General features: G+C 42.7%; 3 protein-coding genes across 3 annotated transcripts; 1 reads left to right on the top strand and 2 right to left on the bottom strand.

The window, feature by feature from the left end:
• Nucleotides 1-25,324: 25,324 nt before the first annotated feature.
• Nucleotides 25,325-30,770, bottom strand: LOC127334479 (uncharacterized). Its single transcript, XM_051360932.2, has 10 exons — nucleotides 30,622-30,770; nucleotides 29,774-29,938; nucleotides 29,136-29,247; nucleotides 28,399-28,589; nucleotides 28,195-28,289; nucleotides 27,738-28,118; nucleotides 27,254-27,362; nucleotides 26,226-26,497; nucleotides 25,741-26,111; nucleotides 25,325-25,666 (listed from the first exon to the last, which is right to left on the bottom strand). The coding sequence occupies exons 2-10, from the start codon at nucleotides 29,906-29,908 to the stop codon at nucleotides 25,542-25,544; spliced, it is 1,791 nt and encodes a 596-aa protein (XP_051216892.1). The 5' UTR covers nucleotides 29,909-29,938; nucleotides 30,622-30,770; the 3' UTR covers nucleotides 25,325-25,541.
• A 71-nt stretch (nucleotides 30,771-30,841) lies between these two features.
• On the top strand, nucleotides 30,842-35,809 carry LOC127334480 (NADPH-dependent pterin aldehyde reductase). Its single transcript, XM_051360933.2, has 5 exons — nucleotides 30,842-31,160; nucleotides 32,612-32,681; nucleotides 32,813-33,006; nucleotides 33,097-33,269; nucleotides 35,476-35,809. The coding sequence occupies exons 1-5, from the start codon at nucleotides 30,924-30,926 to the stop codon at nucleotides 35,543-35,545; spliced, it is 744 nt and encodes a 247-aa protein (XP_051216893.1). The 5' UTR covers nucleotides 30,842-30,923; the 3' UTR covers nucleotides 35,546-35,809.
• A 3,744-nt stretch (nucleotides 35,810-39,553) lies between these two features.
• LOC127334477 (two-component response regulator ORR2) lies at nucleotides 39,554-41,060 on the bottom strand. Its single transcript, XM_051360931.2, has 4 exons — nucleotides 40,774-41,060; nucleotides 40,549-40,688; nucleotides 40,406-40,476; nucleotides 39,554-40,218 (listed from the first exon to the last, which is right to left on the bottom strand). Exons 1-4 carry the CDS (start codon nucleotides 40,889-40,891, stop codon nucleotides 39,843-39,845), a joined length of 705 nt encoding a protein of 234 aa, XP_051216891.1. The 5' UTR covers nucleotides 40,892-41,060; the 3' UTR covers nucleotides 39,554-39,842.
• Between the last annotated feature and the right edge of the window lie 31,029 nt (nucleotides 41,061-72,089).

Raw genomic sequence — 72,089 nt, forward strand, 5'->3', positions numbered from 1 at the left:
TAGCAAGAGCACCTACGCTGTCCTGCTAGGGAGTGATTGGATCCACGCCAACTGCTGCATTCCATCCATGATGCATCAATGCTTAATACAGTGGGATGGAGATGAAGTAGAAATCGTCCACACAGATGACTCAGCCGAGATCTCAACGGCTGGCATGAACGTTTGGGAGACGGCAGGCCAAGAGCCACTCTCCGGAATCACTTTGGACGACTGTGAGCGCATCGACGTGACAAAAAACGGGGTGCGGCTGGTCTTATCCACCGGCCTGACTGTGTAACAAGAGCAAAGACTATGGACGTACGTGGCAAGGCCGATCCCTGCGATCGGCCCCAAAAAATAACAAGTGATGATCTTGTCTCAAGCATGTCACGTAGTCATGATAAAGCACGAACATGATGTAAACCTTCATTGAGCAATGCAATCAAAATGGGGGCCAATTCCAGCAATCGGCCCATATTATCCTCGCCATACATTTTGCCTGTGTTGAGCATCGATCTAACAGGAGACGGAAAGCTAGGGTATGGGTTTACATCGGCTGATGAGCTAGAAAAAGTCGACATTGGTCCTGACGGAGCCGATGACATTGGTCCTGACGGAGCCGATGTTCAGGTACAGTTCTTTGGATGACTACAGAGCCGATATCTGCAGTTACCTGACAGATTCGGCTCGGGGGGCACCTAAACGTATAGACATGTGCGATACACGGACAGTGAAATGTGGGGGGCCGATACGATACAAAAATCGGCCAGTAAAAAAAATGATACAAATCACAGCCGATGCACAGACATCGACGGGAGAGATATGCGAGACAACAATATACAAGTATAGCCGATGCACAGACATCGACTTCAGAATAAAAAGCCGATGCATAGCCATCGACTCTAGAGTGTACAAGTTACAAAGAAGGGCTCTACTAAAGAAACACGTTGAGGGCATGAAGGGCGTCAGCACGGATACGATCCACCTCGGCGATCTCAGCCTCGTCATCCTCGTCTTTGCCCGTCACCAGCTGACTGTTCAGGGCGCGTATTTCAACTAGATCAGTATTCAGATCAGCTGTGAGGCCTTTTGCTTCCTCTTGAGAGCGGGCGATAAGAGCTTCCTTGTCTTGGATAAGCTGCTTGGTCACCCTGACCCTTTCTTCAAGGTTCTCTAGTTCCTTACGCAGGGTCTCGAGTTCGGCATTGCTCGCAGAGGTGTCAGTCCTGGCGTCCAAGGCAGCCTTCTTCTCGTTGAGCCGTTGACACTTGTCTGCAATATCGGCTCTCAACGGTAGCTGGGCGTCGCGAAGGTTAATTCTCTGACGAGCCGACTGCACCCGTGACCTGAAGACCGATAGGGTCACAGCCGGCCAAAGTTTCACCTGCAGCGTCACCGGGAGATGAGGCTGAATGTCTTCGAGAATGCCCTTTACTTCCTCAGGGTTTTCAACCAAGGTCTCAACTGAGGAGGGGAGCAAAGCCTTGAGACGCTGGAGTTGACCATGGGTCGTGCTAGGTCTTGGCTCTTCACCTGCCCTGGAAGTAGCTGGTTCGATGGATTCAGGGTCAAACGTCAGCAAGCTTGAGAGATCACAACCCTGACAGACGAACAAGAATAGCGTTAGTATACAGCAAAGAAAAAGGGTAGAGCCAAGGGAATGGAATATACCTCTCCTAAGACCGGAGGGGCAGCCGATGCTGTGATGATTGGCTTTGCTGTGGGCTTGGCTGGGGTGGCCACCTTGTCAGCCACGATCTTTGAAGCTGCTAGGTCCAGGGTGGCGGATGGCATCACTATCTCTTCAACGTCCCCACTAGAGGTGTCATCCGTCTGCAAGGGAAATGGTTAGCCGATCCGAGTAGCGATGGGATAGTATGGAATATTTACCAAGGGAGGTGATTACATTCGAAACCTCCTGGCTTGGTGAAGAAGCTCGCGGTTCTTTGCGAGCCCTCTTGACGCATCGACTCTTCATACGTAGCCCTGTTCTGATCGGAGCCTGAGAAGCAGCAGGTTCGGGAGCTGACCTTTTCTTGAAGGCCGACGATGGCAAGTCCGTCTGGCTCTGTGTGGTGGTTCTCCCAGAATCACCTGAGCTCGAGTCCCTTCGACTGGACTGCGTCTCCTCGCTGGGGTTCTCCTCGGTGGAAGTCTGTAAAAGAAATACAAGCATGTTGCAAAAGCCTGGAAGGACAGATGAAATTAGTCAAGGCATAGACCAGCTTACGTGCAGGCTTTCTTGAGCAGGAGTAGGGGCTTGGCGTTTCAAGGTCTTCCTGGCAGCTACTTTCCTCACTGCTTTCCTCACCTGGATTGAGGCTTGGGGGGCAGCTGGCCCCGAGGATGCTCTGCTCTTGGAAGCCGATTTCGGAGAAATCGGCTGACCCTGCATCATAACCTTCTTCAGGGGTGGCGAGCTCTGGCAGAAGAGAACCACCGGAGCCGGTGGAAGGAATTTGAAGGGGGAGCCATCGGCTTGCATGGGTTCTGGGCCATCTTGCTGCTGCAAGGAAATTGATTCAAGTTACAGACAATCATCGTGAGCCATTGCAAGAAATTTATAAGTAATAGTACCTAGTCTGCAGGGACATCGTATTCAGCATCAAGTTGCTTCAGCAACGGTCCTAGAGCTCTTCTGAAGGCGTGGGTCTTCCACATGGACCACCAGGTCTCAAAACCATCGGTAGTGGGGGTGAAACGAAGGTTGTGAGGGATTGGAATGGACAGAGCATCAAAGAAGGAATCGCACCTCTGGCCAGTAAGGATGTCAGGCAGTTCAGCTCTGCTTTCTGTCAAGTGGTGGAGAAAGAAGTGTGGAGACACTTGCCCAAGACCAAACTGCCGGGCTACTACCACCGGCTGGTAAGATTCATAACCAGGCTTGATGATCCTGTTTGAGGTACTCATGCCAACTGGAAGAAAGCAAGGACGGATCATGATAGAGTACAAATGCCGAGTGCTGGGGTCATCGGCAAAGCTGTCCAACCTGAAGGAGACTGGGTTCTCAAAATTTTCAGATTCAGTGTAAGGAAAGAACAGAGGATTGTCCAAACCTTGGAAGAAAGTTCTGAACCACTCTGATGCTTCCTTAGGGATCAACCTGCTGCCTGGGAGGCTATACAGAGCTTAGCCATAGCTAGTGCATCGGATCTGCTTGCCACTAGCATTTGGGAAGGTGCAGGTGGCCAAAGGTGGAAAGTTTGGGATCTGGTGTTGGAAGTACAGCTGAGCCCATAACTGAATAAACCACCAAGGGCCTCCTGTTTTAACTGTCTTTTGGGAGAACAGTTTGACAGACATCAGTTGAAGAGATCGATAGACCTCTCCAAGGAATAATTTGCCGATGCCAAGTTGAGTGCCTTTGGCGAGTTCATAGGCCAGGGAGAGGTAATTCTTGGTTGGGGCGAGTGAAGGGCCACAGAATATGAAGTGCTCCAACCAGAAGTTCAGGAAGGCCGTGTGTTCTTTCTCTGTCACAGGGCCTTTGGTTTTCATGTAACGCCTGAGGTAGGCACCCCAGCTTGTACACTCTGTTTTGGAGGATAGGGTGAAAGGAACCTTTGGCATCATAAAAGCAGAAGGGCATGGGGATGCAATGTCTAGGCCTGTGATCATGGCCACGTCTAACAGAGTTGGTGTCATGGGGTCGTGGCCAAACATGAAGCAATTCAGTGCATCAGACCAGAAGTAGCCGATGGTTTTCAGAATATTCTCATTCTTCTCAAGAGGAGACAATGATAATGACAAGGCATCGGCTATCCCTATAGTTTCCCAGGTGGCATAATGAGTTTTAGACACTCGACAGTACCATGCTACCCAACCCTCAGGAGGATTACGCCAGGCTCGCAGGCAGTCGGCCCAGGAAGTCAGATCTAAATTCTGGTTCACGAAGGGGATTCTGTTGGCCTCGCATGAGATTAAGTGAGCGGGACTCTCGGAAGAGCGGGGGCCAAGACACATAGAATTTGGGAGAGAAGGATGCGGCAGCAGGATGTCTGAAACCTAAAATTAATAACGAAATAGGACATTAATTCAGGTGTCTGCTGTTAATCCTAACATTTACTCGGATGGCGAGGGGCGGTTAAGGATTACCTTCAGACCGGAGACCATGGCGTTGGCGTTGGATGATTCCGCCATTGGATGCGCTGTGGAGTTGGAATGGCGCGGTTGAGATATGAGATTCGTGTGGCCGTGAGTTGGATCTGCTCGGGCGGCGATTTGGGGATCTGAGTTTGCTTTCTCAGACGGAGGTCGCAGGTTACCGTTTGAAGGGGCAACTGGGTTGGCCTTACTCGCGTTTATGGTAAAGGCCGATGCGATGCCATCGGCTCTTTTGGGGATTGTCTGACTTTGACTATCGGCAAAATTAATTGGGAGCACTTCTTTATTAATAAGAGGGGTTTTTTACAATGAAGAGCCGATTGCTCAAGAAAGGAAGAACAAAAGAAGAGCCGATTGCTCGAGAACTACTAATCCTATACTACTAATCCTCGCTGGCCTCGTCGTCGGCGTCGTAACTGCCGTCGGCGCTGCTTCCGGAGAACTCCTCGTCGCTGCTGCCCCAGCCCTCAGCCGGGGCTTCTCCTTCCTCGTCATCATCATCGTCGTCGCTCTCCGACCAAGCTCGGAAGCGTTTTGCCGGTGGGTATCCGGCGGAGGAGGAGTCATCCTCCTCCTCTTCCTCCTCTTCCTCCTCCTCGTCAGAGGAGGTAAAGCTCGCCCAGGAGTGGAGGTCGTCCTCGCTCTCGCCCTCCAGTTCCCCTTCGACAAGGAATCGGAGGTCCACCTCCCCGTCAGTCATTGACAGGTCGTCGTCCGACCCGATGGCGGCTGGGGGAAGGTCGTCGCTGGAGAAGGAGGACTGAAAAGAGAGGCCCGATGAGGCGGAGGAAGAGGAAGACATTGCTATAGGAAAAGAGGGTTTTTTGGTGCCGATGGCTAGAACAAAGCGAGGGGATGAAGAGGCGAACTGTTCGGCGCGGTTAAATAAAGAGGATATAGTGGAAATTTAATGTCGTAGCAGTTTTCGAGGAGGTGATGCCAAAGCACTATCAAATCTTACAGAGAAGTCGAGAAGGCAAGACATCATGATGAAGGATACTGCGACAGTTCTGCTCTGCCACGACATGACCCGACGAAGAAAAACAGAGTGGTTTTGGAATTATCATTACCAAAACCAGGGGGGCATGTGTTATCACCAGAATTTAACCGGATCAGAGTGGGCCGTGATTAAGATGGGCTTGAAGAATATACACGGAAAATATACATGAATCGGCCTTGTACAAGGAGTTTGGGCTAAATTGCCCGTGTATCTGTAAATATAGTAGGATACGTGTCGGTTAGGATTAAAGGAGTTTAGCTCGTGCACGGTTGGGATTATTCCCACGTTAGAGAGTCTACGGACTATAAATATGTATCTAGGGTTATTGAGAAGGAGGACAATCACGTTCACAACAAACCAATCTAGGCGCATCGCTGATGCGTGTGGTTGGCACGTCCGTTGGGAACCCCAAGAGGAAGGTGTGATGCGCACAGCGGCAAGTTTCCCTCAGTAAGAAACCAAGGTTTAATCGGACCAGTAGGAGTCAAGAAGCACGTTGAAGGTTGATGGCGGCGAGATGTAGTGCGGCGCAACACCGATGATTCGGCGCCAACGTGGAACCTGCACAACACAACCAAAGTACTTTGCCCCAACGAAAGCAGTGAGGTTGTCAATCTCACCGGCTTGCTGTAACAAAGAGTTAACCGTATTGTGTGGAAGATGATTGTTTGCGAGAAAACAAGTAGAACAAGTATTGCAAGAGATTGTATTTCAGTAAAGAGAATTGGACCGGGGTCCACAGTTCACTAGAGGTGTCTCTCCCATAAGACGAACAGCATGTTGGGTGAACAAATTACAGTTGGGCAATTGACAAATAAAGAGAGCATGACCATGCACATACATATCATGATGAGTATAGTGAGATTTAATTGGGCATTACGACAAAGTACATAGACCGTCATCCAACTGCATCTATGCCTAAAAAGTCCACCTTCAAAGGTTATCATCCGAACCCTCCAGTATTAAGTTGCTAACAACAGACAATTGCATTAAGTATTGCGCGTAATGTAACTAGTGACTACATCCTTGAACATAGCACTAATGTTTTATCCCTAGTGGCAATAGCACATCCATAACCTTAGAGGTTCTTGTCACCCCTCCAGATTCACGGAGACATGAACCCACTATCGAGCATAAATACTCCCTCTTGGAGTTACTAGCATCAACTTGGCCAGAGCATCTACTAATAACGGAGAGCATGCAAGATCATAAACAACACATAGATATAACTTTGATAATCAACATAACAAGTATTCTCTATTCATCGGATCCCAACAAACGCAACATATAGAATTACGAGATAGATGATCTTGATCATGTTAGGCAGCTCACAAGATCCGACAATGATAGCACAATGGGGAGAAGACAACCATCTAGCTACTGCTATGGACCCATAGTCCAGGGGTAGACTACTCACACATCACACCGGAGGCGACCATGGCGGCGTAGAGTCCTCCGGGAGATGATTCCCCTCTCCGGCAGGGTGCCGGAGGCGATCTCCTGGATCCCCCGAGATGGGATCGGCGGCGGCGGCGTCTCTGGAAGGTTTTCCGTATCGTGGCTCTCGCATGCGGGGTTTCGTCACGGAGACTTTTTATAGGCGGAAGGGCAGGTCAAGAGGCGGCACGGGGCCCAACACCCCGGGGCCGCGCGCCCACGGGGGGGGGGCCGCGCCGCCCTAGGGTGTGGCCTCCGTGGCCCCTCTTCGTCTCTCCTTCGGACTTAGAAGCTTCGTGAGAAAATAGGCCCCTGGGCTTTGATTTCGTCCAATTCCGAGAATATTTCCTTACTAGGATTTCTGAAACCAAAAACAGCAGAAAACAAAGAATCGGCACTTCGGCATCTTGTTAATAGGTTAGTTCCGAGAAAATGCACGAATATGACATAAAGTGTGCATAAAACATGTAGATAACATCAATAATGTGGCATGGAACATAAGAAATTATCGATACGTCGGAGACGTATCAGCATCCCCAAGCTTAGTTCTGCTCGTCCCGAGCAGGTAAAACGATAACACGGATAATTTCTGGAGTGACATGCCATCATAATCTTGATCATACTATTTGTAAAGCATATGTAGTGAATGCAGCGATCGAAACAATGTATATGACATGAGTAAACAAGTGAATCATAAAGCAAAGACTTTTCATGAATAGCACTTCAAGACAAGCATCAATAAGTCTTGCATAAGAGTTAACTCATAAAGCAATAATTCAAAGTAAAGGCATTGAAGCAACACACAAGAAGATTAAGTTTCAGCGGTTGCTTTCAACTTGTAACATGTATATCTCATGGATATTGTCAACATAGAGTAATATAATAAGTGCAATAAGCAAATATGTAGGAATCAATGCACAGTTCACACAAGTGTTTGCTTCTTGAGGTGGAGAGAGATAGGTGAACTGACTCAACATTGAAAGTAAAAGAATAGTCCTCCATAGAGGAAAAGCATCGATTGCTATATTTGTGCTAGAGCTTTGATTTTGAAAACATGAAACAATTTTGTCAACGGTAGTAATAAAGCATATGCATCATGTAAATTATATCTTATAAGTTGCAAGCCTCATGCATAGTGTACTAATAGTGCCCGCACCTTGTCCTAATTAGCTTGGACTACCGGATCATCACAATGCATTGTTTTTACCAAGTGTCACAAAGGGGTACCTCTATGCCGCTTTGTACAAAGGTCTAAGGAGAAAGCTCGCATTGGATTTCTCGCTATTGATTATTCTTCAACTTAGACATCCATACCGGGACAACATAGACAACAGATAATGGACTCCTCTTTTATGCATAAGCATATACCAACAATTAATAATTTTCTCATTTGAGATTTGAGGATTGTTGTCCAAAACTGAAACTTCCACCATGGAGCATGGCTTTAGTTAGCGGCCCAATGTTCTTCTCTAACATATGCATGCTTAACCATATGGTGGTAGATCTCTCTTACTTCAGACAAGACGGACATGCATAGCAACTCACATGAAATTCAACAATGAAAAGTTGATGGCGTCCCCAGTGAACATGGTTATCGCACAACAAGCAACTTAATAAGAGATAAAGTGCATAATTACATATTCAATACCACAATAGTTTTTAAGCTATTTGTCCCATGAGCTATATATTGCAAAGGTGAATGATGGAATTTTAAAGGTAGCACTCAAGCAATTTACTTTGGAATGGCGGAAAATACCATGTAGTAGGTAGGTATGGTGGACACAAATGGCATAGTGGTTGGCTCAAGTATTTGGATGCATGAGAAGTATTCCTTCTCGATACAAGGTTTAGGCTAGCAAGGCTTATTTGAAACAAACACAAGGATGAACCGGTGCAGCAAAACTCACATAAAAGACATATTGAAAACATTATAAGACTCTACACCGTCTTCCTTGTTGTTCAAACTCAAAACTAGAAATTATCTAGACCTTAGAGAAACCAAATATGCAAACCAAATTTTAGCATGCTCTATGTATTTCTTCATTAATGGGTGCAAAGCATATGATGCAAGAGCTTAATCATGAGCACAACAATTGCCAAGTATCACATTACCCAAGACATTAATAGCAATTACTACATGTATAATTTTCCAATTCCAACCATATAACAATTTAACGAAGGAGAAACTTCGCCATGAATACTATGAGTAGAAACCAAGGACATACTTGTCCATATGCTACAGCGGAGCGTGTCTCTCTCCCATAAAGTGAATGCTAGGATCCATTTTATTCAAACAAAACAAAAAACAAAAACAAACCGACACTCCAAGAAAAAGCACATAAGATGTGATGGAATAAAAATATAGTTTCAGGGGAGGAACCTGATAATGTTGTCGATGAAGAAGGGGATGCCTTGGGCATCCCCAAGCTTAGACGCTTGAGTCTTCTTAGAATATGCAGGGGTGAACCACCGGGTGCATCCCCAAGCTTAGAGCTTTCACTCTCCTTGATCATGTTGCATCATACTCCTCTCTTGATCCTTGAAAACTTCCTCCACACCAAACTCGAAACAACTCATTAGAGGGTTAGTGCACAATATAAATTGACATATTTAGAGGTGACACAATCATTCTTAACACTTCTGGACATTGCATAATGCTACTGGACATTAATGGATCAAAGAAATTCATCCAACATAGCGAAAGAGGCAATGCGAAATAAAAGGCAGAATCTGTCAAAACAGAACAGTTCGTATTGACGAATTTTAAAATGGCACCAGACTTGCTCAAATGAAAATGCTCAAATTGAATGAAAGTTGCGTACATATCTGAGGATCACGCACGTAAATTGGCTTAATTTTCTGAGCTACCTACAGGGAGGTGGACCCAGATTCGTGACAGCAAAGAAATCTGGAACTGTGCAGTAATCCAAATCTAGTACTTACTTTTCTATCAACGGCTTAACTTGGCACAACAAAACACAAAACTAAGATAAGGAGAGGTTGCTACAGTAGTAAACAACTTCCAAGACACAAAATAAAAACAAAGTACTGTAGGTAAAAACATGGGTTGTCTCCCATAAGCGCTTTTCTTTAACGCCTTTCAGCTAGGCGCAGAAAGTGTGTATCAAGTATTATCAAGAGACGAAGTGTCAACATCATAATTTGTTCTCATAATGGAATCAAAAGGTACCTTCATTCTCTTTCTAGGGAAGTGTTCCATACCTTTCTTGAGAGGAAATTGATATTTTATATTACCTTCCTTCATATCAATAACAGCACCAACAGTTCGAAGAAAAGGTCTTCCCAATATAATGGGACAAGATGCATTGCATTCAATATCCAAGACAACAAAATCAACGGGAACAAGGTTATTGTTAACGGTAATGCGAATATTATCAACTTTACCCAAAGGTTTCTTTGTAGAATGATCAGCAAGATTAACATCCAAATAACAATTTTTTAGCGGTGGCAAGTCAAGCATATTATAAATTTTCTTAGGCATAACAAATACTTGCACCAAGATCACATAAAGCATTACAATCAAAATCTTTAATCTTCATCTTAATGATGGGCTCCCAACCATCCTCTAGCTTTTTAGGAATAGAGGCTTCGCGCTCTAGTTTCTCTTCTCTAGCTTTTATAAGAGCATTTGTAATATGATGTGTAAAAGCCAAATTTATAGCACTAGCATTAGGACTTTTAGCAAGTTTTTGCAAGAACTTTATAACTTCAGAGATGTGGCAATCATCAAAATTCAAACCATTATAATCTAAAGCAATGGGATCATCATCCCCAATGTTGGAAAAAATTTCAGCAGCTTTATCAAAAGCGATTTAATGATTTTAGCAGATTTCGAGCAGTTTTTCGCGCTTTGCATTAGAAGTGGAAACATTGCTAACACCAATTCTTTTATTAGTATGAGTAGGAGGTGCAGCAACATGTGTAGCATTAGCATTACTAGTGGTGGTAATAGTCCAAACTTTAGCTATATTCTTTTCTTTAGCTAGTTTTTCATTTTCTTCTCTATCCCACCTAGCACGCAGTTCAGCCATTAATCTTATATTCTCATTAATTCTAACTTGAATGGCATTTGCTGTAGTAACAATTTTATTATGATGATTCTCATTAGGCAAAACTTTTGATTTTAAAAGATCAACATCAGCAGCAAGACTATCGACTTTAGAAGCAAGTATATCAATTTTCCCAAGCTTTTCTTCAACAGATTTGTTAAAAGCAGTTTGTGTACTAATAAATTCTTTAAGCATGGCTTCAAGTCCAGGGGTGAATTCCTATTATTGTTGTAAGAATTACCATAAGAATTACCATAGCCGTTGCCATTATTATAAGGATATGGTCTATAGTTGTTACTAGAATTGTTAGGTAAGCATTGTTGTTGAAATTATTATTTTTAATGAAGTTTACATCAACATGTTCTTCTTGTGCAACCAATGAAGCTAATGGAACATTATTAGGATCAATATTAGTCCTATCATTCACAAGCATAGACATAATAGCATCAATCTTATCACTCAAGGAAGAGGTTTCTTCGACCAATTTACCTTCTTACCTTGTGGAGCTCTTTCCGTGTGCCATTCAGAGTAATTGATCATCATATTATCAAGAAGCTTTGTTGCTTCACCAAGAGTGATGGACATAAAGGTACCTCCAGCAGCTGAATCCAATAAATTCCGTGAAGAAAAATTTAGTCCTGCATAGAAGGTTTGGATGATCATCCAAGTAGTCAGTCCATGGGTTGGGCAATTTTTAACCAAAGATTTCATTCTTTCCCAAGCTTGAGCAACATGTTCAGTATCTAATTGTTTAAAATTCATTATGCTACTCCTCAAAGATATAATTTTAGCAGGGGGATAATATCTACCAATAAAAGCATCCTTGCATTTAGTCCATGAATCAATACTATTCTTAGGCAGAGATAGCAACCAATCTTTAGCTCTTCCTCTTAATGAGAAAGGGAACAATTTTAGTTTAATAATATCACCATCTACATCTTTATATTTTTGCATTTCACATAATTCAACAAAATTATTAAGATGGGCAACAGCATCATCAGAACTAACACCAGAAAATTGCTCTCGCATAACAAGATTCAGTAAAGCAGGTTTAATTTCAAAGAATTCTGCTGTAGTAGCAGGTGGAGCAATAGGTGTGCATAAGAAATCATTATTATTTGTGGTTGTGAAGTCACACAACTTAGTGTTTTCAGCGTTGGCCATTTTAGCAACAGTAAATAAAACAAACTAGATAAAGTAAATGCAAGTAAACTAATTTTTTTGTGTTTTAGATATAGCAAACAAAGTAGTAAATAAAACTAAGCAAGACAAAAACAAAGTAAAGAGATTGAGAAGTGGAGACTCCCCTTGCAGCGTGTCTTGATCTCCTCGGCAACGGCGCCAGAAATTTGCTTGATGCGTGTGGTTGGCACGTCCGTTGGGAACCCCAAGAGGAAGGTGTGATGCGCACAGCGGCAAGTTTCCCTCAGTAAGAAACCAAGGTTTAATCGGACCAGTAGGAGTCAAGAAGCACGTTGAAGGTTGATGGCGGCGAGATGTAGTGCGGCGCAACACCAGTGATTCCGGCGCCAACGTGGAACCTGCACAACACAACCAAAGTACTTTGCCCCAACGAAACAGTGAGGTTGTCAATCTCACCGGCTTGCTGTAACAAAGAGTTAACCGTATTGTGTGGAAGATGATTGTTTGCAGAAAACAGTAGAACAAGTATTGCAGTAGATTGTATTTCAGTAAAGAGAATTGGACCGGGGTCCACAGTTCACTAGAGGTGTCTCTCCCATAAGACGAACATCATGTTGGGTGAACAAATTACAATTGGGCAATTGACAAATAAAGAGAGCATGACCATGCACATACATATCATGATGAGTATAGTGAGATTTAATTGGGCATTACGACAAAGTACATAGACCGTCATCCAACTGCATCTATGCCTAAAAAGTCCACCTTCAGGTTATCATCCGAACCCCTCCGGTATTAAGTTGCTAACAACGAGACAATTGCATTAAGTATTGCGCGTAATGTAACTAGTGACTACATCCTTGAACATAGCACTAATGTTTTATCCCTAGTGGCAACAGCACATCCATAACCTTAGAGGTTCTTGTCACCCCTCCAGATTCACGGAGACATGAACCCACTATCGAGCATAAATACTCCCTCTTGGAGTTACTAGCATCAACTTGGCCAGAGCATCTACTAATAACGGAGAGCATGCAAGATCATAAACAACACATAGATATAACTTTGATAATCAACATAACAAGTATTCTCTATTCATCGGATCCCAACAAACGCAACATATAGAATTACAGATAGATGATCTTGATCATGTTAGGCAGCTCACAAGATCCAACAATGATAGCACAATGGGGAGAAGACAACCATCTAGCTACTGCTATGGACCCATAGTCCAGGGGTAGACTACTCACACATCACACCGGAGGCGACCATGGCGGCGTAGAGTCCTCCGGGAGATGATTCCCCTCTCCGGCAGGGTGCCGGAGGCGATCTCCCGGATCCCCCGAGATGGGATCGGCGGCGGCGGCGTCTCTGGAAGGTTTTCCGTATCGTGGCTCTCGGTACTGGGGGTTTCGTCACGGAGACTTTTTATACGCGGAAGGGCAGGTCAAGAGGCGGCACGGGGGCCCCACACCACAGGGCCGTGCGGCCAAGGGGGGGGGCCGCGCCGCCCTAGGGTGTGGCCCCTCCGTGGCCCCTCTTCGTCTCTCCTTCGGACTTCTGGAAGCTTCGTGAGAAAATAGGCCCCTGGGCTTTGATTTCGTCCAATTCCGAGAATATTTCCTTACTAGGATTTCTGAAACCAAAAACAGCAGAAAACAGCAACTGGCACTTCGGCATCTTGTTAATAGGTTAGTTCCAGAAAATCCACGAATATGACATAAAGTGTGCATAAAACATGTAGATAACATCAATAATGTGGCATGGAACATAAGAAATTATCGATACGTCGGAGACGTATCAATCGCCACCCCTTGTTTCGAGGGTTTCTTCCGGGTAAGCATCATGCTGCCTAGATCGCATCTCGCGATCTAGGCAGTATCAAGTTTATTCGTTGTTCATGCGTTGCTCGTGCTGAAGCCTTGTTGATGGCGAGCAACGTAGTTATCGTAGATGTGTTAGGGTTAGCATTGTTTTACCTTTATACATGCTTTTATCCATGCTATCCCTAGACATCTAGCCACCCTTGCGCCGATCTGAGGTGCAAGGGTGGCACCTTGCTTAGTCATTATTTAGTAGATCCGATCCGTTACGATTGCTCCTTGTTCTTCAAGGATTAGTTTAATATCTACATAGTTAGGCCTTGCAAACGGGTTGAAGGATCCAGTAGTACGTAGGGTGTAGTTTGCTAGCCCTAGAGAAGATGTTCCGGGGATCAACTCCGTGTTGGTTTTTAGGCCTTGTCTAGGGCTGATTTACGATCATCTTGCGTAGCTGCCAGACTCAATTACGTGTAGGACGTTCCGATTATGTGGTGAAAACCCTAAATCGTCGTAGGTCGTTTTAACTTAGTATTGATCAAGCAGGACCACCATGTTATCGTAGATCTCATACGAATCATGGGTGGATCGGCTCCTTGAGCCGATTCACAGGACAACCTGAGAGCCGATCGAGGCTCGTATTTAATGTTTACGTGTATGCCATGCAGGAAACTAAGCGAAGCAATCCATTACCTTCCTGACCAGGTATAGGTCAGGTGGCACACCCTTGCACCAGCATCGGACATGCGTGCCGGAGCTTTGCGGGCCGTCGCTCGAGGGACCAGGGCCAGCCGCAGTTCTGGGAGCCTCCCGGCTCTACGTGTTGCCCGTCGTTACTCGCCGGTGGGTTTTGGACGCCAACAATTTCACAAATAGCGTCATAGCGAGTAAAATTACTAAAATTTAGCGTAGACCCTCCAAATATGCTATTGCGTGGTATTAACGGAGAAATAGCGCGCTATTTAAACCTTGATATATATATATATATATATATATATAGGGTCAAACTATTCTGCAACCGGTGCTCAGAATATTATTCTGAGCACCACCGGGCTCTTATAAGGCTCGATCCGAGAAAAACGATTCATTCTCCTACAACCCACGTTTCGTTGCCAAAAAAAAAACCCCCACCTGCCTCCTCCGACCCGCTCCACCAGCCCACCACCACGTTCCCAACACCGATCACCACCAGCTCCTCCGCGCCGGCGACCACCGCCGCCGCCTGCCCCGGCCCCGGCGACCTCCGTCGTCGGCCCCGGCCCCGGCGGCCGCCGCCACCTGCTCCAGCCCCGGCAACGGCCGCCGCCTGCCCCGGCAACCGCCGCCGTCTGCCTCGTCCTTGACAACCGCCTCCGCCGCCTACCCCGACCCAGCAAAATCGCGCACCGCCAGCGCGCCGCCGCCTCGCCCAGCGCGCGCCGCGTCACTGTCCGCGTGTGGCCGTGCCCCTACCGCGCCGCCGCCTCCCTGCCAGCGCGCCGCCGCCCACCTGCCCACGCGCCACCGTAGAGTGCTGCTGCAGGTTCCTGTTGCTGCGCCAAGTGCTGTTGGCATGTAGGACTCGATGAAGAAGACGCCTGTTTGGATAAATGTTGTGCCGCGCAACAACAGCACACGCAGTGGAATTCAGCAGTACAGGCAGACTTCAGAATCGCGGCTTGGGCGCTGATACCGTTCAGTGTCTGCTTCCCCAAGCTCCATAGCTGCCAGCTCGCTTGTTTCCCCGTGTTTGGCAGTACATATGTATTTCAGAAATTCAGGCGAGTCTAATCAGTAATTCAGTACATAGTACAGATGAGCGATACAAAGTATCGAAGTGCAGACGAGTCGAAGCAGTACAAACAGACAAATAAATACAGTATGAGGAAGTGCACACTTTAGCGGGAATGGGCAACCAATTACACTGCACAAAAGCATGGTGCGACAGACGCCAAGGTGATGGCCGGGCCGTCGTCCACGGAACCGCCAAGCTCGGTGCTATCTCTGAATATTTCCTGTTTCTTGCGCAAGCAGTACAGGCAAGTTCGGAATAAAAGTTCAAGCGCATGGTGGCAGAAAGTGCAAGTGTATGTTTTCGGTATTGGAGAGTGTAAACATTCACGAAAATACTATTTTAACTCAGGAAGTGCACATCTTAAGTGACGATATGTTCACACTTCATGTCCCTAAGTATACACACTAAGAGCATCTCCAGCCGCCTGGATGGTCCCCGCGCCGCCGCCTAGATGGCTACCGCACCGCCGCCACGAGCGTCGCTGCGCCGCTGCCTGCTGGTCTCGCGTGCCGCCGCCTCAAGGGCCGAGCGTGCCGCCCGCCCTTCTTCCTCATGGCCGCCGACCTCCCTTCTTCCCCGCAGCTGGAGACCCTCCTGCTTCCCTCCGTCGTGTGCTCCGACCAGCGGTGACCCAGCTCCGCAACAGCTCCCTGGTACCCCACGCTGCCGAACAGGAAGCGGCCTCTCAGGTCTCCTCCACGCAGGGACACGACCTCCCCCAGGTCCCCTCCATCGTCGGGAGGGCCGCGACCAGCAGTAAATTTAGCTTGTAATAGTAGTGCTTCTTTTATTTCCGAGATGACATTGTTCTTCATAGACTAAAAGAATATGAAGTTAAAATTTGTGGATGTTTTTTCTTTCCCCTATTTTAAATTCTCTTGGATGATTTGACATAAACAACGTGCATCTAGAGAAGTACATAAACAAATTTTGTTTCATATGTTTCAAAATTCTAGATGATAAGAAAGCAATTGTATTTTGGGCGAGAAGTACAAATCATCCTTCTTTCAACAGTACAAGCACGAATTTAGGTGAAGTGCAGGGCGACAAGCTATCGTCCGATGGGCGACTGTTTGCTCAGAAACCTCTGCCTTTCTCGCGTGGCGCTGCTGCTTCCTGTCTACGTGAACGCATGTTGCTGATGCGGCATCTACATAAGCAGTGCTGCCTCCCTCTCAAGCATGATTCCTCTGATTTGTTTCTCTCTAACCATGCTTATATAGATGCTCTCTCTCTCTCTCTGTGTGTGTGTGCATGTTGCGCTGCTGCAGCTATCGTTGCTCCGCTGCTACTATATTCCCTTACTCATGCTTTATTCTGTTGAAAAAATGATGAATGTGATCTTTTGTTCGTAAATTATATCCGCAACTGAATTGTCAAAAATAAACAAATAAAAATATGTGATTGTGAATTTGAAAAAAAAAACAAGCTGAAAAATTAAAATACTTGATTAAAAATTTGGTTCCGGTAAGTACATATAAGTAATGTTGGAAGTACCCAACTTACCGAGGAGGGTTAAAAAAATCATCCGAAAAACAATTATCTTGTAGGATGTACAAGTAGTAGCAATCAGTACAACGATTCTGTCGTCTGACATGCAGGACAAATTCTAGAAAGTAAATGTATCCAAAATAATAAAAAGTAACAAATAAAACTTTCATCCATATGAAGTACAAAAAATTAACCATACGGAGTATGAAGAAACATATGAAATGTAAGGAAAAATAATAAAATTGTACACCAAAAATATTAAATTCATCCATACGGAATTATAATAAAATCATATGTAAAAGAAGTATCTGTTAGGAAGTACATACAAGAACGATGGCAATTACAAGAGTTTACTCCCGGAAAGTACATACAATACCAACGAGAATTACATGGGTTAATCATTTCTATAAAATATTGAAAATCCAAATCTACAAAAAACCGCGAGGAAGTTCAAATATTTGATGAAGAGAAGTAAAACCATTCGACATGAGTAGTACATCCACTTAATATAGGTAGTACAAGAAACCGAGTAAAAACCAAGTGTAGAAAAAACAAAAATATTCTCGTCATCCGCAAGGAAGTACAAGCAGCGATCCTGAGAAGTAGAACCATTCGACAAGAGCAGTACACCCACTATATATAGTAAATACAAGAAAAATAATTAAAAACCAAATGTAGAAAAAAATAAAATAATCCCATCATTCGTGAGGAAGTACAAGCAGCGATTCCGAGAAGTTCAAGCGAAGACTACATGAAGTACATGCAGTACGGGAGTACAAAATATCCAAAGAAAATCCCCCAAATAATTTCACACAGAAATGTTGGGAAGTCCAAAGGTTAAGATCCAGGAAGTGCAAAATCTCTTAAATAAAGCATAGGGACAATCTAAAATTATCATTCCGAAACACACATGTTTAGTTTTAGTAAAACACACTAGTATCAAAGCATTTCTGGGAAGTACAACCATGAAGCCATGAAGAAGAAGGACATGTCGCGTGAAGTTCAGATGCGTGTGGTTGTGCTGAGCATTTTGTGTGGCCGTTGACCTCAAATGGACACTATACGAGAAAACTATAGTTGTTTTACTAAACACTTTCGTGAAACAACGCCAAGAAGTACAACCATTTGACATAGGCAGTACACCCACTTAATGTAGGAAGTACAAAGAAAACCGACAAAATCCACATGTAGAAAAAACAAAATAATACCACCAACCGCGAGGAAGTTCAAATACTTGAGTACGATAAGTACAACTATTCTAAATAAGCAGTACACCCACTTAATACAGGAAGTACGAGAAAACAAACAAAATCTAAATGTAGATAAAACAAAATAATACCACCACCAACAAGGAAGTTCAAACACTTGTTTACGAGAAGTACAACCATTCGACATAAGAAGTACACCACTTAATATAGGAAGTACAAGAAACCGACAAAATCCTAATGCACAAAAAATAAAAAATAAAAATCCTCATCCGCGGGAAGTACAATCTGTGATTCCGAGAAGTACAAGCGGCGACTGCAGGAAGTACAAGCGGTAACTACGGGAAGTAGACAGTGTTAAGATAAAATTTATTAGTTTTTCTGAACAGCTTCGTGAAACAACATCAAGAAGTACAACCGCATTGCCCGAGCAGTACAAGCTCATGTCGGCGGAAGTTCAATGCTCTGTTTTTTGCGAGGCGGAAATCTATTGTGAAAATCTCATTGTTTTGTTCACTAACCAACTCAACCATTTCCACCCAAAGCTTTATATGATAGAGTATGAGTCTAATTTCATTACCTACAACATTTCACAACAAATAAATGGATCTAATCCATCGAATTCGAGTCATTATCTCGCAAAGTATACCGGAAACATGATTTCAAAACTTCTAAAATTACTTTTAAACCGTTTGGATTTTGCAAAAATGGTAGATACGAAAAAGATGCGCCCTTTCGACACCTTTCCAACCGTATATCATTTGCATTGTTTCAATATACCGGAAGGAAATCGCGGGCAAAATCATTTGGTGCCCGTCACATAAAACGGGCGGACAGTATTTCAAATTTTTCTATTAAACTGTAAGGAATCAGAGAAAACAATTGGAATAATAAAGTTGCGCCTAGTTCATAGCTTTCCAATGCCATATTATTTGCATCATTCCAACAAACGGTTGAAACAAATCATCCAAATTACCGTCCGCTCATTTTTTAAGTACGTCCGAATTTCAGTATTTTCAAAATTGTTCAAAAACTATGAGGATTTTGAAAAAACGTAAAACATGAAAAAGTTGCGCAATTTCATTATCTATCCAACGGTATATCATTTGTACATTTCCGATAAGCGATTCGAAAATCAAGCTAAAAGTTCTTTTTCTGGCCATATAGAAGCATTTTCGTATTTTCAAAATTAAATTTAAACCGTGCTGAATCTGTAAAAGTTGTGAACATGAAAAAGTTGCGGTTTTTCATTATCTATCCAACGGTATATCATTTGCACACTTCCTTCAAATGGTTGAAAAAATCGTAGTGTAATCAGTAGCTCTTAAGAAAATGGGAAGTTCAAGTAAGTTCCGACAAAAAGGTCAACCCTCTTATCCAGGGAGTTCAACCTTGTGTCCAGGAAAGTACAAGTCGGTGCTCAGAATATTATTCTGCAACCGGTTACAGAATAGTGCTGGTATATATATATATATATACCAACAAATAGAAAAATAAAATTTCACACATATAAAAATTAACACAAATACACACACACACACAAAATACTTAGAAATTCTAAATTCACTAAGTAAATTATTTCAAAATAAATTTGAATATTCTTAAACACTAAGATTACTTTTGTGGATATTTTTTGCAGGATCTTGGAGGTTGGCGAATCCAACAGTGCAGCTTATGGTGTATGCAGTGGTTGTGTGACCGCTCCTTGGTACTCACCATATGCATCGCAAACTATATTCAACAAAGACAAGATTCTTTTAGCTATTTTAAGTCTTAGTTTTACTGGCGTGTTCTTACAGTCTTCTCATGTATTTTCACCTGAGGGGGACATTTCTCCATGTCTAAAGGTTTTAGACGCCTCGTGCAGGCGAGCTAGGATTACCTTACACATCAGCAAGGAAACACTCTTGCTCTCGATAGTACACTTTACAAGGCGGGAGTAGAGAAAACACTGCTAGCACTAAACTCACACAGGCTCCTCTCTAGCACTACACTTGCAGCTTATGTATCTAGTGCTTGAAGTGTTCATAGCTGCTCCTATATAGCAGCAAGAGGGGGCTTTTTTTTCCTTTTTTTTTCGAGGGGGGGGGGGACCCCACCGTTTTTTTCCTTTATTATCTTGACACCTGAATTTCTAAAGTCGCCAATGACTGACACACTGCTTTAGGAGTCCACGAGAGCTCTCCCGCATGCACACACCATCCATGCATTCTAATACCTTTGGCTATCATATGTAGACTCAAATATTTTTCTTCCATGCACTAACTTGTATGCTTGGATTCTTCATGGCACAAACTTGGAGTTTGACCCATACTTGATTCTTCATGGACAAACTAGAAGTTTGACCCATACTGATTCTTCATGGCATAAAACTTGGATGGTTCTTGCACGCGTCGTATGATGATTCGTGTATGCATATACTTCAAAGCTTAGTACTTGTACCATTTTATTCATAGAGAACTTGCATATATATTCACATGGATTTTTCAATTGGGGGGTCTTGCCCACCCATATAATTTATAATACATTAGCAATATTTGAGTATGGTACACGACCATCCATGCCTAAATTATTGATATTGATATTGACATCAATATCTTCAATCTATTTGGGATTCTCAGAGTCTTCTATAGTGACATATATCATAGTAGCATCTATCTTATTCTTGCCATCTTCATTTTAAAATTATTATTAAGTTCAAATTATATATTCATATTCTTTTTTTTCAGCTTGTCAAATTTATCTGAAATTTCTTTCTGCACTTCCTTTAAAACTTCTTTCTTTCCATTTTTCTTCCATTTTGCATATATATTCTCAAACTCTTCTTCAATCTTCATATCAATGCATTCTCCGTCAAGAGGATCAACTGCCTTGACTAATCATTCCGTGGATGTAGGTTTTTTTTTTATGATGATTGTCCTCTTCTTTTACCTTTCTAGGTGTATCTACCGGTATCTTTATATTTTGAGCCATCTTATGCTTTTGCAAATATTCTTTTGATGCTGGCTCAGAATAATAATTTACATGCAATACTTTCCTTGCATGTCGAGCTTCATCTATTTTGTATTTTTTTTCCAGGATACACCTCCTATGTGTTTTGCTTCCACATTCTCTGCTAATATTTTTCAAAGGATATGTATATTCCTGGTGCCTTTCAAAGTATAATTTATTTATAGAGGCTTAAGTTCTAGGAGTTCAATATTTTTAATGATAGCCTAATACCGTTACATATTGAAGTATTCTGCAAGATTATTCAGTATTGATAACATATAACCTTTCTCTTTCCTTTTGTTGTTGTATTATTACCAAAAATTGTCCGGTATACATTCTTGAACTTCATCCATGACTATGTGGTCCTTTGGGTTAAATTTATATGTATTTTGAGGAAATATTTGAAGCTTATTCTCTGGTCTAAATGAAAAAGAATATATTCCATTAGCATTCGTTCCTCTCATCATTCCTGTAAAATCGATGAGCATGAGAATATGCCAGGTAAACTATTATCTTTACCTGACATATGCTCAAAGAAAACTTTATATCCATTTCCAGTAATAAGGTTTTCTAATAAAAATCATCTTCTAGTAGAACCTTTCTTACCATTTATTTGGTTATAATATCTACATATCGCTTCCGCAATTAATTTATACCATAAATTCTTTAAATCGCTTGCATAGACTAGGACAATAATTTCTCTATCAATATTATTTACTGTTTTTAACTTAAGTTCCATAAGCATATCCGACGTGGACTCACACCTCATGCAAAAACTTCTAGAAGCAGAGTCCATGCAACAAATGCATTTAGATTATGATTGGGATTAAATGAATTTACGATACGAATAGATTGAGAAGTGATATGTATTACTATAACCAAATAAATAGCAAGAAAAGTTTTACTAGAAGTTCAGTTTTATTCGAAGACATTATAACTGGAAATGTTTATAAAGTTATGTTTGAATATACTAAAGGTAAAGAGTATAGTTTACCTCACATATTCTCCCGCTCACAAATTTTGCAGGAATGGACATAGCAATGAATGCCAATGGAATAGAAACATTCTCAAAGGAGAGTAAGATTTGAATATTACCTACATACATATAAATTTAAGCCAAGGGACCACATAATCCTTTATGAAGTTCAAGAATGTATACCGAACAAATTTTGGTACCAGTACAACAATAAAATGGAAGTGAAAGGATATATGTTATCAATACTGCATAGTCTTGCATAATACTTCAATATGTTTAATGGTATAATGCCATCATTAGAAAATATTGAAGTCACGGAACTAAAGCCTCACTATATATTATGTGACGGAAAGGCACCATCCATATAATATCCTTTGAACAAAATAGTACCCCCTCCATCTCAAAATGTAAGGCGTCTAAGGATTAGTCAAAAGTCAACGTTTTTTTAAGTTTAACCAAGTTTATACACGAAAATATAAACATTTACAGTACTGAATCAACATGAATAGATTCACCATAATATATATTTTCTTATATGTTCATTCAATATTGTAGATGTAAATATATTTTTCTAAATATTTGGTCAAAATTAGTAAAGTTTGACTTTTGACCAGTCCTTAGACGCCTTACATTTTTGGACGGAGGGAGTAGAAGAGAAGGTGAAAGCAAAATACATTGGAGGTGTATCCTGGAAAAAATATATAAAATAGATGAAGATCAACATGCAAGGAAGGTATTAGGTGCAAAGTATTATATTGAGCTTACAACAAATGAATAAGATGGCTAAGAATAGAAAGGTATCGGTAAATACACCTACCAAGATAAAAGCAGAATGGTTAGTCAAGGGAGTTGATCCTCTTGAAGGAGAATACATTGATTCGAAGCTTGAAATAAAGTTTGAGAATATATATCCAGAATGGAAGAAGAATATAAACGAATAAGTTTTAAAGGAAGTACATAAACAAATATTAGATAAATTTAATAAGATGAAGAAAGAATGTGAAGAATTTGAACTAAATCAGCTATTAAATGAATACAACGAGAATAAGATAGATGTCACTATTATAGGTATCACTATGGAAGACTCCCATAATCCCAAATATATAAAATATATTGATATTATTATCAATAATTTGGGCATGGAGAACCTTGTACCATACTCAAATACTGATATGGTATTATCAAATATATGGGTGGGGAAGACGAGTGCGTGGCATTTTCTAGCTCGAGCTACATGTAGCCTGTTTTTTAAAACATTCAAAATTGACATTTCATCATTTCAAAAAATATGAACAAAAATTCTTGAGATAGATAATGTTGTACTCTACCACCGTGAAAAAAGCAATACGAAAGACTGAGTATTTTGGGCTGTGCAAAATTCACAAATCCTTGGATATGGAAAAGTGAACATTACAGATTTTAAAACCTCCAAAATCTGTCAGAATTTGTCATTTTTATGTAGCCTGAAATATAATGTATTGTACATCATTTCCTACACCAATAATTTTTTTTCAGAATTTTTTGAAACTTCAAAATATTGAATTCAAATTTTGTAAAAAAAAAGAGCCATGTAGCTCGGGCTACATTTGGACTTTCCGTGGGGAAGACACCGAAATTTAATAAAATCATTGTGAATATCTATGCAAGTTCTATAGTATGAATAAAATGGTACAACTACTAAGCTTGTGAGTATATGAAGGCACAAACCAACCATCGTGCAATGCATGCAATAAGCATTCATTTTTTGTGCCATGAAGAATCAAGTATAGGTAAAACTTCAAGTTTGTACTATGAAGAATCAAGTATGAGCTAAGCTCCAAGTTTGTGCCATGAAGAATCCAAGCAAGCAAGTAAGTGCATGGAAGACAAAGACTTGAGTCTACATATGAGAGCCAAACGTATTAGTATACATGGTTGGTGTGCATGGAAGAGAGCTCTCATGGACTCCTTAAGCATAATGCATCTAGAAATCCACATGTCTCGATAATAAAGGAAGCAGTACTCTCTCTTGCTGCTATATAAAAAGCAACCAACAACACTTCAAACACTAGATAGATAAGCTGCAAGTGCAGTGTCAAAGAGGACCGTACATGAGTATACTTGCTATAAATGTTTTCTCTACTCCCACCTCGTAAAGATTACTCTAGAGAGCAAGAGTGTTCCCTTGCTGGTGTATAAGATAATCTTAGTTCTTGTTATGTGTCTTGGTCTTCATGAAGGGAAACCACAAGTAAGACTAGTTGAATAAAGTATATGTATACATAGCCGGAAAAGTCCGGTTTGAACCTGGGTGCATGTGAACCCTAGTTGGAAATGTATTTTCTAAATGTTAAAAAATTCTGAAATAAAAATATCCGGGTACGTACGCATGTTCCATGTGTGCGTAGAAAGTTTTCGCGGAGAAACCACTTTTTTATTTCAGAATTAAAAAAGACAAAATACGTCACATATATACTACTATATAGCCCGGCAAAATTTCACTTTTTTGCCGAGACAAAATAAAAGTTTTTTTCTTCACGAAACTCATGTCCAGGACACATATTTGAGATCATCTGGAAAATCATTTTGTGTTTCGATTTTTAAAACATGTTTTGAGATCACAAACGAAACTTTTCAAAAAGTGGGTTCAAATGCCCCCATGTTCCATAGCCTGGCTATTCTCAAACCCTTCATGAACTTCTCGCTACACAGTAGGAAGTTCGATGACGCCCTCCAACATATATGAAATTTTGTCGCGCCAGACAGATATAGGAATACAGGTTGCACCTACCGTATCATGATCAAACATTAACAAGCAAAATGCTAAAATAGGATTAAATCATATTCAAAATCTCCTAAATGAGATACTTTGGTAGAAGTTCCACTAGATGGGGTAATATGTGTTAAAGATGCACAACTATAATATAAAAAGTGGAATTCACTAGTAAAATGAATAACTTCTCGACCAGATATAAGAATACAGGTTGCACTTACCGTCCAAAATATTTACTTTTAAATTCATAGAAATTCCAAAGTTTGGGGTCTACATTCAAACATTCTATGTACCCACACGAAGTTTCGCAGAAAAAACATTACTTTTTGTGGTCCGTGCAAAAAAAGATAATTTCACGTGCTCTAAAGTAGCTTTTCATTTCGAGGTATAATTTTTTAAAATTATCTAATGGTCTTTGCTGCGTTTTATTTCCTTGGTATCAATACTCTTGTATTCACTACTATACCTAACGTCAGGTATAATTGCCACCATGACAGGGATGCAGCAAATGTAATTAAGATAATTATCGATAATCGTATAATGAACAGGATCAAAATCATTTATCTGTTAATAAAACTAGAGTGAAGCAAAAATATCTCACTAATTAAGCAAACGAATAACCTCCACTGGATGTTTACAACAAATGTGATAGCTTTAATAAGTACAACTCACAAATTTCACACGATGCCACCATCCGCATCTGGAAACACGCAGCCTCAGAACTCAAATCAGATACCCAAGAATCCTGAACCAGATAGATATCAACAATGTCGCGCTCCCCAGGAGTCAGCTCCCCCTCCTACTTCTTTGTTTTGTCATAAACCTCAATGTATCTCTTTGGAACACCGTAATGGTCAACGAGGTGCTTTGCGAGGTTTTCGATGACTCCACCTTGAACCAGCACCTCGTATTGCCCCTTTTTACCTGAAATGGTTACAAGGCAAAATTTATACGTACTGCTTGCATAATATCGCTAGTTTGTTCACAAGGGTTGATACCTGGAAGCTCAGCTGTTGTGGTACTGCAAGCAAATTTCTTCTGTAGTTCAGAAGCTAACGAGTCAGCGTCTAGCAAAAAGCACTCCAATCCAGAGACTCGGGTCATCTTCTTGTTCCCCTGCCTTCTTTCTGTCATGATCTGAACAGTATGTATGGCACCCTTGCGAACAACCACCTCGTTTCCTCTAGCCACTCTATGATGGATTTGCATACGGTTTATAAACGTTGACCCCAAATCCTTCTTGTGAATCTCACTCGGGTATGCTGAACCCTTTTTGACAGCTCCTTTGTACAGAGCATCACACAACGTAACATCCAGGATTACTTTAGCCTTGTCTGCTGGCTTAACCAGATTTTCCTTTTCTACATACCTTCATTGCGAGGAGAAAGTGAAAATAGTTGAGATGTGAGAAATTTACGAAATTCACGCTTTACAAACATAGAACCTACAGACTACTATATCTATTACTGTTCTGGGGACAAACCTGAAAACTATATCAGATGCCTCTGATGCACTGTAATACTTCCCTGTGTCAGCTCCAACAGCCAAAAATATGGGGTTGACGTGAGAACTTGGCTTATAAGTTTCCTCCACTTCCAGTTGGTTTGAGCCGCTACCTTCGGCGACAGCATTATCTTGCTGCTCAACAGGCTCCTGTACCCTCTTTTCTGGTTTAAAGGCCATGAAATCTGGATGTTTACGATTGATACCAGTCAAAACGACTTCCTTTTTATGCTTGTCCTCTTTTGCAGTGATCTGTCAACAATTTAATGGACATCAGAAATGTGGAGGGAATGCAAAAACTGGATTAGATCCAAATACGGGCAGTAATATATTGATGATTCGAAAACTATAACTTCACTCTGATATGATATGCCACTATCACACATCATGGCATCATGAATCTTTCTAAATCTTAAGTTTGCGAGATAACTGTATATCAAGAAAGTTTAATAAACACACGATCATTTCTTAGATCACACACTATATAAGGTTTTCAGCCTGGTTTCCTTATAAACAGGGCCACTCTATTGTTATTTATGAAATGCAGGAAAACTATGCCCTTTTGAGGTTTTCGAAAAATCACGTACTATATGCAATTTTTCCAGATGTTGGACAACTGTAGCATATTTGTATAGTGTTCAATCAAACATGAAAATACATGGTATATACAGACATGCACAAACCATGTATGATGTCAGCAAACCTTTCACAAGTTCCAACAGTGCAAGACCTCCCCAGTTCCAGAATGCATCACATTGTGACATATCAGCTTCTACTTCACTTTACTTACTGAAGGACGTGAAAGAATAATAAATAAAACCCTACATTGAATTAACTTCTTAGAAATCCTTAGGGACCCAGAAATTTCCTACTAAAATAGCTTAATTAGTTATTAGTTGTCGGACATGAAACAATCTAGCAACTATAACGTATTCTTGCCTACTTGATAGGACTTCATTAATTTACCATACATAATGCAGATTAGAAAAGATTTGCACACTATCTTACAAGGCCAGAGGAAGATTTTGACTGTAACCACTTGGATAATTTTTTGTGCGATGACTTCTTAATATCCAGAGTAACACCTGGAGGTCTGCAGGGGAGTATGTGATTAGACCTGCACAGAGAAGTACATGTAAGGTGAACAAATGGGAGTTATGTGTCATAAAAAGTAACAAAACATGCTGGTTACAGGAGAGGAAATCTTGGCACAGTCACGTTGCCTAGTTATCATTTACTTGATGTAAAGAAGTCATAGTACTAATGAGAACCTAGTATATGAAAATAATATCTCAATATTTAATGCTCTAGAGTAAAATATAGTTTTATTTACTACAAGAAAATTAGTAATATATCATCTTAAAGAAAAGGCTAACTAAGTACAAAGATGTGCAGAACTCATCTCCATCATATGAATTGGAATGAAAACAATTGCTTTCATATGCACAAAATACTCATAAGTGATGGAATAACAAATTATCTATGTACATACCACAATGTACTTCCTGGCATAGGGAGGTCTTTATCTTTCACATTCGTGTGTATTGCTTGCAGAAGGCATTTGTCCAAGAGAGAATCAATTTCTTCAGTAGACAAATGTTGATGTTCCTTCTCCTCGGTTGGTTCCTCAGTGGTTTTCTCTTCAGGCAAATTTAGCTCGTTCACGCCAGCAGTTACATCTTCTATGGTTTCACTGTCAACAGAAGGATCTCCAGCTTGATTGTCTGAAGCATCGGCATCTGCTTTGTCTTGCTTCCCATCTGCAGGATCTTCAGGAGAGTCATGTTGAGAAGCTGAAGCAAAATTAGGATCTTCAACAACCATGTCATCATAAAATCCTTCATTTGGAACATAACGACCATCAGCTGAAGCCCTGTAAAAATAATTTAAAAAATTAATTATAAAATGCACAGGTAAACTCAGATGTGTATCAAGAGCATTCAACTTGCCATAACAAATCCTTGTAGTAATGTGCAATCCGTAAAGCCTTGCCACGTAATCCTGCCTTTAATGCTTCAGTATCACTCATAGTTGTGGTCCCAACCTGTGTAGAGGATTTAAAAGAACCAGAAGTTGGACTCGAATATAATTGGCAGTATCCACTTAAGAAAAACTTCAAGCATAGCTAGGGCAAAGAAATATGAGAAACTCACAGCAATTGGAGCAGGGTTACCAGGGACTTTAACTGACCATGGTTGGCCAGCCTGAAAAGATGGTAACCCTTCTGGGGGTATGCGGATACCAGGAAACATAAGATCAGCGCCACCAAGAATATAGTGTGAAACCTCACCACCCTTAAGCGTAAAAGCTGGCAACAGATCAGGAACCTTCCAGAGTGCATAAACTGCAGCATTTTCACCAATTAAATCATGAAAAAAAGTACAAGATGCTGCATGCAGTTATCTTTGAATATCTAGTTGTCAATCATTCAGCTAACAGCTTAACATTACCATAAGAATAGAAAACATGAGGTCAACCCATATCTATCAACTATAAAAACGCATAGAAAAGGCTAAGATGTATATATGCATGCGTGTTTAGTTAGTTGTATAGCTAAGATTAATATAGGTAGCTACTGATTAGTTTTGGATTAGATTGATTTCATATTGACTAGATTAATTTGGTTATTGTAATCTTGTACATCACGTATCTCTATATATACATGAAAAGGCCAAGACCCTGATGAGGGATTGTGCTGAGCGCAACTAATTGCTGTAATGTGTTTCTCTGTTTCTAATTATGTGTCTTGTTTTACACATGCGCAATAGAAATCAACAGTTTACATGTTATACTACAACAGAAAGGACATACCACAATGGAAATTAGAGAACTTTAGATAACTATATGAAAGTATATTACTTGGAAAATCTGGAAATGAAAAATATATAACCTGTTGGAAACAGCTCATGGCCTCTTCCATCAATGTCGAATATCATCGGGAGTTCCCCTTCTATTCCATAAACAAGAGTCCGACTTGGGTACTTAGCGACTGTTATCTCAACCTACACATACAATATAAAGAAGAAAATATTATCCCAAAGCTATAAGAAATATATAAACGTGAGAACCATGGAAAGAGCCGCGTGGAAGCTTGCTATCCACGTGCTAGAACCATGAGTTGGTTACGAAATCTTATGGGTTTCACCTCTATCCTACCCCACTTGTTTGGGAATATTATCCCAATTTGTTGTTGTTGTTGTTGTTTTTGTTGTTGTATAAGAAATATATAAACGCGAGAAACAACACTTGAGTTTTAGCTAAAAAATCCACTTTGCTGTAAACTGGCAACACTGGTAGATAAGAAAACAGTTGATAGTTTACCTAATACATGACACAGATGAGTTAAAACAGGTGGTGAGGGATGCCAATGCTAAAAATCTCACAGTTATGAATTTTTGGAGAAGAAGATTACTCTTGGCTACAGTAAGTGCAAGTTCTATCTATGCAATACAACTTGTACCATTGGGGGAACTAAACCCATTCAGATACTGCTATTACTCCACACAATGCCAACAAAAAAATCATCACCTTGGGGGGAAGGATGGCATCAATATCCTCATCAGATGCCTGCGGAAACCTTAGCTTGGCAGTTCTTCTCAGCTTCTTTTTGTCAGCACCTGACAAGCGCTGCAGAGCTTTCGCCTCGACATTCTTCTTGAACATGGCTTATCGACTATGAAACACGATTCCAAGCTGCAAATAAATGCATCAAACCGGTCATCCAAATTGAACAAAGACCGCTAGATCGAGCAATAAAGATGCACCTGAAAAAAGTCATGCTGCATTCGAACTTGTGGAGGGGGAAGTTAGTAATACACAGGGAAACATCCAACAGGCTCTCAACTTAGTCACATCCTGCAATGGTCCCTAAGGCTACGCTACACAAATCATCATAATATTACTATAAGTCAATGCCCTAATCCATAACTGCCAAGCATTCTGTGTGCCTCCTAGGGCCAAGAAGGCAAGAACAACTGTCCAGTGGTTAAAAAATCCTAGCTTTTCCTTTCAACTGTCCGCTCGTAATCCTTAGCATCTTCACCATCTTCTTGGCTGGAGGGGAAACGAGCTCAACCGGCAGGCTCCCCACACGAATAATAAAGATAATACTATATAAGTGGCAACAATGAATCATTCCATCCTATCCCTTCCAGAACTACAAGAACCAACGGAACCACAGCATAGACAGCACACCACACTAGAGACCAATCCAATAACTCGAAAAAACGGCCGCGGATTGTAACACGCGAGTAATAATAGGGGGAAAAGGGCAAGCTTTTCATCATCTGCTGCCCAACCCAGAGGCTGACGAATCGAGAGATTACAGGTGATGGAGCCGACACGCAGGTAGGATGGGGAGAGAGAGGATTCGTTACCGGCGGCGAGGCGATCGGACCGGAGGGGCGCGGAGGCGGCGAGGGGACTGGGAGTGGGAGGATCGGGAAGGTTCTGGCTGGGGATGGAAGGAAGCCTCTCCAAGAGAACCTCGGCGGAGGCTTGGCGTCTAGAGTAGCCGCAGCCGTCCTTCAGACAGTAGATGGGCCGGGCCCCACGGGCTTAGGGCCCAAGCCCATCAGAAGAGCGAGGTGTCGGGAACACAAGGTCACGGGGCCTCCACGACGCCTGCGCTCGAACGCCGACGAACCAGAGGGGCGGAGCAGGAGGAGGAGGAGGCGGGATGACGTCGGGGTCCAAGAGCGGGGTCGGAGGAGTGGCGGCGGCGCGGGCGGCGGCGGCGGGGCCGAGGACGGTGCTCATCACGGGGGTCAGCCGGGGGCTGGGCCGCGCGCTCGCGCTGGAGCTCGCGCGCCGGGGCCACGCCGTCGTCGGCTGCGGCCGCTCCGCCGACCCCATCCGCTCCCTCGAGGCCGAGATCGCGTCCCCGTCCCGCCACTTCCTCACCGTCGCTGACGTCGTAATGCACTCTATTTCCTCCTCCTCGTTTTACTGCTTGTGTTGTACTAGGGCGTGGATTCAAACGGGATACCTAGCTGTTGAATTCGCCGGAGATGATTTCTAATTTAGTGCTATTCAGCCCAATCCCTCGACACCTATATCAATCTTCTTCCATTTGCTACAGTGGTGAACTGCTGAGCCGAGTCTCAGTTTCTAGGGTTAGGGTCCTGCTGCCAGTAACAAAACATAAGAGGGGGCCAATTCCATATGCATGAAAAAAACAGCCAAATTTACATGTATTAGTGATAATTAGATATTGCAACCTATAACTAACTCGAATCACAAAGCAATTCAACATCTGGATTATTTTTCTCAGGTACAATACAACACATGCTGCAATTTGTAAAATCTCAGTTACAACCTCGTGTGCAATTAGAAAAATCTAGGTTGCACCTCAGCTAGCATAAATCAAGATGCAATCCAACAGTGAGAGAGGTGACTGAGAATTAAGATTATTTTTGGTTGACTGAGAATTAAGATAACTTTCGATCAACTGAGAATTAGCAAACCCCTAATTAGATAGCTGCATCATGATTTTTTTTTAAAAAGACTATCTTCTGCCATGTCATCGTTGCTAGCTAAATCAGAAAACCAAAAAAATACATCTTACTCAAATGAATGGAGTAGTGTGCATCTAAAGTATCGCTACATCTCAGTCCTAAATGAAATCATCAGAACAAGAAATACCTAACCTAGCAACCTGGGTGAGAGCCGGCAGGGGCAGGGTGCTGCAGGGCTGAAGCGTTAGGTGCCTGGGCACTGGCGTGCAAGCTGCATCGGTGCAAGCAGGCAGCCATGCTGGGGTGGAGCAAAAACAGTGCAGCATGGCATGTGATCTGTTTCCATAGAAGACAGCATGCCTTGAAACTAATGACCTGTCTGTACACGCTAATTAGGTGATTTTGTCTTGTGCGTTGAGAGTTTCATAAGTTTTGTTGGTTTGGTGGTCGACAAGAAAGATGCATAGAGGGTGTCAAATCTTGCTGGTCACGAGTTGATAAAGTATTCTAAATGTAGTCATGGTTTCTAACTTCTTACTTTCATGGTTAGACCATATGATACTTGATGGACAGTTATTGACATTAAAGAGGCTATTATACTCGTTCTTTTAAAATTATCATGAATTCACACATCATGTGAGCAGTCTGCTTGCTTTTGTTGAAGGCAAGATTAGTTGGAGTTAAAAGGGTAATATGGAATGTGTGACTTGTGACCTCAAATATCAAATTAAGTTCAGTTCATACGATATGGCATGAATAACAGTAGAACCATACCTTATGAAAAACGAAGGATGCATGTGATTCATAGATTCTTATAAACAAAACATAATGTAAGTTGCCTATTTTTTTCACTGCCTTAAGACATTGAAATAACTTTACATTCTTAAGTATGCATGTGCTTCTGTTGCAGAGGTCTGACAGCAGCATGGCTGAGCTAGCAAAGGCTGTCGTGGAAAAGAAGCAAATTCCTGATATCATAGGTGTGCTATACTTTTTGCTCCACAATGTGCACTTAGAGCCATCTGGAAGTATTTGAAGTGAAATCTTTTTTCTTTTTCTTTTACATGATGGGGATCTCTACAGAGGTCTAACGATTGATATATTGTTGCAGTCAACAATGCTGGTACAATAAACAGGAATAACAAGACGTGGAATGTTCCAGCAGAAGAATTTGACGCGGTGGTTGATACAAATATCAAAGGAACGGCGAATGTACTTCGCCATTTTGTACCACTTATGTTACAGAAGAAACATGGAATGATAATCAATTTATCCTCTGGTTGGGGGAGGTCTTCTGCTGCAGAGGTAGGGCAAAGTCAAAGGCTGTTTAATACTGATTATATTTGTTAACTGTGAAATCATCATTGTATACCAAATTGTGTAATGTGGTTTCAGGTTGCTCCCTATTGTGCTTCAAAGTGGGCTATTGAAGGTTTAACACGCTCGTTAGCAAAGGAGTTGCCTCCTGGATTGGCAGCCATTGCTCTTAGCCCTGGTGTTGTGAATACTGACATGCTTGCTTCATGCTTTGGAACTTCGTCTGCGCTATACCAATCGACTGAACAATGGTAATTCTGTTTGGATTTGTGTTTGTCCTCTTCATCCTCCTCAACTATGCAAATGAACATATCTATTCATTAATAGGAGTTCATGGGAGAAGGTTGTAAGGATTTTATACCCAAGTAGGCAAGGAAAATTACATATATTAGCAACCAATTAGTGTCCAACGGATATTCTATTTGATCATTCTCATGTCCTATTTCTCTGATGACTGACACCAGTCAACATTCATCCAATCTTCTTTTATCCTAGTAGTATGTCCTCCATAGTCATACAAGTAGTAATACTAGTATATCAAAAGGTACACATTACACCTGAAAAAGTACACATATTCAACTCCTGAATAAGGCAATAGGCAAAGTCATACGTCAAACGTCTTTGACCTTATGGCATTTTCCTTACCCTGTATATGTCAATTAACCCACCAGCCTTTTAAGCTGCGACAGGTCGCAGGTGCTGAAGTTCATAGTAACTGAAAATGTAACATTGGGCATCTATTGCAAAACTGCATCAACAACAACAACAACAACAACAACAACAACAACAACCAAGCCTTTCAGTCCCAAACAAGTTGGGGTAGGCTAGAGTTGAAACCCATAAGATCTCGAAGCCAAGTCATGGTTCCGGAACGTGGATAGCTAACTTCCACGCACCCCTATCCATGGCTATATTTTTGTCGATATTCCAAACCTTCAGGTCTCTCTTAACGGACTCCTCCCATGTCAAGTTTGGTCTACCACGACCCCTCTTAACATTCTCAGCACGCTTTATCCGTCCGCTATGCACTGGCGCTTCTGGAGGCCTCCGTTGGATATGTCCAAACCATCTGAGACGATGTTCGACCAGCTTCTCTTCAATCGGTGCTACCCCAACTCTCTCCCGTATATCGTTGTTCCGTACCCGATCCTTTCTTGTGTGGCCACATATCCATCTCAACATGCGCATCTCTGCTACACTTAACTGTTGGATATGTCGTCTCTTCGTTGGCCAACACTCAGCTCCATACAACATCGCAGGTCGGATAGCTGTCCTATAAAACCTGCCTTTTAGCTTTTGTGGCACTCTCTTGTCACAGAGTACGCCAGAAGCTTGGCGCCACTTCATCCAACCAGCCTTGATTCGGTGGCCCACATCTTCATCGATATCGCCATCCTTCTGCAACATGGACCCCAAATATCGAAAAGTGTCTCTCTCCGGTACCACCTGCCCATCAAAGCTAACCTCTCCCTCCTCGTGCCTAGTAGAACTGAAACTGCACCTCATGTATTCAGTTTTAGTTCTACTAAGCCTAAAACCTTTCGATTCGAGAGTTCGCCTCCACAACTCTAACTTTCTATTAACCCCCGTTCGGCTATCATCGACTAGCACCACATCATCCGCAAAGAGCATACACCATGGGATATCTCCTTGTATATCCCTTGTGACCTCATCCATCACCAAATCAAAAAGATAAGGGCTCAAAGCTAACCCTTGGTGTAGCCCTATTCTAATTGGAAAGTCATCAGTGTCGCCATCGCTTGTTCGAACACTTGTCACAACATTATCATACATATCCTTGATGAGGGTAATGTACTTTATTGGGACTTTGTGTTTCTCCAAGGCCCACCACATGACATTCCGAGTTATCTTATCATAGGCCTTCTCCAAATCAATGAACACCATATGAAGGTCCTTCTTTTGCTCCCTGTATCTCTCCATCAGCTGTCGTACCAAGAAGATGGCTTCCATGGTAGACCTCCCAGGCATGAAACCAAATTGGTTTTTGGTCACGCTTGTCAACCTTCTTAAGCGGTGCTCAATGACTCTCTCCCATAGCTTCATAGTATGGCTCATCAGCTTGATTCCACGGTAATTATTGCAAAACTGCATCTGGTGGGATTATTTGGTGCAAGATAATTGCCCGGAATTACTATCCAGGACCATGATTACACATGTCTATGTGTTTCAATCCAGGAAATTAAACAGCCCACATAGGAATTATATCCTAAGAATTCGAATTTTCCAAAAAAAAAAATTCAATGAATGTATCCAGAGTGTTTTATTAACAGAGAGCCTTTTAATCTTGAGTAGCAAGCTATTATTTGCTAGATTAGATCTGTCACATATCTGCACGTGGTTTCTTTCCTGCATATCATCAACTTGCGTTTTCGTATTCAAACCATGCTATCTCAGGATACTAATCGTATTAACTGGAGGGTTTCTTCTCTTTTTCAGGGCACCCAAGGCAGCTACAATGATTCTAAGCCTTTCGCTGGAAGATAATGGTGCCTCGCTCACTGTTTGATGCTTCAGCAAATGTGTGCTGTATTAATAACAGATGGGTGTACTTTTAGTTTTAACTTGTAGCTCTTGCAACATTATATTGTAGTAAGGTATAAGTTGTAATCTGCTTATGCTCTCTAGTTTGCATTTTTCTTGTCAGAAGTAAGCTGTGTATCCTGCTGCTTGGAACGCCTCATCTTCTGGCTTTTCAGTTGGAACAAGATAACTTGCTTTTCTCAGGTAGCCAAAGCCCCAAGATGACTAAATAAGGCCATTTATCTCCCAATTTCGTTTGATATTTTGCTCGTTATGCTTCGGTAGATTTAGTCTTTAGTCATCTCTTGCAAGAGTTCAACGACTGCTCTCATCTTAGTGGAAGACTTGTCCGTGATAATGCCCTCCCAGAATGGATCGTGACATTGAGCACATTGTTTGTTCCGACACCGCTGTTATGTGCTATGGCCTATGTTCCTATGTCCATGCTCAATCCACAGTATCTGTAGTTATTCAGTGTACCATTGTCATCAAACACGCATGGACTGAGTAATTAGTCACTGCAAAGTTCTGCATTACTATCCCTGGTCAATTGCAACAGGAGATTCCATGGGCCTGCTTTATACAGTCTTAGTTATTGGTGTGCTAGACATGATACGGCGTGCAACATCCATTGCCATGAAACAGGAAGTAATTGTACTGCCAAAAGGGGATCAGGCATATGAAAGAGATGTCGTCTCCTAGGAAATGAAGGTGCCAAAGATTCACCCGCCGCCCAACTAAGCCTGCACATCTCACTCACTTAAATGAAGGGATCCCCAACAGTTACAGTCCTGCCCTTCCTGGACGCAATCTAGCCGCCACCATCGCAACTCCTGTTGAAGCACGCTCTCAAACCCAGTGCCATAATAACCTGCTTGAAAGCGTCCCCGTTCAATTGTTTCCATTGATGTGATCGTAAGTACTTTGTACCGGGCACAGCATGCATGCATCGTATACATGGTACTTCAGCCAATAGTTGCATCGTATCTGTTCGTGGGACGGAGGATCTCTGTTCAATCTTCAATGTAGTACCATTGGCTTGTTGTGCACAGAGGTTGTCTGCGCCTTTCGGCGGCAGTTCATTGTATCTTCTGGTCGCTTTGTATCTGAGCTACATTGGCAGCATGTGTTAACCGTTTGAATGGATTGCATGTAACCAAAACAAAAAGTAGTCCATCGGTTGGCGCTTATGTATGTAGTCGAACAAAATTGAGCAGTCGAGCGGAGATGCTCTCCGAAAACATTATCGTCCCTTATGATTTGAAGCAAACGCATCAAATGTAACTTGTTCCGTTAAAGAAAAAATGTAACTTGTTATGTTCTCTCCTCTCTATGGGAAGGGAACATAACCATCCCATGATCGAAGAAAATCTATAAAAAATATACACCGAGTTAGTGCACTAGATAAAAATTAATCTTTCATCAAAACACTCTAATTTGAACTCGACTCGGGACACGGCATGGAGTGAGCGAGCTTGAGCGTGTTGTTGCTCTCTTTTCTCGTGCTATAAGCAAGATTTGAACAACTCATCTTATCATGTGGATGATCATTGAAATTGGTGGTCTCAGTGGAACGAGTGGAGGTAGTATGCTGCACTAGGTCTACATACGGAGATGTTGTATGTTATATTGTGATCCAAATTTATAAAAAAGACTAACTTCTAGCGAGCGGAGCGAAGCCCAAAACGGTATGTATCGTCGCCATTGTCTATATATACCTCTTGTAAGCCGCCGTTTAGGGTTGATCTTTTTACAAGATAAGCGACAGCGTTTGTAAACACTCTTCGATATAGTGAAATTTTGCTGGCTGGCGCATGTGGTTTTCCACGCTAAATATTGTGTCTTCCGTTATGATATCTTTTTTTGTTCTTCGTAGTTTTTATCGAGCTTCTAACAATGTATCGGTGAAATCGATATATGAAGAGAGATGCGGTTGGATAGTACAGAGTTCAAAATTTCCCGTCAGTCAAAATGTACAAGGGCAGCCGCTAGCCGCAATGTGCTAAAATCACACCTTAAGACCTAAAACCTCCATTCCAATGAATAAGGAGTATTATTTTTCAAAAGTCAACCCATGTAAAGTTTGGCCAAGTTTTTACAAAAAATTATTAATTTGCAAAATACAAAATTAATATCATTGAATACATCATGAAATATATTTTCATACAATATGCATAAAATATTACATTTATTTTAATTTTTTGTAAAGTATGACCAAATCTTACTTGGTTTGACTTTACAGAAAAATATAAGCCTTAATTCACTAAAACGTAGGGAGTGTGTGGTGTCCCTCAGGTTGATCTTATACATTATAGATTTTATTTTTTTGATAAAAGGATTATATATATTAATATCAAAAGATACCAATTACAGCCAGTCTCTGCAACAACGCAATACCAATTGTAGATCTTATTATATGGGCAAGAACGTGCCATGCCGTATCCCCTCCACCCGACGGTTTTGATAAGTTGCTAGGGTAATAATTATGTGGAGAAAAGAAACCTGTTTTCAAGGTTAAGTTCTAACTCAAGCTTGTGGGTTGCCTATAAGAAATAAGAAAAGTGGTTTCTACCCTGATACTCCTATATTGGAATTTTTTCTATACACCATATGGTTGGTCTTACCTTAGGGCATCTCCAGCGGCGCGACGCAAACGGACGTTGAGCGACCGTTTGTGTCCACCGTGATCGGAAATGCGTCTGGCACCACCTCCAGCGGCGCGACGCATAGTGACCGGACCGTCCGCAGAGCGTCCTCCATTTCTTACCCGGTTCCGCATATCAGGGACAGCGAAATCGACCGCTTCGATTTGCTTCTTTTTTCCCGCCTTTGCTGCCCTAGTGCGACGCCACCACCCCAACCCCACCCGCCCCCGTCCCGCCACAGCGCCGCAGAAGTCGCCGTCGGCTCCGTTTGTACCCACGCAGATGGACATGTGGCAGATGTTGGACAAGTTCCGCGCGGAGGTCATCGACTCCTCTTCCGACGAGGAGTTCGATCAGTCGACGCAGACATTGGCAACTACTGCGGCCTCCATGATCCACGAGTTCACCTCTAACCCGGGGCCGCAGCACCGGGGCTCTGTGAAGGGGCGCTCCAAAAACCTGCCGCGCAACAGAGTGGAAGGGCAGGCCCGCCTCCACAAGGACTACTTCCACCTCACCAATCCGATCTTCCCGGAAAAACTGTTCCGGCGCCGATACAGGATGTTAAGGGACCTGTTCTTGGCCATTCTACGGGGCGTCAGAAACTACGACCCCTACTTCCAATGCAGACCCGATGCAACATGTGCGCTAGGCTTCACCTCCTACCAAAAATGCTCTGCGGCTATTCGGATGCTCTCATATGGAATGGTTGCGGATATATTCGATGAGTATCTTCGAATGGGTGAGAGCACCTACCTTGAGGCCATGTACAGATTTTGCCGAGCCGTGATTGCCGTGTCCGGAGAGTATTACTGTAGGGAGCCAACTTTTGAGGATACAAGACGGCTCCTGTCTATCAACGAGTCTAGAGGGTTCCCAGGAATGATTGGCAGTATAGATTGCATGCACTGAGAGTGGAAAAACTGTCCATTTGGATGGCAGGGTGCGTTGATTTCCTTATTTTGTTGTTTGGAAACTTCATAAATTGATGCAACGTGGAAATGCGCCGGGCCGTTGGAGCCACCTCTAGGTGCAAACGGACGCGCGGACAAAAACGGTCTGTCTCGCGTCCGCCGCGTGACGCAAACGGACATTTCGGACGTCCGAAATGCGTCGCGCCGCTGGAGATGCCCTTACGGAAAAAATGATTTAAGAGTATATTTGGGGTTGCCACGAATCCCAACGATGGACAGGATTAGGATGTCACCCTGGCTGTCAAGCGTGCTTGCCGTGAGCTAGGTGCGGAGCAGGTGAACCGTACGCCCACCCACCCAAGCGAACAAACAAGACCTGGATATGAGAAGCTTCGGCTGTGCACATGCAGTAGTTGCTTGCATCAGCGTATCATATCGAGATCTGGATTGAGATACTACCCACTCAAATCATTCAATATACAGGAGGATATCTCCGGTCGGTGGTTCTTCCATGATTTAATCGACAATTAAATGCCCAGGATCGATGAGCCAGGAGCTAACAATTAATTAACCTTCCTAGTGGCTAGGCCGCTACAGCACCATGGATGTTGAAACTTCGAGCTAGCTAGCTAGCTCCTGATGCTTGAGCCATGCCTAGAAAGAAAAGTAAGCTTGCAACACCTTGTTCTACACACTCGATCGATTTCCACGTACGAAGAATCGATCACGGGAGCTGGGAGAGGAAGCAGCCGCTAGACCATCTGTGGAGGAGCTCCGTGAGGCAGAGCACCGCGTAGGCGAGCAGGATGAACTTGAAGAGGAACTGCAGGTAGTGCGACAGGTCGACGGTGGATGCCATGGCTAGTCCTGCTCCTGCCAGCCGGCGTGGCCTCTGCTCCGAGGTGGCCTTCTTGGCGGCCGTGTCCGGACGCGGCGGTGGAGCTGGAGCGTCGTTCTTCTTGACCGAGCTCCATCGTCTATCATCGGCGGCCACGGCGTCCTTGGTGGCCGACCTTGCAGCGGAGCAGTTCCGCAGGCGCTGCACGTCCTTCTTCCTCAGAGGCTTCACGATGTAATCCTCGGCGCCCGCCGTTAAGCATCTGTTTGTCAAAGAGAGGCGGGCTTGATTAGTTAGTGTGCTAATAAAGCCTTGAAACATGAAAGAGTATAGGAGTACATAGGCAGAGAGCGAAAGCAGCTTTCATGGCGGCATCTTCTTTTTTCTTTGAGCAAAACGCAATGATACTACGTGGGCCAAATGAAAAGAAAAGGTCGAGGGATGTCAACCTGCTGATCCTCTGGGGCTCGTTCTCCGACGACATGACGACCACCGGAATCGGGTTGGCAGAGCCCAGCGCCTGACCGTGTTAAAAGATTCGTCAGACGTCAGTCGTCTCATAGCAGAACAGAGGAGAGGATCGCATGCATACCTTGATAGCTTGGAGAAGGTCGTAGCCGGTCATCTCCGGCATGCAGTAGTCGGTGAGCACCATGTCGATGCTCCTCTGCTTGCCTGCATTATTCAGCCCCAGGAGCTCCATCGCCTTCTTGCCGCTGTCCACCGTGGTAACTGAATGAACGGCCATAATCATGTCACAACTCCCACCGAAGCAACGAAATATTACTGTATAGTTAGTATAGGTAGGCTAGCTGACCGTGGAATGCCGCGGCGTGGTTCCTGAGGAGCAGCTCCACGACCCTCCGGTCGACGGGGGAGTCGTCCACCACCAGCACCCTCACCGCCTCCCCTTCCCCTCCTGCAGCTGCTCCCATCGTCCTCCTCCTTCTGTACGTACGAGTAACGCCGGCGGTGCGCGCTTCACCCCTTCTACGTAGCGTATGGTATTGGAACTTGTAAGAGGTAAGAAGGCGACGGTGATCGATCGATAAACAATGGCCGGTGTTCTCTAATAAGCTTCTCGGTGTGGTCGCGGGCTAGCTCGTAGAAGTGGAGGTAGAAGAAGAAGGGCGGACCAGCGGGGCCCGCGCGCGTGCGGTGGGGCCGGGGAAATGCTTTCCTCCGGATTTGCTTGTCGGGGCGAATCCCCGATCCCTCTCGCGTGATTGCTTTCCCTTTTTGTTTCAACATGACGTCATGGTTTTCTTCTCTTTCTTTCTTTCTTGTGCGCATCAATATCATTTTGTGTGTGTAGAAGATAGGTTAAGGCCATCTGCAACGACAAGCCGTAAAAGAACATTTCGTGTCCGTTGCTATCCACGAGGAAAGATTGCAAGGCCCAACATTTCGCACACCAAGGACATGCCGACGCATTTTCGGTCAAAATTTAGGGTTGATTTGCGAGTGCGCATCCTTCGGTGGCCCCCATGTCAATGAAATAAAAAAATCATTTTTTTTACTATTTTTTTGGTGTCTATATGTTTTCATATAATTCTAAACACGATTGGACTAAACTAAACTACATTGGGGCATTTCTAGCATTGGTGTAGCTGGCTTGCCGCTAGCCCCCCATTGCCCCACCCGCCGTGCCTCCGATGTTGCCACCGAAGCTTCCTTAGCCCTCGCCGCCACCCCTTTACTGCAAAGGGGGATGGCTTCAATCGCCCAACGGCTGTTGTTTGATGTGGCATCACGACGATGGCCTCATCATCAGAGGCCTCCAACGCTCGCTGACATGCACTCTAGAAAGACACACGTTGCTCCGCAGTGGTCGGCGCACGTAGGTCGTCCTTGCTACCGACATTGTCGTCCTAGGCCTCCATGTCCTCCTTGCCCGCTTGCCGTGGGGCTAGGAGGATACCTCTCCACCGCATCTCACTAATCTAGGCCCAAGTGGTGGTGGTGGTGGGGGTGGTGGGGATGGCGAGTCATGGCTATGGTTGTGTGGCCTAGCGAAGTCCCCGACGACCACTATTTTATAGGCACGATGGCCTGGGTGGGGAAATGTGTGATCGGGTGGGAAATATCGACGCGGGCGGGAAATAGCGCAACGGAAAACGACAGGCGCAAGCGGGAAATAGCGGCGCCACCATTAAGCTCCAGTTAGTAGCGTCGGCCGCCATTAAAGCACTGTTAGACAGCATCGCGGATAGCTGACCCACAAATATGAGGCACCATTGTCGTTGCTACCACCCGCAAATGAACATGGGCTCTTGGCCTGTCCGCAGGGCGGCGCGAAAGAACCAATTCAAACACTTTTTACATCCGAAATATGGTGATCGGTTGGTGATGGCGTTACCTGCAATCTTCACCGTGTGACCATGTGGACGTTGTTTGACATGAACCCCTTTTTTTCTCAATAGCATGATAGTAGTGAATACTACATGGTAGAGTTGCGGTGACTGATCACCTGGGTGGGTCTTTCTTCTTTTCTTTATCTTTTTGGTTGTGTGTATAACGGCCAATTCCAAACGTTATGTTGTGCAGGAGCTGTATAATTGATATCTTCATCATATATTAACATTTCAGTTGTCAAAAAAATCACTTTATCGGAAAAATGAACATGTGATGATAAAAATACATGAGCTTTCTCTAAGGACGACAATTTTACCAATAAGAACGGGTATCCACAGGTATCGTATCCGCATGGGTAGGGTAGGGGCGCTTTTATATCCACATGTAATACACATACCCTACAAGTTAAGTTATGGATAGGGCATGGACAAGTTTTAGCACCTGAGTGTGCCGTTTAATTGATCGCAACTTTTATATCAAAAAAAGTTATGGATAGGGCATGGGCATAGCCTTGTACCCGCGGGTATACTCATACCCTACCCGTTTTTTATTTTTTTCATGTAACACTTCTACTCTTGCTGAAATTATGAGTTAGAATATGAGATTGTGATTCATACAATTTGATAATTGTTATGTATTCAACTACATGCTATTGAGTTGAGATAGTTCATTTTTTCATGAAATTTTTTATCGATAAATGTAAAATTGTGAACATTTTGTGTACTATTTGATTTACCCGCCGGGTATCCAATAGGTATGGGTACCCATCGGGTATGGGTATGGGTTAATTTTTATACCCGCGGGTATGGGTATGGGTATGGGTATGGTTATGGGTATGGTTATGGGTATGGGTAGAAGATTGTACCAATTTACTATACGGGTATGGATATGGTATTACTCTACTTTTGCCCATACCTTACCCATTACCATCCTTAGTTGTCTCTGCCGATTAGAAGATAAAATCTAAAGAAAATGAGAAAAGTATTGAGGTCTTTATACTCTCCTTTTTAATGACACAATATTGTGTTTTTTTATAGCAACTGTAAATTGACATAGAGTCCAAACCGCAAACTTGTAAATACCAATGAGGGTCTAACCATAATATTGTTTTTGTACCGTAATGCCAAGGCCATGGGCTTGATGCAACCATTAAAGTAATTAACCAACATCGTCATGAATACCATCACCGGTACTTCAGGTAAAATAACCCAAACTTCCTGCTTGATGTTGCTGGAAGGCCGAGAGAATGAAATGTCATTGTCGAGAATGAGGCAACTAGGACAAGTATTGCGTCCATATGACCAAGTAAGATATAAAGAAATATACCTAGAGGATTTAATCTTCCAAGCCCACCAAGAAGGAACTCTCGTCGCCGAACGAAGAAACAAAGAGCACTTATTGAAGGAGCTATCGTAACCATCGACATTATGGCCAAGAGAACGAAGACTACCAAAATTAATTAGGACTAATGACTATTTTACTCTTAATGATTGGGGGGGGGGGGGGGTGTCTACCGGAGCATGGGCCAAAGATATTTTACTGAAAAACTCCACCCAAGGGTTAGGTTTCCCGCCCCTCCCGACGTCGGCAAGGCCGATCAAATGAAGGGGAACCGATGGATGAAGGAAACGGAGTTGCAGCAGCTAGGGTTGCTGGAGGGGAAGGATGATGATGTTGTGGATGGGAGTAAGTTAATTGGCAACTCAACACTGATACAACTCGCTATTTTCATGGAGACGTGGATCGCTTGTTTGCTCTAACATGTTGGCCTCTCTTACTTAGAGATGGGAATCTGCGTTGTGAGACGTTTCATCAAAAGAAAAACAAGGTGGCTTATGTAAAGCTAGCCATCACACGAAAAATGTTTTGACCTAAGTTCTCTCTCATTCAATGAACACTTGCGGCAGTCTCTATCGTATCACACTTTCATCTATATTTCATTCTCTTATGAGTTAACTTCAACACTGTGTCGTGTGGAGTCCTTCCCTTTCAATAAGATCTATTGTATTCGGATCAGATTCGGTTGATGTCCAAGGTGATCAGGTTGATGTGTGCATTTTCCCACTTGATACGGGTTGTTTATTTTATAGGAAGCAGCCACGGACATAATCCAAGAGGGGGCATTAGCCTTTTGAAACTTTTCGATATGTTCTGAAAAGGGTGCACAGTAAAGGCAACATGCCAAGCCTGCACCAAAGAAAAATACTGGATGAGGGGAGCTAAAGTTACTCCATTGAAAAGGAACAAAAGTGGGGCACTGTAAAGGAATTTTCTTTAGATCTCGCCATTTGACCTATGCATACTTTTCAGATTTCCATTTGACCGTTGTTTTATAGATGTAGAACTTATTGATGTAAGTGCATATCTTATAGTTCCATTCTCCAGAATCGCATGAGCAGTAGGGATGCAAACATATAGTAAAAGACTGTGTTACGGGAAACTACAATCAGCTTTTGTGATACTTCTAAGTTTTAAAAAATTGTAAACTAAAATTATGGACCTAAATTATGTTATATCTTGTGTATCTGTGAAGTTTCATCCAAAAGTATGAAAATATGTAATCTACACAAAAAAAAACAAATGGTGTATAAATAGTACATGACACTATTCACTTATGTCTTCTCTTTTTTACACAGGTCACATTTGGTCATATTTTGACACAAAAATTGCAGGTTCACAACATATGTCGTAACCAATGTCCATAATCTTAGTTTACATTTTTTAGAAATTTGGAAGTGTCACAAAAAAATGGGGTGCATGCGCAACTATGGTACGGGAAACATATTGATGTTACCCTTTTTAACTTTTTGGGTGGTGGTGTTCCGAAGCAAAAGTGTACCGAGACAACCAGCTTGTTAGAGTATCTCCACCGACGAGCCCCAAATAGATGTCGGTAGGTGCGCCGGCATTAGCGTGTGGGGGCCGCCGGCACGTCCTCCCGAACTATAGGGATGGTCGTCCCCCATCGGCGTCCCCCATACCAGTGTCCCCCAATTTGTTTTTTCTTTTACACCATCTATACAATATTTTTAAACAATAGTTCTAACAATTTTCAAACATATACAATTATTCATACAATAATTTAACATAGGTTAACACAAATACAAATGGAATTAATCATAAAATAATTTAATTTTAAATCTTGCCCAGATTTCCTGATGCATGTGAATGAAAGCCGCGAGCTCTTGGGGTACATGCTCAACTTCAGCAAGAGGCCCTTGATAATCAAATGGTTGATTATCATCCACATGTGTGTCACGCCTCGCTCTCAATGATCATGTTGTGCATGATCATACAAATGTTTATCACCTCCCACATATGAGACTTCGACCAAATGAGAGCAGGGTACCTGAAAACGGCGAAACGTTGCTGGAGCACACAAAAGCCCGCTCAACATCCTTGTGAGCCGCTTCCTGGCATGTCGCAAAATAAGCGTCCATCTCCGAACCTGGATTAGAGATTTTCTTCACAAATGTAGCATACGTTGGATAGATACCATCACCAAGATAGTACCCCTTGTTATATGCGTGTTTGTTGACCTCAAAGTTAATGGAAGGAGTTTATCCCTGATGGCATGTAACTCACACGTTCGTTGGGAACCCCAAGAGGAAGGTATGATGCGCACAGCAGCAAGTTTTCCCTCAGAAAGAAACCAAGGTTTATCGAACCAGGAGGAGCCAAGAAGCACGTTGAAGGTTGATGGCGGCGGGATGTAGTGCGGCGCAACACCAGGGATTCCGGCGCCAACGTGAAACCTGCACAACACAACCAAAGTACTTTGCCCCAACGAAACAGTGAGGTTGTCAATCTCACCGGCTTGCTGTAACAAAGGATTAACCGTATTGTGTGGAAGATGATTGTTTGCAGAAAACAGTAGAACAAGATTGCAAGAGATTGTATTTCAGTATAGAGAATTGGACCGGGGTCCACAGTTCACTAGAGGTGTCTCTCCCATAAGATAAACAACATGTTGGGTGAACAAATTACAGTTGGGCAATTGACAAATAAAGAGGGCATGACCATGCACATACATATTATGATGAGTATAGTGAGATTTAATTGGGCATTACGACAAAGTACATAGACCGCCATCCAGCATGCATCTATGCCTAAAAAGTCCACCTTCAAAGTTATCATCCGAACCCCTCCGGTATTAAGTTGCTAACAATGAGACAATTGCATTAAGTATTGCGCGTAATGTAATCAGTGACTATATCCTCGAACATAGCACCAATGTTTTATCCCTAGTGGCAACAGCACATTCACAACCTTAGAACTTTCTGTCACTGTCCCAGATATCAATGGAGGCATGAACCCACTATCGAGCATAAATACTCCCTCTTGGAGTTACAAGCATCTACTTGGCCAGAGCATCTACTAGTAACGGAGAGCATGCAAGATCATAAACAACACATAGACATAACTTTGATAATCAACATAACAAGTATTCTCTATTCATCGGATCCCAACAAACGCAACATATAGAATTACAGATAGATGATCTTGATCATGTTAGGCAGCTCACAAGACCCGACAATTAAGCACAATGGGGAGAAGACAACCATCTAGCTACTGCTATGGACCCATAGTCCAGGGGTAGACTACTCACACATCACTCCGGAGGCGACCATGGCGGCGTAGAGTCCTCCGGGAGATGATTCCCCTCTCCGGCAGGGTGCCGGAGGCGATCTCCTGGATCCCCCGAGATGGGATCGGCGGCGGCGGCGTCTCTGGAAGGTTTTCCGTATCGTGGCTCTCGGTACTGGGGGTTTCGCAACGGAGGCTTTAAGTAGGCGGACGGGCTGGTCAGGCGGCGGCACGCGGGGCCCACACCACCGGGCCGCGCGGCCAAGGGGGGGGGGGCCGCGCCGCCCTAGGGTGTGGCCACCTCGTGGCCCCACTTCGTCTCCTCTTCGATCTTCTGGAAGCTTCGTGGCAAAATAGGACCCTGGGCGTTGATTTCGTCCAATTCCGAGAATATTTCCTTACTAGGATTTCTGAAACCAAAAACAGCAGAAACAAAGAATCGGCACTTCGGCATCTTGTTAATAGGTTAGTTCCGGAAAATGCACGAATATGACATAAAGTGTGCATAAAACATGTAGATAACATCAATAATGTGGCATGGAACATAAGAAATTATCGATACGTCGGAGACGTATCAGCATCCCCAAGCTTAGTTCTGCTCGTCCCGAGCAGGTAAAACAATAACAAAGATAATTTCTGGAGTGACATGCCATCATAACCTTGATCATACTATTTGTAAAGCATATGTAGTGAATGCAGCGATCAAAACAATGTATATGACATGAGTAAACAAGTGAATCATAAAGCAAAGACTTTTCATGAATAGCACTTCAAGACAAGCATCAATAAGTCTTGCATAAGAGTTAACTCATAAAGCAATAATTCAAAGTAAAAGCATTGAAGCAACACAAAGGAAGATTAAGTTTCAGCGGTTGCTTTCAACTTGTAACATGTATATCTCATGGATATTGTCAACATAGAGTAGTATAATAAGTGCAATATGCAAGTATGTAGGAATCAATGCACAGTTCACACAAGTGTTTGCTTCTTGAGGTGGAGAGAAATAGGTGAACTGACTCAACAATGAAAGTAAAAGAATTGTCCTCCATAGAGGAAAAGCATCGATTGCTATATTTGTGCTAGAGCTTTGATTTTGAAAACATGAAACAATTTTGTCAACGGTAGTAATAAAGCATATGTATCATGTAAATTATATCTTACAAGTTGCAAGCCTCATGCATAGTATACTAATAGTGCCCGCACCTTGTCCTAATTAGCTTGGACTACCGGATCATCACAATGCACATGTTTTAACCAAGTGTCACAAAGGGGTACCTCTATGCCGCCTGTACAAAGGTCTAAGGAGAAAGCTCGCATTGGATTTCTCGCTATTGATTATTCTCAACTTAGACATCCATACCGGGACAACATAGACAACAGATAATGGACTCCTCTTTTATGCATAAGCATGTAACAACAATTAATAATTTTCTCATATGAGATTGAGGATATATGTCCAAAACTGAAACTTCCACCATGGATCATGGCTTTAGTTAGCGGCCCAATGTTCTTCTCTAACAATATGCATGCTTAACCATAAGGTGGTAGATCGCTCTTACTTCAGACAAGATGAACATGCATAGCAACTCACATGAAATTCAACAAAGAGTAGTTGATGGCGTCCCCAGTGAACATGGTTATCGCACAACAAGCAACTTAATAAGAGATAAAGTGCATAAGTACATATTCAATACCACAATAGTTTTTAAGATATTTGTCCCATGAGCTATATATTGCAAAGGTGAATGATGGAATTTTAAAGGTAGCACTCAAGCAATTTACTTTGGAATGGCGGAAAATACCATGTAGTAGGTAGGTATGGTGGACACAAATGGCATAGTGGTTGGCTCAAGTATTTTGGATGCATGAGAGGTATTCCCTCTCGATACAAGGTTTAGGCTAGCAAGGCTTATTTGAAACAAACACAAGGATGAACCGGCACAGCAAAACGAACATAAAAGACATATTGTAAACATTATAAGAATCTACACTGTCTTCCTTGTTGTTCAAACTCAATACTATAAATTATCTAGACCTTAGAGAGACCAAATATGCAACCAAATTTTAGCATGCTCTATGTATTTCTTCATTAATGGGTGCAAAGTATATGATGCAAGAGCTTAAACATGAGCACAACAATTGCCAAGTATCACATTACCCAAGACATTTATAGCAAATTACTACATGTATCATTTTCCAATTCCAACCATATAACAATTTAACGAAGAAGAAACTTCGCCATGAATACTATGAGTAGAAACTAAGGACATACTTGTCCATATGCTACAGCGGAGCGTGTCTCTCTCCCATAAAGTGAATGCTAGGATCCATTTTATTCAAACAAAACAAAAAAAACAAAAACAAACCGACGCTCCAAGAAAAGCACATAAGATGTGATGGAATAAAAATATAGTTTTAGGGGAGGAACCTGATAATGTTGTCGATGAAGAAGGGGATGCCTTGGGCATCCCCAAGCTTAGACGCTTGAGTCTTCTTAGAATATGCAGGGGTGAACCACCGGGGCATCCCCAAGCTTAGAGCTTTCACTCTCCTTGATCATGTTGCATCATACTCCTCTCTTGATCCTTGAAAACTTCCTCCACACCAAACTTAGAACAACTCATTAGAGGGTTAGCGACAATAAAAATTAACATGTTCAGAGGTGACACTATCATTCTTAACACTTCTGGACATTGCATAAAGCTACTGGACATTAATGGATCAAAGAAATTCATCCAACATAGCAAAAGAGGCAATGCGAAATAAAAGGCAGAATCTGTCAAAACAGAACAGTTCGTATTGACGAATTTTATCGAGGCACCAGACTTGCTCAAATGAAAATGCTCAAATTGAATGAAAGTTGCGTACATATCTGAGGATCACTCACGTAAATTGGCATAATTTTCTGAGTTACCTACAGAGAAAACAGCCCAGATTCGTGACAGCAAAGAAATCTGTTTCTGCGCAGTAATCCAAATCTAGTATGAACTTTTCTATCAACGACTTTACTTGGCACAACAAAACACTAAACTAAGATAAGGAGAGGTTGCTACAGTAGTAAACAACTTCCAAGACACAAAATAAAAACAAAGTACTGTAGGTAAAAACTATGGGTTGTCTCCCATAAGCGCTTTTCTTTAACGCCTTTCAGCTAGGCGCAGAAAGTGTGTATCAAGTATTATCAAGAGACGAAGTGTCAACATCATAATTTGTTCTAATAATAGAATCAAAAGGTAACTTCATTCTCTTTCTAGGGAAGTGTTCCATACCTTTCTTGAGAGGAAATTGATATTTTATATTACCTTCCTTCATATCAATGATAGCACCAACAGTTCGAAGAAAAGGTCTTCCCAATATAATGGGACAAGATGCATTGCATTCAATATCCAAGACAACAAAATCAACGGGGACAAGGTTATTGTTACGGTAATGCGAACATTATCAACTTTCCCCAAAGGTTTCTTTGTAGAATGATCAGCAAGATTAACATCCATTCAGCGGTGGCAAGTCAAGCATATTATAAATTTTCTTAGGCATAACAGAAATACTTGCACCAAGATCACATAAAGCATTACAATCAAAATCTTTAACCTTCATCTTAATGATGGGCTCCCAACCATCCTCTAGCTTTTTAGGAATAGAGGCTTCGCGCTCTAGTTTCTCTTCTCTAGCTTTTATGAGAGCATTTGTAATATGTTGCGCGAAAGCCAAATTTATAGCACTAGCATTAGGACTTTTAGCAAGTTTTTGCAAGAACTTTATAACTTCAGAGATGTGGCAATCATCAAAATTCAAACCATTATAATCTAAAGCAATGGGATCATCATCCCCAATGTTGGAAAAAATTTCAGCAGTTTTATCGCAGGCAGTTTCAACAGTTTTAGCAATTTCAGGCAGTTTCTCGCGCTTTGCACTAGGAGTGGAAACATTGCTAACACCAATTCTTTTGTTATTAATAGTAGGAGGTGCAGCAACATGTGTAGCATTAGCATTACTAGTCGTGGTAATAGTCCAAACTTTAGCTACATTCTTCTCTTTAGCTAGTTTTTCATTTTCTTCTCTATCCCACCTAGCACGCAGTTCAGCCATTAATCTTATATTCTCATTAATTCTAACTTGAATGGCATTTGCTGTAGTAACAATTTTATTTTCAATATCCCTATTAGGCATAACTTTCGATTTCAAAAGATCAACATCAGCAGCAAGACTATCGACTTTAGAAGCAAGTATATCAATTTTCCCAAGCTTTTCTTCAACAGATTTGTTAAAAGCAGTTTGTGTACTAATAAATTCTTTAAGCATGGCTTCAAGTCCAGGGGGTGTGTTCCTATTATTGTTGTAAGAATTCCCATAAGAATTATCATAGCCGTTGCCATTATTATAAGGATATGGCCTATAGTTGTTACTAGAATTGTTCCGGTAAGCATTGTTGTTGAAATTATTATTTTTAATGAAGTTTACATCAACATGTTCTTCTTGTGCAACCAATGAAGCTAACGGAACATTGTTAGGATCAACATTTGTCCTATCATTCACAAGCATAGACATAATAGCATCAATCTTATCACTCAAGGAAGAGGTTTCTTCGACAGAATTTACCTTCTTACCTTGTGGAGCTCTTTCCGTGTGCCATTCAGAGTAGTTGATCATCATATTATCAAGAAGCTTTGTTGCTTCACCAAGAGTGATGGACATAAAGGTACCTCCAGCAGCTGAATCCAATAAATTCCGCGAAGAAAAATTTAGTCCTGCATAGAAGGTTTGGATGATCATCCAAGTAGTCAGTCCATGGGTTGGGCAATTTTTAACCAGAGATTTCATTCTTTCCCAAGCTTGAGCAACATGTTCAGTATCTAATTGTTTAAAATTCATTATGCTACTCCTCAAAGATATAATTTTAGCAGGGGGATAATATCTACCAATAAAAGCATCCTTGCATTTAGTCCATGAATCAATACTATTCTTAGGCAGAGATAGCAACCAATCTTTAGCTCTTCCTCTTAATGAGAAAGGGAACAATTTTAGTTTAATAATGTCACCATCTACATCTTTATATTTTTGCATTTCACATAGTTCAACAAAATTATTAAGATGGGCAGCAGCATCATCAGAACTAACACCAGAAAATTGCTCTCGCATAACAAGATTCAGTAAAGCAGGTTTAATTTCAAAGAATTCTGCTGTAGTAGCAGGTGGAGCAATAGGTGTGCATAAGAAATCATTATTATTTGTGGTTGTGAAGTCACACAACTTAGTATTTTCAGGGGTAGCCATTTTAGCAACAGTAAATAAAGCAAATTAGATAAAGTAAATGCAAGTAACTAATTTTTTTTGTGTTTTTGATATAGCAAACAAGATAGCAAATAAAGTAAAACTAGCAACTAATTTTTTTGTATTTTGATTTAGTGCAGCAAACAAAGTAGTAAATAAAACTAAGCAAGACAAAAACAAAGTAAAGAGATTGGGATGTGGAGACTCCCCTTGCAGCGTGTCTTGATCTCCCGGCAACGGCGCCGAGAAAAAGAGCTTGATGGCGTGTAACTCACACGTTCGTTGGGAACCCCAAGAGGAAGGTATGATGCGCACAGCAGCAAGTTTTCCCTCAGAAAGAAACCAAGGTTTATCGAACCAGGAGGAGCCAAGAAGCACGTTGAAGGTTGATGGCGGCGGGATGTAGTGCGGCGCAACACCAGGGATTCCGGCGCCAACGTGGAACCTGCACAACACAACCAAAGTACTTTGCCCCAACGAAACAGTGAGATTGTCAATCTCACCGGCTTGCTGTAACAAAGGATTAACCGTATTGTGTGGAAGATGATTGTTTGCAGAAAACAGTAGAAACAAGATTGCAAGAGATTGTATTTCAGTATAGAGAATTGGACCGGGGTCCACAGTTCACTAGAGGTGTCTCTCCCATAAGATAAACAGCATGTTGGGTGAACAAATTACAGTTGGGCAATTGACAAATAAAGAGGGCATGACCATGCACATACATATTATGATGAGTATAGTGAGATTTAATTGGGTATTACGACAAAGTACATAGACCGCCATCCAGCATGCATCTATGCCTAAAAAGTCCACCTTCAGGTTATCATCCGAACCCCCTCCAGTATTAAGTTGCTAACAACGGACAATTGCATTAAGTATTGCGCGTAATGTAATCGGTGACTATATCCTCGAACATAGCACCAATGTTTTATCCCTAGTGGCAACAAGACATCCACAACCTTAGAACTTTCACATCTTTGTCCCGAGATATCAATGGAGGCATGAACCCACTATCGAGCATAAATACTCCCTCTTGGAGTTACAAGCATCTACTTGGCCAGAGCATCTACTAGTAACGGAGAGCATGCAAGATCATAAACAACACATAGACATAACTTTGATAATCAACATAACAAGTATTCTCTATTCATCGGATCCCAACAAACGCAACATATAGAATTACAGATAGATGATCTTGATCATGTTAGGCAGCTCACAAGACCCGACAATTAAGCACAATGGGGAGAAGACAACCATCTAGCTACTGCTATGGACCCATAGTCCAGGGGTAGACTACTCACACATCACTCCGGAGGCGACCATGGCGGCGTAGAGTCCTCCGGAGATGATTCCCCTCTCCGGCAGGGTGCCGGAGGCGATCTCTGGATCCCCGAGATGGGATCGGCGGCGGCGGCGTCTCTGGAAGGTTTTACGTATCGTGGCTCTCGGTACTGGGGGTTTCGCAACGGAGGCTTTAAGTAGGCGGAAGGGCAGGTCAGGAGGCGGCACGAGGGGCCCACACCACAGGGCCGCGCGGCCAAGGGGGGGCCGCGCCGCCCTAGGGTGTGGCCACCTCGTGGCCCCACTTCGTCTCCTCTTCGATCTTCTGGAAGCTTCGTGGCAAAATAGGACCCTGGGTGTTGATTTCGTCCAATTCCGAGAATATTTCCTTACTAGGATTTCTGAAACCAAAAACAGCAGAAAACAGCAACTGGCACTTCGGCATCTTGTTAATAGGTTAGTTCCAGAAAATGCACGAATATGACATAAAGTGTGCATAAAACATGTAGATAACATCAATAATGTGGCATGGAACATAAGAAATTATCGATACGTCGGAGACGTATCAGCATCCCCAAGCTTAGTTCTGCTCGTCCCGAGCAGGTAAAACGATAACACAGATAATTTCTGGAGTGACATGCCATCATAACCTTGATCATACTATTTGTAAAGCATATGTCCCTCAGCTAGCCTGGCAAACACCGGAGAGCGCTACGACACGTTGATATCATTGTGGATTCCTGCCATGTCAAAGAAAGCATGCCAAATCTAGAGATCATAGTCTGTCACCGCCTCAAGAATGACACTACACTCACTGGTATGCGCCTTGTAGATCCATTGCCAAGCCCACACCAATGCATGTAGTCGATGCTCCCGAGCATCACAGGAAGCCCTTGGGCGACATTTTGTGCTAGGATCTGAGCTGTATCATTTGCTCTCGGTGCTCTCAAATAATCTCCACCAAACACAGCTATGAGGGCTCGGCAAAAAACCTGTAGACAGTCTTGGAGCATGTCGACTCCGCCATGCGTAGGCAGTCATCTCGGTTGCATCTGGGGGATCTCCCTATGCAAGACAGCGCATTGTAACACTACATTTATGGATTGAGGAGAAGACCCACAAACCGATGCAATCTTGCTTGCACATGAAGTAGTCATCGTACTACATGACGCCGAAGATAATCTTCATGAACGGATTCTTGTTCATCCAAAACCGGCTCTGAAAATCATTCGTCGTGTGAGTTGCGTCGTCGGCGAAGTAGCCAGGGTCAAGAAGCAAGGTGCTAGCTTGACGATGCCGCTCCTTGTTCCTTCTATTGCCAACCCTTTAACCGCAGCACCGAGGCACGACCACGGACAGAATGGGTTGGCGGAGGCGGAGGAGGCTCACCTGTTGGGATTCGTAGCATAGAAAACAAAAAAATTCCCACCGCAAGAACGAATAACAAGCCAAGATGCAATCTAGAAGATGGTAGCAACGAGAAGATCATGAGACTAACCCTCAAAGATTTCCAAAGCCTACGAGATTATATCTCGTTGTTATTGTAGTCGATCACTTGCCGCTTTGAAAAGCGCGTAGAAGATCTTGACGGTGCCACAGTCGGGCAGCACCTCCGTACTCGGTCACACGTTCGGTGTTGATGACGACGTCCTTCTCCCTGTTTTAGCAGGCAGTGGAAGTAGTATATCCTCCTCGGAATCCCAACAGCATGACGGCGTGGTGTCGGTGGTGGTGGAGATCTTCGGCAGGGCTTTGCCTAAGCGCTGCAGGAGTAGCGGGAGGAGGGAGAAGCTAGGGTTTGGGAGAGAGGGGGTGGCTAGGGGCGCCGGCCAGGGGGGCCCTTTGGTGGTGCGGCCAGGTGTGGGCTGCTCCCTCTTATCCTCATTATATAGGTGGAATCCCTAAGGCTTTCCCAAAGTTTCGAATAAAACCCCAATTCAAAACCTTCCATATAGACGAAACCTAGAGGGACAGGGACTCTCCCTTTCCCCCTTTGCTTGGCCGGCCAAGGAGGTGGAGTCCACCATAGACTCCACCCTCCCACTTGGTTGGCTGGTTAGGGTTGGTGGATTCCAACCGGGACTTCACCTTCCATGGTGATTTCTTCCAGAAAGTTCTAGAACATTCTAGCGTCTTCCATAAATGCACCGGATAATTTCCAAACTTGGAAAGTGACTTCCTATATATGAATCTTATTCTCCAGACCATTCCGGACCTCCTCGTGATGTCCTGGATCCCATCCGAGACTCCAAACAAATATTCGAACTCCATTCCATATTCCATATCTACTTAAAACGACATCAAACCTTAAGTGTGTCACCCTACGGTTCGTGAACTATGTAGACATGGTCGAGACTCCTCTCCAACCAATAACCGATAGCGGGATCTGGAGATCCATGATGGCTCCCACATTTTCAACGATAACTTAGTGATCGATTGAACCATTTACATACGATACTGATTCCCTTTGTCACGCGATATTTTACTTGTCCGAGATTTGATCATCGGTATCTCCATACCTTGTTCAACCTCGTCACCGACAAATACTCTTTACTCGTACTGTGGTATATCATCTCTTGTGAACTATTCACATGCTTGCAAGCTAATCAGATGATATTCCACCGAGAGGGCCCAGAGTATATCTATCCGTCATCGGGATGGACAAATCCCACTATTGTTACATATGGCTCAACTCATACTTTCTGAATACTTAATCCCATCTTTATAACCACCCATTTACGCAGTGGCGTTTGATGTAATCAAAGTACCCTTCCGGTATAAGTGATTTACACGATCTCATGGTCGAAGGACTAGGTAACTATGTATCGGAAGCTAATAGCAAATTGAACTTAATGACGTGATCTTATGCTACGCTTATTTGGGTGTGTGTTCATTATATCATTCATCCAATGACATAACCTTGTTATTAATAACATCCAATGTTCATGATCACGAAATCATGATCATCTATTAATCAACAAGCTAGTTATGCAAGAGGCTTACTAGGGACTCCTTGTTGTTTGCATAACACACATGTATCAATGTTTCGATTAATACAATTATAGCATGGTATGCAAACATTTATCATAAACATAAAGATATATAATAACGACTTTATTATTGCCTCTTGGGCATATCTCCAACAGTATCCCACTTGCACTAGAGTCAATAATCTAGTTTACATTTGTAAAGATATAACACCTTGGCCTTCTGGTGCTTATCATGTTTTGCTTACGGGAGAGGTTTCAGTCAACGGATCTGACATGCTCAGAAAACGTATGTATTTTGCAATTCATATGCGTCTCAACGCATCACTCATTTTAAAAATGAGTCGGCATTAATCATTTATGTTCAGTCTTCTGGTGGAACCTTAATTCCGTGGTCTGAAATATGTTACTAATATTGTCACACACAATATAGCTTCAAAGTTCTGACACTATCGGAACTACACCAAATTCTCAAAGAACTCCTCGACTTAACATCCTCAGTCATTCTCAAAACAATGACATAGTCTGCCTTTGTTTGTATAATCCGTCACAATATTTAGAACTCATCTAAATCTAGCATAGACATCTTCTAACTCATTGTGCTACCTTTTAAACAACACTTAGCCTAATAGAGATTGAAATTTTATTTTTATATGTGACCAAACTAATATCAGTGCAACACCTTACAACGATTTGTTTGTCATTACCCATACAAAACTATATATATCCTTGGTTCTTCTAAAGAACTAAGGGATATTCTTACTGTTGTCCAATGATCATTACATGAATCATTCTGGTATATGCTCTTAACACTTTAGAGCACATGACATCTGATTTTGTACATATTATACGTGATCTAAAATCACTCATGTGTTTTTACTCCTTAAGTGTCGGATACACTCAAGTCTTGTTAAACCTTCACATAAAAAGAACACCTTCTTAATATTTATAAATTGAACTACTTCAATATTCATTCTATGTACTATAACTTAAACTTATTATGTGTTTCAATCTATCTTCATAGATCTTGACACTAAATATATTTCAGTTTATATCGTTTTATTTAAATTAATTCTCAATGAAACATTTTAATCAATTATATAATTACATCATTTATAATCAACAATATGTCATCCATATATAATATTATAACTATTTCTCAGCGCTCCCACTTAATTTCTTGCAAATGTAAGCATCTTCATCGTTTCTGATGAAATCATAACTCTTTGATCATTTCATCCGGTGAAGATTCCAACTCCGTGATACTCACTGCATCCAATTGAAGTTTGTATACCTATCTAGTATTCCATGGACTAGCAAAAACTCTTGGTTGTATCTTGTATACACATTTAATACACACTTCTGTTAAGTAATGTATTTTGTCATCCTACTAGTATATCTCATAAAAGAAATATGTAGCGATTACTAGAACAATCCGCATAGACTATAAGCATCGCTGCTGAAGATCTAATCTTATCGCAGTCAACTCTTTAAAGTTTGTCATAAACAACTTTTCGACAAGTCGAGCTTCTTCAAGGATATTCCATCCAAGTTCATCAATTTTATAGATACGTTTACTTTCAAAAAGTATTCACCTATCTTGGATTTTATGGCTCTTAGTCATTTAACGGAGTCAGGGCCCATCATAAATTCTTTGTATGTAGTTGGTTTATCATTGTTCAAAATCAATCCCTTGTTCACAAATCATTTATTTGATCACAAAGTAAACCATACCTACAAGGTTCAATAGGTACTTTGATCTCCATGACTATAACACTTTGTAGACATGGGAGCTATGATTATCGTGGCCGCTTCCAGAACCATTTCTGATGTTGCGCTACTCTGATCATCATGCTCAGGTTCATCAACCTTATCACGTTCTATTGCCCTCCCACTCAAAATACTTCGCTAGAAACAATTTCTTGGAAATAAGAAACATTGACAAACACTTTTGTCTTTGACTTCATAGTGGAAAGAATTCCCAATCATTCTCTGGGATGATCAACAAAGACATTCATCCGATTTTGGTTGTAAACTCATTTACTTATGATATGCATACAAAATTTTTAAGAAAGGACTATTAGGGTTTATACCCATGCCATAACTCATATGGTGTCATTTCAACGGATTATGATGACGCTCTATTTAGTGTAAAAGCAGTAGTCTCTAAAGCATAATCCACAAAATATAACGGCATCAATTTATCTCATCATTAATCCAACAAGGTTTGGATACGTCTCGGATACTCTATCATCACTATGATACTCCAAGAAACGTGAGTTGTAGAAAAATTTCATAACTCTCTTAGATGTTCGCTAAATATCGTAATTCAAATATTTCCACCATGATCCAATCATAGATATTTGACTTTTCTATTACGATGATTTCCACTTCATGCTAAAATTTATTTGAATCCATTCAAAAGTTTCAAACTTCTTCCTTATCAAATAAATATATCCACATATATATACTCAATTCATTGTTGGAAGTTTTCATGAAGTAGAAGAATCTCTCGCACACAACTATGCCCAGTTGAACCACATACATCATCATGTATGTTTCCACTAAGTTAGTTGCCCGTTCAACTCTTGCCCTATGAACGGTATTTTAGTCATTCTCTTTAGAAGAGATTTGCAAGCGCCAAATGATTCGAAAATCAAATGACTCCAAAAATCCATTTGCATGGAGTTCCTTCATGCGTTCCTTTCTAACATGACCTAAATGGCGGTTCCACTAATAAGTGGAATTCAAATCATTTTCCTTACGGCATATTAGCGTCAGTGTTATGTATGTGTGTTTCACCATTAAGATTTATAATAACTTATCCATCGTACATGGAGTAAGGTCATAATTTGAACAACTCATTGTTTTCATTTGACCAGAGGAAAATAACAATTATTAAGTTCTTTATTATAAATCCTAAGGGCTAGGTAGAATGCCAACGACAAACATAATAACACTTTATTATGTTCCAGACGTGCATTATTACCATAGTCCTTATCAGTCACTTAGGCCATTGTATTCTTGTATTGCGTTGTATTGTATGACATCTCATACCAACCAATCTGGTACAAATACCCAAGAATTTCATTGTGTGACCAATCAAAGAATACATTCATAACATGTATATCATCTATATACACCTGAGCTAGACTTTCTAGTCTTTTCTTTCTTTCTGCCAAAATCTTTTGTAGTTTCTCTTTTAGCTTTCCTCATTCTCAGAAGACACTTCACCTTCAATAACTTCTAGGTTCATTGGTCAAATACCGATAACCTTGAGGTTCTTACTTTGAAGTTGATCATCACATGACAAGTGTTCCAGGTTTCACTTATTAGTAGTCTTTTAATGTGATAAACAATTTCACTCATAATTTTATCCATCAACTTATGACGACTTTTCGAGACCATGTCTGTACATGCTAGGCTCGTAAAGTTTAACCTCAGTATTTGCATGTGCAAATCTGGCTTGCACTCGTTGTATGCACACGTACATAGAATCTATCACACCCGATCATCACGTGATGCTTCGAAACGACGAGTCTTAGCAACGGTGCATACTAAGGACGATCATTTCATGGATATGCGAATATCGTTAGTGCCCAACTAGTTGGAGGATTGGGACGCCTGACGTCTTCAACCTTCGTACATTCCCATAAAACTTATGAGTTTATGTAGTCTCACTAGATTATATTCTATCATCTTGCAATAAGGTCTTAGATATCATATATATCTCATACCTTGCTTATTTCTGAAAACAAAATTTCCAGCTCCTTACTTTTCAAACGGATTTGAACTTCAAGTTTCACGGAGATAAGATGACTTTAGGTACTAATTGAAACCATTGCTCTTTGAATCAACAATGTGAGGATTACTAAAAGTTTGCAATAGGACTTAATCAGTTCTTGATTCTTTAACAATACGGTACCAATCCGTAAAGTTACTTGTCAGATTTAACAGTATTTCTATCTCAATTACAAGACTAGCGCATGGTAGATAACGGATGCCACATCTACAAATTTAATTCAAAATACTATTCAGACTACGTTCATGATAATTAGTTCATGTTTTAATCTAATTACTAATGAACTCCCACTTAATACAACATCCCTCATAGTCGTTTAGTGATACACGATCCATATCCACTACACCAAAACCGATCATCACGTGAGATGATGTAGCTTCAATGGTGAACATCAACATGTTGATCATATCATCCATATGACTCGTGTTCAACCTTTAGGTTTCCTGTGTTCCGAGGCCATGTCTGTACATGCTAGGCTCGTCAAGCAAACCCAAGTATTTCCGCGTGTGCAACATGGCTTACACCCGTTGTATGTGAACGTAGAATCTATCACATCCGATCATCAAGAGATGCTTCGAAACATCGAACTGTAGCAATGGTTCATACGAGGGGAGAACACTTCATTATCTTGATATTAATGTGAGGGATCATCTTATAATGCTACCGTCGCGATCTAAGCAAGATAAGATGCATAAAGGATTAACATCACATGCAATTCATATGTGATATGATAGGGCCCTTTAGTCTTTGCGTCTTTGATCTTCATCTCCAAAGCACGGACATGATCTCCATCATCAACGGGTATGATCTCCATCATCGTCGGTGTAGCATCAAGGTCCATGGCGTCGTCTTCATGGTTGTTCACCACATGTAGCAACTATTACAACTACTTTGAAATAATACTACTACATGAAATATAAAGACAACCATAAGGCTCCTGCCGGTTGCCACAATACAATAATGATCATCTCATACATATTCGTCATCACATCATGGCCATATCACATCACCAAACCCCGCAAAAACAATTTAGACGCCTCTAATTTGGTTTGCATATTTTACGTGGTTTAGGGTTTTCGAGTAAGATCCAATCTACCTACGAACATGAACCACAACAGTGATACTAGTGTTGTCAATAGAAAGAGTAGATTGAATCTTCACTATGGTGAGAGAGACAGACACCCGCAAAGCCACTTATGCAATACTAGTTGCATGTCGAGCGTGGAAACGCGGTCATGTAAAGTTAGCCCGGGCCGCTTCATCCCACCATCCCGCAAGATGCAAAGTACCCTAACTAATAACAACAAAAGCATCAACGTCCACAAATACATTGTGTTCTACTCGTGCAACCAATCTATGCATAGACACGGCTCTGATACCACTATTGGGATTCGTAGCATAAAAACAAAAAAATTCCTACCGCAAGAACGAATAACAAGCCAAGATGCAATCTAGAAGATGGTAGCAACGAGAAGATCATGAGACTAACCCTCGAAGATTTACAAATCCTACGAGATTAGATCTCGTTGTTGCTGTAGTCGATCACTTTCCGCTTTCAAAAGCGCGTAGAAGATCTTGACGGTGCCACAGTCGGACAGCACCTCCGTACTCGGTCACACGTTCGGTGTTGATGACGACGTCCTTCTCCCCGTTCCAGCGGGCAGCGAAAGTAGTAGATCCTCCTCGGAATTCCGACAGCACGACGGCGTGGTGTCGGTGGTGGTGGAGATCTCCGGCAGGGCTTCGCCTAAGCGCTGCGGGAGTAGCGGGAGGAAGGAGAAGCTAGGGTTTGGGAGAGAGGGGGTGGCTAGGGGCGCCGGCCAGGGGGCGCTTTGGTGGTGCGGCCAGGTGTGGGCTGCCCCCTCCCTCTTCTCCTCATTATATAGGTGGAATCCCTAAGGCTTGCCCAAAGGTTCGAATAAGACCCCAATTCAAAACCTTCCATATGGACGAAACCTAGAGGGACAGAGACTCTCCCTTTCCCCCTTTGCTTGGCCGGCCAAGGAGGTGGAGTCCACCATAGACTCCACCCTCCCAGTTGGTTGGCTGGTTAGGGTTGGTGGAGTCCAACCGGGACTCCACCTTCCATGGTGATTTCTTCCGGAGAGTTCTAGAACATTCTAGTGCCTTCCATAAATACACCGGATCATTTCCAAACTTGGAAAGTGACTTCCTATATATGAATCTTATTCTCCGGACCATTCCGGACCTCCTCGTGATGTCCTGGATCCTATCCGAGACTCCGAACAAATATTCAAACTCCATTCCATATTCCATATCTACTTAAAATGACATCAAACCTTAAGTGTGTCACCCTACGGTTCGTGAACTATGTAGACATGGTCGAGACTCCTCTCCGACCAATAACCAATAGCGGGATCTGGAGATCCATAATGGCTCCCACATTTTCAACGATAACTTAGTGATCGATTGAACCATTTACATACGATACCGATTCCCTTTGTCACACGATATTTTACTTGTCCGAGGTTTGATCATCGGTATCTCCATACCTTGTTCAACCTCATCACCGATAAGTACTCTTTACTCGTACCGTGGTATATCATCTCTTGTGAACTATTCACATGCTTGCAAGCTAATCAGATGACATTCCACCGAGAGGGCCCAGAGTATATCTATCCGTCATTGGGATGGACAAATCCCACTATTGATCCATATGCCTCAACTCATACTTTCCGAATACTTAATCCCATCTTTATAACCACCCATTTACGCAGTGGCGTTTGATGTAATCAAAGTACCCTTCCAGTATAAGTGATTTACATGATCTCATGGTCGAAGGACTAGGTAACTATGTATCGGAACCTAATAGCAAATTGAACTTAATGACGTGATCTTATGCTACACTTATTTGGGTGTGTGTCCATTATATCATTCATCCAATGACATAACCTTGTTATTAATAACATCCAATGTTCATGATCACGAAACCATGATCATCTATTAATCAACAAGTTAGTTATATAAGAGGCTTACTAGGGACTCCTTGTTGTTTACATAACACACATGTATCAATGTTTCGGTTAATACAATTATAGCATGGTATGCAAACATTTATCATAAACATAAAGATATATAATAACCACTTTATTATTGCCTCTTGGGCATATCTCCAACATCACCAGCAGCAGCTGGTGCTGCTGCCACCAGACGGTGGTAGTGTTCTCCTCCTCCATGAACAACTGCATCAACATCTCGTTGTCGTTGTCCATCATGGCAATCTGTCGAACACCTTGCGGGCGGGACGGAAGATCGTGGTGGTAGCCTCCTGCTGCCGGTGAGTCGGCCAATCACTAAGATCAAGCGCCGGCGAGCTACCCGACATCCTGCGGTCGCGGTGGCACCAGTGCATGGCTGGCTCCACCGTAGGACTGCTCTCTCCGGTCAATGACAAAGGCGACCTCTATTCCGACCAAAACAACGGTGGCCGGTCGAGGGGTGGCAACAGTTTCAATGGTCGATGGTTTCGCGGGGTGGAAGGCGAGCACATGGGAGGCTACGGCGACGGCGGCGATGACAATCGAGAAGGGTGGGAGGCGGATTGGGCGGGGGTGGGAGGTGGAGGAAACACGCGTTTGTGGCTGGCAGAAGGGCCCCATGGGCGTTTTCCTATGTGGGTGAGGCTGCCGGCTCCCTCGATTCGCACCCTTCGCGTAGGGGCTAGCACGGGGTTGCTGGTGATTCTATTAGGCTCGAAACCGCGCTCGCGCTTTATTGGGCGCGTCGGTGTGAGCCTAATTTTGGCGCCGGCTCCCCAAGTGCTATCGTGGGCATTGTTGGGCTCGCCAGTGAAGATCCTCTTACCATCGAAATATATTTTCAGATTAAAAAATGTTACTTTGTGCGAGGATGACATGTGGGACTCGAATCACAGATGAAAGCTTTTTGTTGATGTGGAAGAGATGGAAGATGGAAGAGAGAGTGGTTGTTACTCCTTTTCCTTGACTCTTCTAATAAGCCACTAGTAAAAATCATGCTCTATCGGAGAGCTTGTTAGTACCACTGATAAGTTTGGGTGCTCTCTTTGGTCTTTGTGGTGACCTTAATAATAACAACGAGTATGTGTCCTTAGTTTGTGATTGTGTATCATTTGTACGAGGAACTTTATGTGGAGACATAAAATACTCCATGAAAAGTGTAGCATCAAAACTTACAAAGTAATGGATTCATTTTAAAATGTTGCTTCTAAATCACACTATATCTTGTGACTTTGGAGAAAAGAACTACCATGGTTGATATGGAGGTGGGACATAGGCCCCACCCCGCACAAAGTATAACAGACGAAATCTTCTTTCCCGGATCATACCAAGATAGCTGATACGGATTCTCCAACAAAAATAAGTCGCTTCAGATTATAAAACAAGCAAAATACAAGTCACACTAGCTGGCACTAATTATTCTCTTTGTTATTAGGTTAGCTAGAAGCAAAATTTCTGATTGAATATCCAGTATCCAATCCCTTAAGTTGAGTAGCAGTTTTGGTTTCTAGCGATTAAGAAATGCACACTCATGCGCTTGAAAGCAGTGTCTGAATATAAGAAATGGACCAGCTGTTTTTCAGCAGTTATGTTTCTAGCGAGGTTTCTCCTCACACGGTTTTCAGAAGTAGAGTACTGGTGTACATACATTTTGCAAACATAATGACATTAAAAGGCTAGAAAACAGGGCACGGAAAGATTATTTTTATGGCCTTCCGTATACAGGTTTTACTTTAGGTAGGAAAATAGATATCCCAATTTTGCGGACTACAGTAAGTTATGTAGAAAAATATGTACTCCATATTTGATTTTTTTAATATAATACCTTTTTCAGCAATGTTACAACTAATACGCTTTTTCAAAATTTTACGAATCTGTGAATCGGTCTGTCGACTGGCCGATGGGCTCACTGCATGCCGATCAAGCCGGCAAATGCATGTACGCATGCACCGATATTTCAATCGAGCGGATCTTAGGGCGCCAGGACCGTATCCCACACGTTTGATTCAGCTGGAGATTCGTGCACGACTATTTCGCAGAACGGACCTTCCACTTTTCTCTAATCAGGATATAGTCCTTAGAGATCTCTGTATAAAAACGTCCAAAATCAGGCCGGTTGAAACCCTAACCTACCCTCCCAGCCTCGCAGCCGCCAGCTGCTCCCGACCACCTCCCCTCCTCCTCCCAGCCAGCAGCACCATCCCCACTCTTCCGCCGCCTCGCCGCCCCCCTCGACCTCTCCCTCCTCCGGCGACGGGCGTCCTCCACCACGCCTTGCTGCCGCCCGTCACGCCCTTCTCCGACACCTGCTGCCGCCCGTCGCGCGGGATATCCGGCGCGGGCCGCCTCGTGCCGGCCTGGAGAACCTCCGACGCCTCGCCGCAGCCGGATCCGGCGCTGGAGACACGGCCGCCGCCAGCCGGCACGACCGGACTGCTGCGGATGGCCTCCATTTTCTCCCCCTTTTCTTCTGTTAGATCTTGTTGATATAGCTCGATCGGATCTACAGTTTTTTGTAAAGGATCTTATGGATCTTATGTACATTTTTCCATGGATCTTCTGTAAATTTGTGTTGGATCTTCTTGGATATGTACATAGATCTCTTACTACTGTGTGTGGATCCCTCTGATTCATGTATGAGATCTGTACGAAATTCTTGGATAGTAACATGGAAACGTGGAGAACTTTTGCCCAAATCTGGTTTCTTATGAATATCTATAGAGATCTGTGGCTGAAATGAAGAGATCTTTTATATGGTATTAATCAGGGACTTGTGTTGGTCGATGGAGGGAATAAAATGCATTTTTCTGTGGGAGATAGAGGGAGTTTTGAGACGGTAAAGCGAGCGTTGTACATGATCAATTATGGTCTCTTGGATGGAGAAGAAAAGAGCGAGTGTGCAAATCATAGATGACAGAAAAATGCCATTGAAGTTCTGTTCACTTGAGGAAGTCCATTCGTATTTTCATCAATTTACTGTATAAGACCATGCCATTGAAGCTAGAGAGGGTTCCACTGACGGCACGCTCTCTCTCAGGCGACCTGGCGATTCCCCGGCGACCTAGCCCTTCCACCACCATCACCTCCCCCATCTCCACCCTTAGCGCTCGCAGTTGCTGGTACTCCCCGTTTCGCACGGCGGAGGAACATGTCAAGCTCCAAGTGGACAGCGGGGTTCCCGTCGTTCGCCGAGGAGATGCGGTGGGGAGAGGAGATAAGGAGGAAGGAGAAGGAAGCGAAGATGGCGGAGGAGCGGAGGTTGGCGCTTCTGCGACGAAAGCTCTTAATCCTCCAGATCAGCCTCGCCTCGGAGTGGGCGGTAGAGCAGATGGCGAAGGGGTGGAGGCCGCAAATTTCTGGGCAGGGGCTCGAGGAGCAGGTGGCTGCGGCGCTGGCGATGATCAAAATGAAGGATCCCGAAGACCCGCGGCGTCAAATGGCGGAGCAAGGGCTGGAGGATCTGGAAAATTGGACGCCGTGAGGACCTCGCTCCAGATCTCGCCGTTGAGCTCGTCCCCGGTGCTGTTGCAGGGTAGAGATCTGCGGCCTGTGGTCGCCACGGGTCTTCGAGGCTCTGCTGATGATTGGCGGCGAAGGGAGAAGATCAGAAGCGGAAATCCTTCTCCGACGAGGTACTGCTCGCCGGAGAGGTTGGGGAAAGCTGGAGGAGGTGATCAAGGGCGGGCCCCGTTGCGCAGTGGCTCTTTGGTGGCAGCAATTGGTGGACGTCGATTGGATCCTCCAGAGCGAGATCGAGCCGTCCATGGATCATCAGGGATGGCGTCTTTTGGAAATGCGTCTTCATTTGGAGATATATGTTTGGCTGCGCCGACAAGGTCGATCAACAAACTCCTGGTCGGATCTAGGTTTTCGCCTAGTGCCCCGACCTTGGTCTGGGTCAGGAGAGAGCTAGTTCAGAATAGATCTTTCACACCTGCTGATTGCTATCCTGCTAGACGTGGATTTCTACCCAAAGCAAAAGTCATCAAGTTCTCTGATCTCTGGGGAGCGGCTGAAGGGAAGAGATCTTTCGTTGAGGTGGTCAAAATGGCGGGTGGTGGTCGCGGTGCGGGCAGATTTGGTGGTGGGACTGGTCGTGGGTCTGGTGGTGGGCGTGCACCACCAGCGGCGGCGGCGACTTCATCGACTGCTCCATCATTGGGGGCTGCCAAGGAGCCAGTGGGTGTCAAGTCAGAGTTTCCTCCACAGATGATGCAGCAACTGGGAGCTGGTCAAGGTATGTTTCCGATGCTTCAGCCAAACATGTGGAACATGCCGATGAGCCAGTGGCCACAGTTTTCGGCAGCCAGCAGATTCCTCAAGCTGGGTTCAATCCAGTGATGATGGTTCCTCAAGGGATTACCCCTAGCCTCCCGCGGTCTAATAGTCAAGGAAGTAGTTCTAGCATGGTCCCTTCACAGCAACTGCAAGGCTCTGGTGCTGGGAAGAGCAAGAAGAAGAACCAGAAGAATGCTGTTTCTGATGGATCAAGATTGAGTGGAGATAGGGGTGGTGCTAACCTTCAGTTATCTGTGGCTGGTGGTCCTGGACCTATTCTTGATCCCAAATTCAAGAATGTAACTTGCTACAATTGTGGAGAATTGGGACACTATGTGGGCCTATGCACCAGGATCAAGAGGTGTTTCATATGCAGCAAAACTGGGCATTACATGGATAATTGCCTTATGTGGTACTCTCTTCTTCCAACTGCTCAGTACTGGGGGAGTGCAAATCCAGGGCTGGGTTTCTTTCATGTGGAAGTGGAGGGTCCAGAAGCTGTGCAATGGTTGAACATGGACAATGTGGGTGTGGTGGTGATTAAAGAAGGTGAAATATCAGCTGATGAACTTGAGAAGTGTTTCATTGATATGTGGAAAGCAAATTGGTTTTGGCAGATTAGACAGATTGGCCCCAAGAAGTTCTTAGTGAGGTTTCCTCCTAATAAAAGGATTAAAGACTTAGTGGAATACCCCTCCATCAATCTAAAGAAAGATGGTGTGGTGATCTACTTTGAGAACTGGGAGGGTGAAGCTGAGCCTTTTGAGGAGTTTCAAGAGATTTGGGTTAAAATCTATGGTATACCTGCCAGGTGGTTAACTTGGAAAACTATCTGCCAAATCTCAACCTCTCTGGGTGTGCTTGTGAATATTGACTGGCAGGGCATATTCAGAAGCTTCTACAAGGAGGTCAGGGTGAAGGTGGTTGTGAGGGGCAAGACCAAGATCCCAACAAACAAGCTGTTTGAGATGGAGCAATGTTTTTACCTGGTCAATTTTGTGGTAGAAAATGAGGGAGAAGCCATTGATGTGGATGAAGATGATGATGAAGATCCTGGACAGGGCAATGAAGGTGATGCAGTTGATGATGACAATGAGATTGGAGATGACTTCAAGAGCTTGGACAAGGGCAAAAAAATGGAGCCAACAGTAAGATGGAAACAGAGCCATCCATGCCTCTTGGTGGAAGGAGTGAGGTACAATCTGCTGTTCATCAGAAGCTGGAAGCATCTGTTCAAGAAAAAGTGCTTGGGAAAGAACCAATTGTGCAAGTCAGTAATGCTCTTGTCCTTAGGGGAGCTGAGGAAAATATTGGGAAGAACCTTCTTCAGCACTTTGATGATGAGAGTGATGAAGAAGCTGATGATGGCAATCAGGAGAAAGATAGTTTGGTGCCCAACAATTCTGCTATTGTGATGCCTGCCATGGCTTGGAAAGAAAAGAAGAATTGTGGACCTGTACAAGCTACAAGGATGAGTTCCAGGATTGCAAGGGATGGTAAGTCAGCTATAGAGAAATCTCAAGATCTTAAGAAGGCCAAGAACTTGGAGATTCCTAAAGGTAATAGAATACATGGTTTCTCAAATTCTTTTGCTGCCCTTGACAATCCAACTTTACATGATACTGCAAAAATTGCTGGCATTATCCTGGGTCACAAAAGTCTTAATGTTGATTTTGCTATTGATGAGATTAAAAAAGCTGGAACTAAAAGGCTTGTTGATTTTCATAACTCTAACCCTGAAAGTTTTCTTCCTAGTGACATTAGTCTATCTTTGGAAGAACTGAGGGTAGGTTTGGATGATAAAGATAAGGTTGTTTCTGATCAGGAAGATTACATTAGTGATGTGCCTGATGAGGATGAACCTTGGACATTAGTCCATAGTAGGAAGAAGGGTAGAAGAAAACTGATTTTTAAAAATGGTAGTAGCTCTAATATGGAACACTAGAGGTCTAAATAGACCTGATAAGCTTACTAGAGTACATGACCTCATTAGAGAGACATGTCCTGATATTATCTGTTTTTCTGAATCTAAGAAAGAAGATTTCTCTAGCCTACAGCTTAAGCAACTAGATCCAGGGGAAAAGTTTGCCTGGAATTGGTTGCCTGCTGTGAAAACTGCTGGAGGGATTCTTGTTGGGGTTAGCATTGATATGTTTGATGTTATTAAGTCGGATATTCTTTCATATTGTGTGTTTGTACACATTAGAGCAAAAAAAGACAATGTCATTTGGAGAATTATTGCTGTGTATGGATCTGCATATGAGGAACATAAGCTAGACTTTATTAATGAACTGCATAATGTCATGGCTTGTTGGAATGGTCCTACCTGTTGGAGATATGCCCAAGAGGCAATAATAAAATGGTTATTATAATATATATTTGTGCTTATGATAATGTTTGCATACCATGCTATAATTGTATTAACCGAAACATTGATACATGTGTGTTATGTGAACAACAAGGAGTCCCTAGTAAGCCTCTTGTATAACTAGCTTGTTGATTAATAGATGATCATGGTTTCATGATCATGAACATTGGATGTTATTAACAACAAGGTTATGTCATTGATGAATGATGTAATGGACACACCCAACTAAGCGTAGCATAAGATCACGTCATTAAGTTCATTTGCTATAAGCTTTCGATACATAGTTACCTAGTCCTTTCGACCATGAGATCATGTAAATCACTTATGCCGGAAGGGTACTTTGATTACATCAAACGCCACTGCGTAAATGGGTGGTTATAAAGGTGGGATTAGGTATTCGGAAAGTATGAGTTGAGGCATATGGATCAACAGTGGGATTTGTCCATCCCGGTGATGGATAGATATACTCTGGGCCCTCTCGGTGTAATGTCGTCTAATTAGCTTGCAAGCATATGAATGGTTCATAAGAGACCACATACCACGGTACGAGTAAAGAGTACTTGTCAGGAGACGAGGTTGAACAAGGTATAGAGATACCGATGATCAAACCTCGGACAAGTAAAATATCGCGTGACAAAGGGAATCGGTATCGTATGTAAATGGTTCATTCGATCACTAAGTCATCGTTGAATATGTGGGAGCCATTATGGATCTCCATATCCCGCTATTGGTTATTGGTCGGAGAGAAGTCTCAACCATGTCTGCATAGTTCGCGAACCGTAGGGTGACACACTTAAGGTTTGATGTCGTTTAAGTAGATATGGAATATGGAATGGAGTTCGAAATTTTGTTCGGAGTTTCGGATGGGATCCAGGACATCACGAGGAGTTCCGGAATGGTCCGGAGAATAAGATTCATATATAGGAAGTCACTTTCCAAGTTTGGAAATGATTCGGTGAATTTATGGAAGGTGGTTTCTAGAATTATCTCGAATAAATCACTATGGAAGGAGGAGTCCCGGAGGGACTCCACAAACCCTAACCAGCCAACCAAGTGGAAGGGTGGAGTCCATGGTGGACTCCACCTCCTTGGCCGGCCAAGAAAATGGGGAAGGGGAGAGTCCCTGTCCCTCTAGGTTTCGTCCATAAGGCAGTTTTTCTGTTGGGGTCTTATTTGAGGACTTTGGGCAAACCCTTGGGGTTCCACCTATATAATGAGGAGGAGAGGGAGGGGGCTGCTCATGGCTTGGCCGCACCACCTAGGGCATCCAAGGGCAAGCGCCCAAGTGCCCCTCCCCTCTCCCCAAACCCTAGCCTCTCCTCCTCCACATAATACTCCCGCAGCGCATAGGCGAAGCCCTGCCGGAGTTCTCCACCACCACCGCCACCACGTCGTCGTGCTGCCGGGATTCCGAGGAGGATCTACTACTTCCGATGCCCGCTGGAACGGGGAGAAGGACGTCGTCTTAATCAACACCGAACGTGTGACCGAGTACGGAGGTGCTGCCCGATTGTGGCACCGTCAACATCTTCTACGCGCTTTTGAAAGCGGAAAGTGGTCGTCTTCTGCAACAACGAGATCTAATCTCGTAGGCCTTGGAAATCTTCAAGGGTTAGTCTCGTAATCCCCTCGTTGCTACCATCTTCTAGATTGCATCTTGGCTTGGTTTTCATTCTTGCGGTAGGAAATTTTTTGTTTTCTATGCTACGAATCCCATCAGTGGTATCAGAGCCGTGTCTATGCATAGATTGGTTGCACGAGTAGAACACAATTGTTTTGTGGGCGTTGATGCTTTGTTGTCTTTAGTCCGTGTACTTTGCATCTTGCGGCATGGTGGGATGAAGCGGCCCGGGCTAACTTTACATGACCGCGTTCATGAGACTTGCTCCACGTTCGACATGCAACTTGTATTGCATAAGTGGCTTTGCGGGTGTCTGTCTCTCTCACCATAGTGAAGATTCAATTTACTCTTTCTATTGACAACACTAGTATCACCGTTGTGGTTCATATTCCTAGGTAGATTGGATCTTACTCGAAAACCCTAAACCACGTAAAATATGCAAACCAAATTAGAGACGTCTAACTTGTTTTTGCAGGGTTTGGTGATGTGATATGGCCATGATGTGATGATGAATATGTATGAGATGATCATTATTGTATTGTGGCAACCGGCAGGAGCCTTATGGTTGTCTTTAAATTTCATGT

Source organism: Lolium perenne, chromosome 6 (genome assembly GCF_019359855.2).
Source record: "Lolium perenne isolate Kyuss_39 chromosome 6, Kyuss_2.0, whole genome shotgun sequence".
NCBI classification, from domain to species: domain Eukaryota; kingdom Viridiplantae; phylum Streptophyta; class Magnoliopsida; order Poales; family Poaceae; genus Lolium; species Lolium perenne.

Excerpts from the sequence above, each read along its gene's own strand:
- LOC127334479 (XM_051360932.2), bottom strand. The coding sequence starts at position 29,908 with ATGTTCAAGAAGAATGTCGAGGCGAAAGCTCTGCAGCGCTTGTCAGGT. Across the intron at positions 28,590-29,135 it reads CCATGAGCTGTTTCCAACAG|TTTATGCACTCTGGAAGGTT; the intron begins GTTATATATTTT and ends AAAATGCTGCAG. Across the intron at positions 28,290-28,398 it reads GTAACCCTGCTCCAATTGCT|GTTGGGACCACAACTATGAG; the intron begins GTGAGTTTCTCA and ends TCCTCTACACAG.
- LOC127334477 (XM_051360931.2), bottom strand. The coding sequence starts at position 40,891 with ATGGGAGCAGCTGCAGGAGGGGAAGGGGAGGCGGTGAGGGTGCTGGTG. Across the intron at positions 40,689-40,773 it reads CCACGCCGCGGCATTCCACG|TTACCACGGTGGACAGCGGC; the intron begins GTCAGCTAGCCT and ends CCGTTCATTCAG. Across the intron at positions 40,477-40,548 it reads ACCTTCTCCAAGCTATCAAG|GCGCTGGGCTCTGCCAACCC; the intron begins GTATGCATGCGA and ends TAACACGGTCAG.
- LOC127334480 (XM_051360933.2), top strand. The coding sequence starts at position 30,924 with ATGACGTCGGGGTCCAAGAGCGGGGTCGGAGGAGTGGCGGCGGCGCGG. Across the intron at positions 31,161-32,611 it reads TCCTCACCGTCGCTGACGTC|AGGTCTGACAGCAGCATGGC; the intron begins GTAATGCACTCT and ends CTTCTGTTGCAG. Across the intron at positions 33,270-35,475 it reads TACCAATCGACTGAACAATG|GGCACCCAAGGCAGCTACAA; the intron begins GTAATTCTGTTT and ends TCTCTTTTTCAG.